At 41.6% G+C, this 72089-nt stretch overlaps 3 protein-coding genes across 7 annotated transcripts; all 3 read right to left on the reverse strand.

Annotated features, from left to right (window-relative positions):
* Positions 1–25159: 25159 nt before the first annotated feature.
* Positions 25160–46455, reverse strand: LOC147624852 (protein NRT1/ PTR FAMILY 8.2-like). Of its 3 annotated transcripts, none has more exons than XM_086818083.1 (3): positions 46330–46455; positions 31914–32349; positions 25160–26215 (listed from the first exon to the last, which is right to left on the reverse strand). In XM_086818083.1, the coding sequence occupies exons 2-3, from the start codon at positions 32345–32347 to the stop codon at positions 25255–25257; spliced, it is 1395 nt and encodes a 464-aa protein (XP_086674209.1). In that variant the 5' UTR covers positions 32348–32349; positions 46330–46455; the 3' UTR covers positions 25160–25254. The 3 variants fall into 3 exon arrangements, with proteins under 3 accessions (XP_086674209.1, XP_086674206.1, XP_086674205.1); XM_086818080.1 differs by lacking the exon at positions 46330–46455 and adding an exon at positions 32438–32454 and having other exon boundaries at positions 31914–32368; XM_086818079.1 differs by lacking the exon at positions 46330–46455 and having other exon boundaries at positions 31914–32462.
* Positions 46247–47414, reverse strand: LOC147624853 (protein NRT1/ PTR FAMILY 6.2-like). The gene is made up of 3 exons (XM_086818084.1): positions 47014–47414; positions 46673–46848; positions 46247–46547 (listed from the first exon to the last, which is right to left on the reverse strand). Exons 2-3 carry the CDS (start codon positions 46806–46808, stop codon positions 46324–46326), a joined length of 360 nt encoding a protein of 119 aa, XP_086674210.1. The 5' UTR covers positions 46809–46848; positions 47014–47414; the 3' UTR covers positions 46247–46323.
* Positions 47415–48386: 972 nt separating this feature from the next.
* Positions 48387–54840, reverse strand: LOC147624854 (protein NRT1/ PTR FAMILY 8.2-like). Of its 3 annotated transcripts, none has more exons than XM_086818078.1 (5): positions 54230–54840; positions 53884–54101; positions 51071–51100; positions 50547–51001; positions 48387–50224 (listed from the first exon to the last, which is right to left on the reverse strand). In XM_086818078.1, exons 1-5 carry the CDS (start codon positions 54363–54365, stop codon positions 49264–49266), a joined length of 1800 nt encoding a protein of 599 aa, XP_086674204.1. In that variant the 5' UTR covers positions 54366–54840; the 3' UTR covers positions 48387–49263. The 3 variants fall into 3 exon arrangements, with proteins under 3 accessions (XP_086674204.1, XP_086674203.1, XP_086674202.1); XM_086818077.1 differs by having other exon boundaries at positions 48389–50224; positions 50547–51100; positions 54230–54405; positions 54573–54840; XM_086818076.1 differs by having other exon boundaries at positions 48390–50224; positions 50547–51100.
* Between the last annotated feature and the right edge of the window lie 17249 nt (positions 54841–72089).

The raw sequence follows: 72089 nt of genomic DNA on the forward strand, positions 1-72089 counted from the left end.
GTTAAAAGAGTGTTTTTCATCATAAATGATTTTATGATGATAAAAGTGTGACTTTCATCAGAATTGGATTTTATGCATAATTAGATGCATGTAAAAATTTTTATATTTAAATAAGGGTTCTCTTAATCCTCTGTTTAATTTCCACAAAAATTAGAAAAATGAATAAGTAGATAATCTGTGAGAAGAAATGCTACCGTTTCATATTCACTAAGATGGTAATGAGAAAATTCAATTAAACTATCGAAGTCGGAGATCGAAGTAAATGATTATTTTATTTCTCATCATAAGAAATTCCTGTTTTAGAAATCTGTAAGAAAATATTCGTCGAACAAAATTTAGAAAGAGAGAAATTGAAATAGTACCTTTCGAGAAAGATAGTTTAGGAAGAACCTTTCCAAACCCAAACTCTGATTCGAACTATTGACCAAGACCTAATTCCTTCGTCAGTTTCAATCAATGACAATGTGTCGAGTTCAGGAAAAATGTATTCAAATCCCCCACCGAATCTGAAACTAAGTTAAGACTTTTGATTTTGATCTGAGGATTAAGTTAACAGAGGAATTCTGTTTAGAATTTAGACCTGGATCTAGAAGTATTGGGATACAGATCTAAGATTATTCATGGTTATAATTGGTCGATCTGCTCCTGCTTCTCACCGTCGCGCGTCCCCCTCTCCCCCCCTGCCTGTCCCCCGCCATCTCCTCCGCCTCTCTCCCCTGCCTCCTTCCTCGCTTCCCCCCCACCTTCTTCTCCCCCGCCTCCTTCCTCGCTTCCTCCCCTGCCATCTTCCCCCCCCGCCTCCTTCCTCGCTTCCTCCCCCGCCATCTCTCCCTCCCCGCCTCCTCCTCCGCTTCGCGGCTCTTCCCCCCGCCTTCTCCCTCACCTCCCCCTCCGTCTCGCCCCTCCTCCCCCTGCTAGCTCCCCCGCCTCATCTCCCCCCTTCCCCCCACCGCTTCGCCCCCCGCTATCCTCTCTCCTTCCGCCTCTCCGTTTCCTAGTAGGGCTGTGTCCCTCCCGTTGGTGACCCCGGTCTCTGGCCTTTTCCCTCTGGAGGATTCCATGGAAGCCGCTCCGACTACCCCTGCCGATTCCGGTCTCCGTCTGGAGTTCACAGATGCAGATCATCAGTTGTTTGTTTCCACAGTATCCGCTCTTTTTGAGGCCTCCTCCTTGGTCTGCAAGATAGTGGTGGGTAGCCGTCCGATGCGGAGAGAGCTTCGCGACCTTCTGCAAGGTAGCCTTATTGGCATGCCTACCAAGATCGTCAGCATCGATTTTTTGGGACGTGGCTACTATCAGGTGGATTTCGAGTCCCCCCAGGCAGCACAGACGGTGCTGGCTCGGAGCTCCATTGCCCTCCGCTCATCCCGGGCGTTCCTGGCGTGATGGACTCACGGTTTCGACCCCGCTTCTGACCCGCTAGCAGGCGCGACAGGTTTCCCCATCACTATCTGCTTTCCTGGACTCCGCACGGAGTACTTGCTCCTCTTGTCATCCATTCGCAAGACGTTCCGGCAGGTGGTGGAGACGCCTCAGACAGCGGCTTCAGTGATAGCTCGGGCAGCAGGACTCCCGGCCATTCGTGTTGTGGTTCCGTCATCGGAGTCCCTCCCGAAGACGATCCTCCTCCCTTGTCTTTCTGGAGGACATCTGATACAGCGCGTGGAGTATTCGGGCCTCCCCGGCCAGTGCTACATCTGTCGGGAGATGGGCCACCTCGCACGTGCTTGTCCCCGCAAGGGGGTTCATCCTTCACGCTCTGCCGCCTCTGGACCCCCTTCAGGAGGCCCGAGGGGTGGCCATCCACCTCAGAGACCGCACATCCCTGGCTCGTCTCAGCAGAGGCGCCATCATCTGACGAGCAAGCCCCGGCAGAGGATGCCGCGCAGACCTAGGAGGCTGGCGGATGGCAGGAGGTTCACCGGCGGAAATGCCCGGCTCGCAGGGACCGTCGCAGACGCCAGCAGGCAGCACAGGCTGGCGGACAGGCTTGCGGACAAGCGACTCCGGCTGGCGCCCAGGCACCTACCCGCACTTATGCTCCAGTCAGGGATAGGCGGCCAGCAGGTCCCACCCCGATGGACGAGGATTCAGTCTCAGTGCCCGTTTTGAGGCCGCCGGTGGAGCCCCCCACGCGGAGACCCCGCTCCCGCTTCCCCCGCCGGGGGGCCCCGCCCCCTCCATGGAGCAGATTCCTGAGGGTCCCGGGCCGCACTCTGCGACCCCCGGTCCCTCTTCCCCTCACTCGGAGAGCACTCCTTCCACCCCCCCTCTCCCCCCCCACCCACCAGCCCCCCCCTCTCGCCTCCCGCGACGGCCCCCCTGACACCTCTCCTCTGGCAGATGCCTCTCCATCCTCTCCTCGCTCTCCCCCCTCCTCTCCGCGAGCCACCATCCCTCCCTCGGCCTCTCCAGGATACTCCTCCAGACCACCCATTGCCCCGGGGCAGCGCAGCTGGGTAGGCTAGAGTTCAGTTCAGCGGCTGTTCCACCGCCACTTCGGGCCGGTGGAGATGGCGATCCTAGCTTCGCCCGCCCCACAGAGTTCTCGCGGGGGCCTCCCCTGGGGGGCCCCCGCGAGTGATGGGGCTCCCAGTGGATTACGGTTTTTTCAGGTGTCTCCAGCTGGATGCTGGCCCGTTCGAGACACTGGTCGCGCCCTTGCGAGTTTGCATGGTGTGCCATCCCTATCGTTCTCCTTCGGTGGTGAGCAGCATGGTGGCCTTCTCCTTTCCTCTCAGTGTTGCCCCAGACACAGCATGGGATTGCAACTCTGTAGAGGAAGTTTTGCGTGATCAGATACTGGAGTTTTCTTACCACTTCAGTGACTTGGGGCTCACGGACCTATTGCAGACCCGATTACTCAGCCCGCATGAGCTTGTTTGGTATAGGAGATTGGCGGGCGAATCCGGTCCACACCTCAGTTGAGGCGGTGCTACTGATTCTCCTCCACGCCGCCCCGAGGATGCAGCCTACCTTTAGATACATATATGCAGAGGATTGGTCTCACGCCTATGCCCTGGACGACAGGGCGAAGGTGGAGTGGGCTGGACACAGAGACAGGTCACCCTCTTTTTGGAGAGACTCCGCACCCGGATAGACAGTGACTATTCTCCCTCCAAGCTGGTGCCCACCAAGACACAGAGTGGAGGGCAGCTCATCCGGGCCGGCTGAGAGGGGTGAGCCAGTGGGTGGCGGCTGCTTCACTTGCCATAGCTCATCCATGAGGATCCTCTCATGGAACATCCAGGGTCTTGGTGGACCTCGGTGCTACATTGGTCGAGGCAGACTTCGCCACCAGGAGATCCAGAGGGCTCTCGTTGGAGGACCCATAGATATCCTTTTCATCCAGGAGCACCACCTTTCTGTCGGGCGTACCCGTACCTGCAGGAAGATTTTGCCAGGCAGGAGTCACACTTTTTGGTCACCGGCATATGGCTCCCAGGGGAACCAGGGTGGAGTATGCATCTCAGTCAGCGAGTAGCTTCTATCTGAGGTTGTGGATTCTGGTCCAGGGTCGAGCGCAGTGGATCATCCTTCGGGTTGGGGAAGACCGCATTGGCTTCCTCAACTTCTACGCCCCTAATGGGGCGACCGGCGGGAGAGCTGAGTTCTGGAGCACCATTAGGCAGTCCCTCCCCATGGCAGACCACTGGTGCCTAGGGGGGGATTGCAACATGCTGGAGGATGCAGAGGACAGGATGGGGGGCAGCCAGGAGACCATTCATGGGCTGGAGCTCGCTGCTTGGGAGGAACTAGTGCTGCAAGTGAGAGGCCAGGATCCGTGGACTCTCTCAAAGTTTGGCAAGTTGCAGGGGAGTTTATCTTTCTCGCGCTCGGATAGACGGGCCACAGGAGTTAACCTTTCCCGCATCATTGATGAGTGGGCTTGCGATAGAGGTGGCACTGTGGGTAGGTATACTTGCAGGCTCCTCGTTTTCAGACCACTTTCTAGTGCTTCTCCAGATCGAGGACCCTACGAGAGGAGAGAGAGGCCAGAGCGTCCGGATTCCAGATTGTCTCATAGAGGAACCCAAGAGTGCGACCAAAGTTGAGCAGGTCTGGCAGGAGCTTCAGTTCAGGAGAGGATCGGCAGCTAGCGATCTTGACAGGGGTTTGCAGGAGATCAGTAGGATGCTCAGACAGGCTGCCCTGGACCGTCTGGAGGCTTTCAGAGAGCAGGAGACGAGCCTACGGAGGAGTCTAGCTTCCCTTCAGAGACTTCAGGAGAGGGATCCTACGAGCCCTTAGATTTCAGAGCAGATGGAGTCAGCTTGCACAGAGATCAGATCCATCGAGGAGAGGAGGGTGGAGTTCCGATTCCATGCTCGGGCTTCTTTTTGGACACAAGCTGGAGACAGAGTGACTCGAGATTTCTTTGAGGCGACAGGGCCTCGCTTCAGACGAGAGGGTCTCAGGCGTCTTCGGCAGACTGATGGCCAGGTAGTGGTGGATCCCCCTAGGGTTCGGGCGATTGCCATAGATTTTTACAGGGATCTGCTCTCTGCTACGCCAGCAGCAGCAGATGACAGGGTGAGAGAGGCTCGGGAGGCAGTCTGGAGCTTCACGAGACCGGTTGTGCCGGCCCATTTGCAGCACTCCCTCCTCTCCCCCTTCTCGGATACGGAACTGGAGGAGGCTCTTCAGGCACTTCCTCGGGGCAAATGCCCAGGAGAGGACGGTCTCTCAGTGGCTTTCTTCCAGAGGTACTGGGGTCTCTTGCATAGGGGTTTCAGATTGGCATTCCAGGAGATCATGGAGACGGGAGACATGTCGGACAGCATGGCAGAGGGGTTGATTCACTTGATCCCCAAAGAGGGAGGAGACAGACTGGAGATTAGACAGTGGAGACCGATCACCTTGCTAGGCACGGCCTACAAGGTCCTAGCTAAGGCGATCAGCAAAGCGGCTTTAGCCTCACCTTCCGGACATCATCCACTCCACACAGATAGGCTTCATCCAGGATAGGAGCATCTTGGATAACATCTTCTCTTTCTAGGAGGCTACGGCTTTGCCTAGATTTCGGCAGGAGGATCTGACAGTGCTCCTTCTCGACTTCGAGAAGGCATATGATCGGGTGGACTAGGCCTTCTTGGAAGGCACTATGGAGAGGATGGGCTTCCCCCTCAGTGGATCCGTGGGGTCTCTGCACTTTACACATCGGCTCATAGCCAGGTGCTGATACAGGGCGTGTGCGGAGAGAGGTTCCAGCTCTCACGCTCGGTGCGGCAGGGGTGCCCCTTGGCGCCCTTTCTTTTTCTTTTTGTGGCAGAGGCCATGAGCACTTTCTTGACGGCACAGGATACAGGTCTGCGCCGCTTCGCCTCAGCCCATGGACAGGTTTTGCAGAGCTTCGGGTGCTTTGATCAACTGGCACAAGTCGTATGGGTTGTGGGTCAGTTCTATGCCCCCCCGACTTGGAGGCCAGTTGATGGGTTTCAGTTGGCTGCCCCCCGGCACTATAGTGCGCTATTTGGGATGCTATGTGGGCATTGACATATCTCCAGAGCAGCAGATAGCCCCCCTTCTTCTGAGCATTCGGAAGAAGCTTCTGTATTGGAGTACCACTCGTTTATCTCTGGCTGGCCGAGTGGTTGTGGCCAACCAGGTTCTGCTTGCTACCATGTGGTACATCACTTCTTGCTGGGCCTTCTCTCGGGCATGCATTGGCCAGGTGCAGAGGCTCATCAGGAACTTTCTTTGGTCCGGTGGCGACGGGCGGCCCGCCAAGGCCAAGGTGGCATGGGCTGTGATCACTCAGCTGAGGGAGAGAGGCGGCCTGGGCATAGTTGATCCTATTTATCAGAGCCGAGCTTTGCTTGGCAAGTTGGTGGTTCGTGGCCTCCTACCAGGCGCTGAGCCGTGGAAGGCGTTTCTTGTTTCCAGGATTCTCAGCCGCACTCCTTCTCTTAGCAGCCCCTGGACCCCCAGCATCAGGTGGATCTTTATAGAGCAGCGATCCAGAGGAGTGGGCCTTGGCTTCGAGGAGCATTTTGTAGCTAGCCTTCTGAGGGCTTGGGAGCATTTGAGGCCGTCACTCTTCCAGACTCCCCAACCGATGAGGAGCGCCTGAGGCAGCCTTTGATCTGGAACCCCTTGATCCGACTTCCTAGTGGTCATATGGTTGGATTGCGATCTCACGTGTCGTGGGGCCTGTTGAGCTACGGCCCAGCCCAGTCCCTAGACGACTGGATATGTTTTCAGCAGCTGCCTCTAGAGGCTCAGGAGAGGAGACTCAGCGGGATGAGGGGCAGAGAGTTGATGAGGCAGGACATTGAGGCGGCCATCCCTTGGGAGTGGCGGACTCCAGTACACGACCCTCCACCTCCACAGTGGATGGGCATCTTTACTCGGCATGAGATCCTTCTAGCGGTCTGCGGCTCAGCAGAGAGAGTTGCCCCACTCACCTTCGAGGTGGGAGAGGGAGGCCAGCTTCAGAGGACCCGACTAGATTTGGATGAGTTCCAGGGTTGTATCTTTCAGAGGGTGCGGGTGGTCGGCTTTCATCAGAGACAGTGGCATGTAGACCCCTCCACCCCACCGGCCTCGATAGGGGAGGACTATTCTTGGAGATTATGGGCTTGGGACAGCAGGCCTCTTATTCGCCTTCAGTAATCCCCAATCGTTAGAGTATTCTAAAAGTGTCATTTTCATTCATGCATAGAAAGATGCATATTGATTAATTTTTATAAAAGAATGATTTTCAATAGAATTAAATCCTATGTATAGAAAGATACATATTGATAATTTTTTTATTATGAAAGTGTTACTTTCTTCATTATAGATTTTTAGGCATAAAATAATGCATAAAAGTCTATTTTTTATTATAAAAGAGTTACTTTCATCATATTGATTTTTATGCATAAAAGTATGCATAAAAGAATATTTTTTATTATAAAACTGTTACTTTTATCATTATTGAATTCTATGCATAAAAGTATGCATAAAAGAATATTTTTTTTATATAAGTGTTACTTTTATCATTATTGATTTTTATGCATAAGAGTATGCATAAAATAATATTTTTTATTATAAAAGTGTTACTTTAATCATTATTGAATTCTATGCATAAAAGAATTTTTTAATATAAGTGTTACTTTTATCATTATTGAATTCTATGCATAAAAGTATACATAAAAGAATATTTTCTAATTATAAAAGTGTTACTTTTATCATTATTGATTTTTATGCATAAACATGTGCATAAAGGATATTTTTTTAATATTAAAAGTGTTATTTTCATCATAATTTTTTTAATGCATAAACATATGCATAAAAGATATTTTTTTATATTAAAAATGTGATTTTTATCATAAATGTTTTTTATGCATAAACATATGCATAAAAAATATTTTTTTATATTAAAAGTGTGATTTTCATCATAAATGATTTTTATGCATAAACATATGCATAAAAGATATTTTTTATATTAAAAGTGTGATTTTTATGCATAAACATATGCATGAAAGATATATTTTTTATATTAAAAGTGTGATTTTCATCATAAATGATTTTTATGCATAAACATATGCATGAAACATATTTTTTTAATATTAAAAGTGTGATTTTTATCATAAATGATTTTTATGCATAAACATATGCATGAAAGATATTTTTTTATATTAAAAGTGTGATTTTCATCATAAATGATTTTTATGCATAAACATATGCATAAAAGAAATTCTTTTATATTAAAGGAGTGATTTCCATCATAAATGATTTGTATACATAAAAGAAATTCTTTTATATTAAAAGAGTGATTTTCATCATAAATGATTTTTATGCATGAAAGATATTTTTTTATATTAAAAGTGTGATTTTCATCATAAATGATTTTTTTATGCATAAACATATGTATAAAAGAAATTCTTTTATATTAAAAGAGTGATTTCCATCATAAATGATTTGTATGCATAAAAGAAATTCTTTTATATTAAAAGAGTGATTTTCATCATAAATGATTTGTATACATAAACATATGCATAAAAGAAATTCTTTCATGTTAAAAGAGTGTTTTTCATCATAAATGATTTTATGATGATAAAAGTGTGACTTTCATCAGAATTGGATTTTATGCATAATTAGATGCATGTAAAAAATTTTATATTTAAATAAGGGTTCTCTTAATCCTCTGTTTAATTTCCACAAAAATTAGAAAAATGAATAAGTAGATAATCTGTGAGAAGAAATGCTACCGTTTCATATTCACTAAGATGGTAATGAGAAAATTCAATTAAACTATCGAAGTCGAAGATCGAGATAAATGATTATTTTATCCCTCATAAGAAATTCCTGTTTTAGAAATCTGTAAGGAAATATTCGTCGAACAAAATTTAGAAAAAGAGAAATTGAAATAGTACCTTTCGAGAAAGATAGTTTAGGAAGAACCTTTCCAAACCCAAACTCTGATTCAAACTATTGACCAAGACCTAATTCCTTCGTCAGTTTCAATCAATGACGATGTGTCGAGTTCAAGAAAAATGTATTCAAATCCCCCACCGAATCTAAAACTAAGTTAAGACTTTTGATTTTGATCTGAGGATTAAGTTAATAGAGGAATTCTGTTTGGAATTTAGACCTGGATCTAGAAGTATTGGGATACGGATTTAAGATTATTTATGGTTTTCAAACAAAATCAAAACTGAAAACTTACGTAGAAACCCTGTTTTCTTAAAGGACTGTCTTATGCCAGAATGCTGGAGGGAGCATTTGACATATATGTTTATCTAAGGGAAGTTCGATTGCAACAGCTGCGGGGAGTGTTCGAGGGACAGCTCCCGCGGCAAAAACCTACCCAAGTCTTGACCAGCCTGGGTATGGTGAAAAATGGTGTGCTTTTGGTACGATGGGCGAGGGCCGACGAAGCGGTCCCTGAGTGAAGTACCAGGACACCTAAGGAGGATCCTGGAGGGTTCTGACCAGGCGATGCACGGGCTCGCAGTGCTTAGGACACCCATACGTATGTCGAGGAAGATTTACATATATGTATGTTGACGAAATGGTTATTATAATGTGTTACTGGATCTCGTTGGTGACCAGCTGGTCCTAACGAAGAATCTAGAGTGGTACTGTTTTTGTGAAACAAGGGATTGAATGGAAATTTTGAGTTATGAAATCTGTGATCATATCTGTTTTGTCAATGGATTATTTTTTTTATTAAAGTTTTAAAGAGGAGTGTGTTTCTGTTTTCTAAAGCTAAAGTTAAGAAAGGCATTTCAATTATGGGTGGGTGAGTACTTGTTTGGATCTACTAATTCTAGTGGCAGGGTTGTGGCTGGAATCAGTGGAGTTTTAATAATCAAACTGAAAAATCTTAGGATTACGCTAGGATTCGAGTAGCTAGTTAATTCCTTGATAAATTTCTCAATTGAGTGGATCAACGGTTGTGCCTGATCTTGATTAGGAAAAAAGCGTTGAAATTACTCAAATGATCAAATTATATCAGTGATAGTTTCCTTCTATCTGGTGAAGGATAGTTTAGAATTAATCTCGTAAGAAAAAAAAATTCGTTAAGAAAATTCAAAAAGGTGGAATCCTCCCCGCTTTCCGGGCATGGGAAATTTTCCCGGTTTCGGTTTTCGGAGTGACCACTAGCCTAGTCTCATGCCCGGACATTCGTGGGGTGAGGCCCCGAGTGAGAAACCCTGCCCCGCGCATGAGGGGGCTGCTTTCGCTGTTAGCTACCACACGAAGGGGGCAGAGGGATCTCACAAAAGCGACACACATCTATGAGGAGAAATACAACCAAGCTCTCGGTCTCTCCTGCTCTCGTTTACTTATTCAAAGTAGTGTATGTTCAAAGCTATATACAACCCCTAACATCCAAAGCTTCTCTATGACATGTGGGATTTATCAAAACAGTGTGGCAATTTGTGAGAAGACCAAAAAAAGAAAACATATCCACATACTCTCACATGATAATATACACACACAAGCCTTAATAAAAATTATGTAATTACATTGATTTTGTATCTTGAGCATTGAGAGGATTTATACATACCCAAGAACGTTAACAACAACAAAATGAAAACACATACGAATTCAACAAAACTCAGTGAAAGGAGGTAAGCTCTTTTTCTTTTCCCTCCTCATTTATGATAACATTGATAAACAATGATATTAAAAATACCATTACCACACATACTAAATATTTTATTGAACTCTTGTGATACATACCTTTACACATCATCATTGTGAATTTACTGCCAATATTTATACTTAAACTTGATTTGTTTTCATTGCATGTTAAAGTATAATCACTGCAAGAATATTTATCACATAGCATTTGTTGAAGGGTTTAGGGGGGTCGAGTTTGACTACATTCAATATTCATGGGAGAAAGATTAGTCGCACAATCTAGCCTTTGGTTCCTTATTGTAGCTCTGGTGGTATAGTGTTATGTGTGTATCTGTCCTTTGATTTAAAGCCCTATGATGGGGTTGGGAGTGAGGAAGGAGACATTCATGTTAGAGATTGCATTATTCAATGTATGGTAGCTGTGTACATGCACCCCAATGAGTGGAAAGTATGGCTCCCAGTAACTTTAAGAAAAACAAAATCTAAGAATTTATTCTAAGACATGGATAAGCATGAAGCCAATAGGATCACTACCTAGGAGGAGCTAATAGGGGTCTTTCTTAAACATTTTTCACAGGGAAAAATGAGCTAGTAAAGAGTTATGTGGCAAGGTTTGCCAAGTTTAGAACTAAACATTGTGATCCCCATAATTTTGACAAGAGGATGATAGAAAATCTCTTGATTCAAGGCTTACAACTAGCATTGCCAATTCGTGTGAGGTTAGCTAAGCCGCTTGCACTTAAGATGCATTTGCTAAAGCTTATAAGTAGAAAAATCCATTTTGAGTATAAATTTTGCACTCCAACTTAGGGCTATGCAAGATCCAAAGAAAATTGAAATTTCACATGACCTAGCAATTCCTAGAAACATGCCAAATTTCAGCCTTGGGGAAAAAAACCAAAGGGGCCATGCAAACACATAGAGTGTACCATTTCAAGGTGATGTAGGGAGTCACAAGAGGGACGATGGGATATCACAAAAGACTAGAGGGCCAAAGAAGAAGATGTTTTGAGTTTGGAGAAGAAAAGAAAATGGGGTAGTCAAAATAGTTGATAGAAACCCAATAGATAAGGCACCAGTCTAACCGGAAATCTGGGTTCACACTAGTAGGCTAGTTTTTTCACAGGATGTCACTGTTGGAGTTTTTTTTTTACCCCCATGAATTTTTTTAAGTGCATTGCACATGCATGTTTTATGTGTATCATTATTTATCCACCTTACATGCATACCATTTTAAATATTAGCTCACACGCTCATGTTATGGCAATTACAATGATGCTCTCACTTGGTCTCGGCCAAGGTTCACATTCTTATAAGAAATTTTGAAGTAAAGACATATTCACATGAAGATCTCAGCACACTTGTCTATCTTAAATGCTCAAAGAAAAGAAAATCGTCCTTTTTCGTAGGCAAACCATGTGAGAAGGGGCCTGTTAGATTTGATAACTAAGCTATGAAGATTGATTAAAACATCCTCAAGGTGGATCAAAGATTGTACAAGACATCATGAATATGAGGGACAAAAATTGGTATATGCAGAAAATTGATATCAGATTAACACAAGAAGACACTAATTGTGATTAGACATGAACCAAACTTACATAATCACTTGATCACGACTTGTACCTTATTTAGAGACTCCTCTACCCTATTTTTAGTTGCATGAGTTGCATGAACAACATGCACCAACCATTTGTAGGCTTTACACACCAACCACTGACCACTAGTCTATCAACCACATTTTAATTGGACTAAGGAGTTGGGATTACATTTATCCAACAATCCCCCCTTAAGTCCAACTTCTTACAAAACATGAATCAAGTCTAAGAAACCTCCTTGACACAATGAGTAAGAGTCCCCCCTGAACAACAACATAGGGTAGTGTACTCTCCTCTACAACTCGTCAAGTTGGAACAACATAAGTCTTGACTCAACCACATACATGACATAATCTAAGAAACCTCCTTGACACAATGAGTAAGAGTCCCCCCTGAACAACAACATAGGGTAGTGTACTCTCCTTCTACAACTCATCAAGTTGGAACAACATAAGTCTTGACTCAACCACATACATGACATAATCTAAAAAGCATATTCCTCATCTACATCTTTTATACTGAGACTAGAACAAAGATTTGTTTCTTCTTGTTGGTTGACTTCTTCAACCACATGTGCCTTTGCTTGCTTTTGATCTTTTTCGTAGCACTTTGAGGATGGATGATTCGTCTTTCCACAATACTCACAAGGATGTTTGGAGAAACAATCCTTAGTAAGATGATTTGTACGACCACAAATAGTACACTTCTTCTTTGCCGATGTCGTAGTAACAGTATATGCATAAGGATCTATCACATCCTTTGTAATCTTCTTGTCTTCTTCTTGCAAAGAATTTATGATACTTTCCAAAGAAGGGACTGGCTCCTTCTCTTTAAGTACCGTTACAATTTGTCTAAAGCTTGAAGGTAAACTTTTGAGCAGGATAGCAATAGCATCTTCTTCAGGAACAAGATATTTAACATAAACCAACTGTGTCATTAAGCTCTTCAACTTGTTAATCAAAGCTGCTAAATTTTCATTACTCTCCATGGTTAGATCAAAGAGTTGCATCTTCAAACTGATCTTGGAATGCTTTGCCTTTGCACCAAAAGTACGTTCTAATAATTCCCAAGCTTCCATAGCTGACTCAACATCATCAATATAATGAATAAAATCATCTTCTAAAGCAGTAATGATAATACCAAGTGCTTGCTCATCTTTTGCTTGAAGTGCAGCCGTTGTAGCTCTTGTAACTGCAGCAGAAATACAAGCTTCATCTTCAGTAAGTGGCTTGACCATACTCCATAGATTTTTCTTCATGAGGTAGCCCTTCACCTTGATTTGCCAGGTATGGAACCCGGTTCCATTGAATTTGTTGGGGAACTTTGAACCCATGATGAAGAAATATGATCCTTGATGTTGAAAAATTGCTCACATAGATGATTCAAACCCAAATAATAAGAATATCATCAATAAAGATCAAAATAATCATCACCATGTTGAGGGAGCAGAAACTGCAGAAAAAGGGGCGTCTGCAAAAACAATTTGTGCAGCTGCTACAGTGGATCATATTGCATAAGATTTGAGATGCACAATCTTTACTTAATGGTCTTGCATCACCTCAAAGCAATTGACTCAATTCGAAGCGATGAGGGAGAATTGCTGCGCTGAACTAAAAACGGGCTGCGCTGATAGCGTTGATAAATTCGCACAGCTGCGCCAAAATTGGGTGATGAGCTTGGATTTGTAGCATGTGTGGGAGCTAAGCTAAGAGCCTATATCAAAATCTTGGGGTATGATCCACTCAGGTGCACACACGGAATCAATCTACAGCAAGGGGTGCAAACAGGAAAAACTGGCTATGGTGATTAAGAATTTGATTAGGGTTTTTGGCTAATAATCTAATCCTAAATTGATCATGCTCTGATACCAAATGTTAGATTTGATAACTAAGCTATGAAGATTGATTAAAACATCCTCAAGGTGGATCAAAGATTGTACAAGACATCATGAATATGAGGGACAAAAATTGGTATATGCAGAAAATTGATATGAGATTAACACAAGAAGACACTAATTGTGATTAGACATGAGCCAAACTTACATAATCACTTGATCACGACTTGTACCTTATTTAGAGACTCCTCTACCCTATTTTTAGTTGCATGAGTTGCATGAACAACATGCACCAACCATTTGTAGGCTTTACACACCAACCACTGACCACTAGTCTATCAACCACATTTTAATTGGACTAAGGAGTTGGGATTACATTTATCCAACAGGGCCAAGGCTCGTCATCCTTGAAAACTAAAAAAACCACAGAGACTAAAGTGAAGGTAACCCTTGGATCAGAAGAGCATATTGAGAGCCTTGGTCCTTCAATTTTTAAAACAAACTTGTAAAGAACCTTAGTCAAAGTAGAAGGAAGTGTGTGTTGCCCAAGGTTTGAAGGGGCAGACCCATGATATGAAGGGGACGCAAGCACAAAAGGGTGTGGCCGGTGGGGGAATATTCCTTTTTGGGGGTTGCCCAAGATTTGAAGGGGCACGCCTGCAAATATGAAGGGGAATCAAGCACAAAAGGGTGTGGTGGATGGGGGAATATATCTTTTTGGGGGGAGAAGTTGTGGTGTACAATAGAAGGGGGTGGACAACAAAAGAACATGGGCACAAGCGCCACAACAAAACCACAATCGATGTGGGGTTTAACTAGAAACCAAGCAAGCAGGACCAAGTAAGGATCAAAACCAAGAGACACTAATATGAGAAAGTCAGTAAAAATAAATGGCCAAAAGTGCTTGTTGTCTACAAGAAAACTGAGAGAGAATGAGAAAGAGAGACTATTGCTTGTTGTCTACAAGAAAACTGAGAGAGAATGAGAAAGAGAGGCTATTTCTTCTTATTGGTAGAGATATATGAGAAAGAGAGACTATTTCTTCTTATTTCTTCTTATTGGTAGAGATATACGAAACAAAAATTCTAGACTCTTTTTTGAAACCTAAAACATCACCATAGAGACAACCAACATCCAAATTTATAACATGGTCAAACAACATATTTGAGTTTGCAAAATCGACACACCTCACTACATGCTAAACAAAATATTTATTTTAGCAAGTTCCAAAACCTAGCCTTGAATGACTCTTCCTTGATTTTTTGGGCACTTAATCACAATGCTTGTCTTCACACATTTGCTTTGCAATCTTTTTTGCATAACAAGGTAGCGCAATACAAAAAATCAAGTGAGAATATATGAGTCACGACTCATTCAAACTCATAATAACATAAGATGTTCTATTTTAGCAAGTCCCGAAACCTAGCCTTGAATGACTCTTCCTTGATTTTTTGGGCACTTAATCACAATGCTTGTCTTCACACATTTGCTTTGCAATCTTTTTTGCATAACAAGGTAGCGCAATACAAAAAATCAAGTGAGAAATATGAGTCACGACTCATTCAAACTCATAATAACATAAGATTTTCTCACAATGCTCATGGATTTGATAAGAGATATGTAAACAAACCTAGGGTAGATCCTTAAAGAATGATGTACATAGAAACACTTCACAGCCATCGCATGTCATAGAATGTAAGCAAGAATGTCCCAAGTACAACCATCATGCATAGAAAGGAAGCATAGCCATATCATGTGATCCTAAGTGTCACTTGCAATGTCACATGATCCTAAATATCACAAAGCAAGCAACAAAATGTGGCCATAGACCGTGAACATAATTGCAGCACACCAAAGGAAGGACCTAACTAGACAAAATGTCTCACATTATAATCCATGTATCAAAGCCAAAAAAGAATCCAACATATATCCAATGCTTGAGAGTAGAGTGCATAGTAATCACAAGGGTAGAAATAGGCCTAATCATCGGCCTCACTGCCTATCCTCTCCTTGTCCAAGGGGAAACTCTTATCAATGATGCTCGAAAAACTTGCCACCAATGTCTCCAAAATGTGCTGCACTATCCCTAGATCACTATCAAAGGAATAACAAGGTTGACTTAAAGCCATGCACAAGGACATCAAGGGGGCTGTTGCACAACCAATCTCCATAACTAACCTTCGTGGGGTGGAGGGCACATCAGCTCTAAAAATCCGCGTATGAATCTGACACTACGTTGTATGCTTGGTCAAGACAAGGCATAGTTCTCAGCCCCCAAAAGCTTTTCCTCCTCAGGTAAATAATGGCATAGGATGTCCCATCAAATGTCAATCCCCACCTCTTGTAAGTATCTTGCATGCTCAACTCTCCGTAGCCTTTATGATGCAAGAGGAGAAGGTAGAATGCATCCATCTTGAAACAAAAAAAACACTTTTGTTTGTCAGCACAAAAAAACAATCCACAATGTAAATTGTGCTAAATGACAACTGTTAAAGCTCCTTATAGTAGCAAATTTCACACTCGGATTACCTTAACAATGAATCCCTCAACCATGGACACCCCCTTGGTGGACTCCTCCATAGTGAAATGACGAAATAGCTCCAAATCATGTCGTGGGCACATTTCTATCCACCCACAATGGAGATCCTTCCTTATTCCCCAATGTAGCAAAAATGAATATTTTCTACTTTCAAGAAAATGCACCATTTAAAAGTGAAAAATAAGCATATAATTTCTCACTCTCAATGGGAGAAATAACAACAATCCATCCACAATCTCCCAAGGAAGCTCTGGTGCCACTCCAAGCCCATGAAAAACATGATCCTCTATCACCTTGTTCCACACAGGAACACCATCATGGCCAAGTAAAGAGTCTAGAGGCAAGTCTAGAAGCATGAAGTCTACCGCCCAAGAAACTTGCTTTTTTGTTTTCTTGTACTTGACATCCTGTTTCTCCAAAGCTGTGAAGAAGTCATGGCTCTTTGCACACTCCTCATTTCTAATGGACAATCCAAATTCTTTGCCCATTGAAATGTAATCCCCAATGCTGTAATAGATGCATCCAAAACTGTGACTTCAATGGTGGCAATGGTGGCAATAGATGCATCCAAGACTGTGACTTCAATGGTGGCAATGGACAATCCAAATTCTTTGCCCATTGAAATGTAATCCCCAATGCTGTAATAGATGCATCCAAGACTGTGACTTCAATGGTGGCAATGGTGGAACATACACAACCAAGACAAAAGTTTTTGGAGGAACCTTGGACCCTTTGCAAGCAACAAATCCAAACACGTTTCACAATCAAGAACCTTAGATTATCCATAAATAACTTGTTAGAGATTTCATGGTATTGTATTTCCTTAGACTCACCCTTTGAGAGAGCTCCCCAAACACATCCTCCTCATCATGTGTCATGATGTCGAGATCATCATCTCCTATGTGCACTTTCACATAGCCAACAAAGTCTTATTGAAATTCACAAATTAGCAAAAGAGCATGATGTTTTAAACAATGCAACCAATTAGCTTTATTTCTCCCCTTTCCCGAACCACCTTATATTTACATTTTATAGCAGCATAAGAAAATCACTCCAACATAGAGCAATAAGTATTAAAAACTACATGCTTTAATCGAGTCCCCTTGCATGACTTAATTACTCTTCCCCCTCCCATTTTCCCATTCTTGATACTTATACCTCTCTCACAAAAAAGAGCATTTGGAGGAGTCATATCAATCCACCAAGGACATGTTGCAATCTCGTAGGGTGAAAGGCCCTTTATATCATCCCCTTACATAGTGGACTCTCTATTATTGATATCAAGCCATGCATTACAAGCCTTAGGCGATTCCATAATCAATTTAAGTTCTTTCAAGTGAAGCAAGTACCTAATCCATCCAATAAAAACATGCAATTATATATAGGTTCAAAAAATGAGACAATACCTTTGGTGGCTTACAAGAAAGAACCTTTTCTTCAAAGGATACCTAAAGATCAAGAGACACAAGGCATCATCGAGTTGTGATTGATCTGGGCCATCTTATTTCTTTCTACTCTTATCCTTTGACCTTGTCTTCTTTATGTTTCCATAAATAAACCTTTTTCCCTCATACTTGATAGTTGCAAAATACCTTTGGTGGCTTAAGAAAGCATCGTTTCTTAAAAGGATACCTAAAGATCAAGTGACACAAGGTAGCATCAAGTTGTGATTGATCTAGGCCATTGTCTTTCTTCCTACTCTTATCCTTTGGCCTTCTCTTCTTTATGTTTCCATAAATAAACCTTATGCCTACATACCTGAGAGCTACAAAATATCTATGAAGAGTAGGCTCTACATGAACAACAAACGATCACTTCTCCATTGGTTGCATCTATCTTCATCACACTCTCCAACATTCTTGTAGCATTCTTCTCAATCATATCTAGCAAGACCTCTCTAGATAACCATCTGAAAGTAAACTTATCCCAACTCACACTCTATCTCAAAATTAGCTTGAAACAAAAAATTTAAACCATTTGGAGTAAAGAACATCAAATAAATACTTTAATATGCACGATCTTAATTTGGTGTTCTCGTCCCATGAGTTTGTCTAATGGCTTTTGAACTTTCCAAGAGAGTCAGCCATGTGATCTTCTTCTCCATGGATAGTGAAGATATTGCTATCAAATTTAGTTTTTCAATCCCTACAATAGTGTCACTCCCATCATAATCAAGTGAAAACAATGCATCTCTCCTTCCCTTTCGAAGTGGACTTATGATGTTCAAAATCTACCTTAGAGGAATTGGCCAAAGTACTTTACACAACCAAAATATGCTAACTAGCTTCAAAAAGATTAATATTAACCCTAAAGGTCTTAAACATTAAAACTTAAATCACAAATCCTAAACCCTAACTTCAAGCCCTAAATCCCAAATCCTAAATCCTAAATGCTCAAGGGGAGCATCACAGTGCAATAATAAATGCTCTATATTTTTGAGTTTCTTGGTGAATAGGATTAAAAAATGCAACTCCTCCTTTGGCACAATAAGGATGCTAACAGGTTCATTAGTTATGTGTCTTAAGAAAAATGCAACTACTTTGGCACAATAAGGTTGTTGATATGTTCGTTAGTGATGTGGACTCAAGGGAAAGGGATCATTTCCAAGATGTATGAAGCTTTAGGACAAACGGTAAACGAGTTTTGTATATATATATATTTTTGGGACCAACATGTATATGTATTAATAGAGTTCAAGCTAAGGAGAAGACCAATCAAGGACTAAAATATGGTACAAGAAAGTAAAGCATGTGGACCATACATTTGTGGCCTTTATTGAGAACCCAATTGTTAAAGAAGGGAGGGATCTTGGAGCAGCAATCACCCAAAGGATGTATTACTAATAGAAGCTTGTATCCAACTTGGATACCAAAATTTCATGGAAAAACAAGTTTTGTATTTTTAACGCTAAAAAATTCCATAAGTGGATTGATAGTAGGTACCATCAAACACACACGAAGAGAGTAAATGGACAAATAGATTTTGGGGGGAGATAGATAAATTTACCATACCCACCCAATCTTGCTCTACTTTCTAAGGAAATATTACTTACGTGGCTACAAGATGCTCTTATGGAAGCTAAAGCAAGTGGTAAAATAGTAAGTGAGCAAGAGGGGGAGTTTGTAAGAAGATGTGACTTTCATGTAAGCACAAGCCCCCCTATCTTATGTGATTACATTTTTTAAATATAATTTATTTCTTTTATTTCATCTTCTAGTATCACAAAGTTAGTGCATTATGGTCTCATGGACGACAGTTCTGTGTGGAGAACATTGATAGGATGAGGATCACATTTGATTATGAGGCAATGGCTCCCTTCCTTCAAGAGAGTCAAGCAAGGACCATCGACATTAATCTTCTCTTCATCTAATCAAGATTAACTAGAAATAAGGAATTAAAAAGAGAAGGTAAAATACCCCGCTTACCTTACAAAGCAAGCTTAAAGATAAGTTACGAGACGAAGAAGAAAAGAGAAAAGTCAATATTAGGTAATTTGGGAAAAATCTCACATTTTGGGAATCAATTACTCCATATAGTTTTGGACATATCTTAAACATACTAACTCCAAATTTGTCGGAGATCATAGACTTAGATTCTACTCTTCAAGATCTTTCCGATGATATGTCACATGAGGGGGTTTTGACAAACTTTTGGATAAGTTCACCATGCTCCCATTTTTCAAATGGGAATGGGATTTTTTCCAAATTATCTAATATGGTGTTAGAAGCACTTTCATAGAGAGGAGCATGACATGAGAGAGGTAAAGTTGCATGAAAAGGTGAGAGTCCCACTCAAAATGATTAAAGGGTAATTTTTGAAAAAGCTATGGTTTAGCTACATAGACACGAGTGTCACACAGAGTGGAAAAATGGGTTTTTCCTTAATTTAATACTTCTTTTGATGTAGAGCAACAATGAAATAGCAATAAAAACATCAGTGCCAATTATATTATTTGAGAAAAAATTCCAGAGAGTTGCAAATTGGAATACTTCAATAAAAATGTTATTTTTGGGTTTAGATTTTACCTTCTCAGCTACATATATGGGTTATTTCACATGTCATCGTGGTCTAGCTCAGACGATGAGCCGACAATTGGAATTGATGCTTGGTTGAGGACAAGGATACCTTGGCCATGTTGGAGATGCAAGAAAAGTTATACAAATATCTCCATGGTAGAGGAGATCAAAATTAAGGCGGCATGATGATTAAAGATAGCTTTCCAAGAACTATAATCATAACTTAATTATACCTTGTAAATGAGGTGGTACTACCCAATGTTTCGAGAAACTCATGAAAATATAGAAGAGTTTTTTTTGGGATCAATAGTAAATATTTATATATATGTGCTGAAAAAGATCAAGTACACTTTAAGGAGACTTCTCTATATTATCTTAAGGAAGAGTTTCACAAAGTTGCCATGTGGAAAGAATTTGGAGGTTCGGGAAGAGGAGGAGAAGGTTTGGGTAGAATTTGATTTTGGAGTCTCAAAAAACGTGTAAAGCACAGGTTGCCCCCACCACTAGTTAAGTCATAAAGATATGAACTTTCCCTATAGTCCACTACTTCTCACACTTGACTTCATTTAAGATAAGAGAAAAGCTAAAGGGAAGCATGATATGTTAACAATCCTAAAATGGGATTGATCATGGTGATAGATATAAATTAAGCAACATAATTAAGGTGGGTTATACCACACTAAAAACTCCATGAGAGAGAGAGAGAGAGAGAGAGAGAGAGAGAGAGAGAGAGAGAGAGAGAGATTGCACACTCAACACTTGATCTCTATTGCATATCTCAAAATGAACCATACAATGATATAGGCTTTCTAGCCTTATCCCACTTTACACATCATCATCCATGTGGCACTCCCTTTTCCACTCTTTGGGTCAACACTCACACACTATACAATATTACATGTGGCATTCTTATCTTGCCACAATATCTTGCACCTCTAGGGTGCTTTCCTACATACACACAACACCACGATTACATCTCTCAACACCCCCTGTTAATCACGGTGTTCCATAACTCACCCATCATCCATCACCCATATCAATGTAGCATTGCACAAACGCAATCGCTACCTCTCAACACTCCTCGTCAATGATACATTGGAGTGTCCATCAACCAATCATGTGTGCGCATGTCTACCATCTTAGACACCAAGTCCATTTTGAGCCAACTCGCTCACAGCGGAACCACTTTTGAACGTAGAAGTTCGGGTGGGAACCAACCCATGCGCATGCACCTCACACGTGCATCGCTCATGCACACATCATGACAACCATTTCGAGCTTCTCGGTGAGCTGGGGCAGGGCAACCCTCATACCAATGGGTGATTACAAAATTTTTTGTTTTGAGCACGCAGGCTCGGGGACGATTTCCCCATCATCAATTATGGGTGAAAAATAAAAATTATACAATCCATTTTGGTCGCAACCGGGTAGGGGACCCTCGATGTGTGTGTGAACATCTTCTAAAAACTTTGAAGATTGGTTGTGTGTGAATGCACCCTTATAATGGCTAAGGGTTGAAATGAACGTTTTAAAAGAAAAGAGAAAAAAAAGTGAATATCCTCATCTTTTGTTTTTGAATCTCTGCACTGGCATCTATACTGCTGAACGTTGAATCCTTCGCTCTACGCCAAATGACAAGAAGCCATGCATTGAATGTGTTGATGTGCATGCCAAGCTATTTCTGCAACTCATCCAAAACTCTAACTACACGCTACTGCCCTGCACCTGCAATTCGCACCTACCCCATAGCTGGCTTCTTCTCTTATTGCTGAAGCTTATCCTTATCCTCTTATGCTTCTCTCTGATGACTGCTTCATGCTGCTTCTCTTTGAAGCTCTTTTGTGCTGCTTCCATCTGAACCAATGTACCTGTGGCTCTTTCTCTCTTTGAGTGCACTCTGTAGTAGTAGTGCTGCTTCACTTCTCCACAGTAGCTTCGCTCCTCTTTGCCTTGTGCTGCAACAAGCGTCTGCTTACCCAACTGCGCCTCTAGTGTTCTCAGTCTGTGCAGCTATGCCATGCTGGAAAAAAAACCAGGTCTTCCCATCAAGTCTGCGGAGTGGCTTCCAGCACCGCTTCTAGGACATCATCGAGTACACACGACGATTGGTCCGGACGTGTCTAGCGGCACCTTCTCCCCTCACGGGACGAGTATGTCTCTGCCTCCATCCATCCTCTCTAGGGCTGAGCCCAGGCGGCCCTGTTGCTTGCACTTTCTTTGCTTTCACGAGCTCCCACTTGAGCTCCAAGTTCTCTGCGTATGCAGCTCCACTTAGCTGCAATGCTTTGCCTCCTTGACCTCTTGCATAAGGTCTTGGCCATCTACATGAGGTGCAAATGTGAGAGACTCCAACGGCCTTCACCAATGATTCTCATCATCCTTGAGCAACATTCACGAGTGCATCCTCTACTTGATGCTGCATACATGGACTTTCAAATGAGCCGAAGCTTGCTTGCCCATAGCAATGCAACCATGCACCTTCTTGTTCTCATTGCCATATGCAAGAGACATGGGATTCCCAAATCCCATCACCATAGCAGCCCTTAATACATTGAGCATACTCTATGCCCAAAACACCAAACAATTTGAGGCAAAATCACAAAATACCTTCTTGAGACACCTTTGTCTCCTTAGCAGCATCCTTGTTGACACCGAAGACTCCATGGCCTTCATACTTGCTAAAATCTCCATTTTCAACTTCCATGATGATGAACATGCTTTCCATGTTGCAAAACTCCCATTTACAACTCTCTTGGGAAGCTTCTATGATGCAACCTCCAAATCTTCTCTCAAACTTGAGAATGGCATCTCCAAATCTCTCTCAAATCCTCACAAATGCAAATCCAAATGATAATATGAGTGTGCATAATTTTTTTTCATAATAACTGAAAATAATGCTTAATCAAAGAACTCATAACCAAGAAAAACTATATATAAATATTCACCATGACCAAGAGCCCACCCAAGCTCTGATACCATGTTAACAATCCTAAAATGGGATTGATCATGGTGATAGATATAAATTAAGCAACATAATTAAGGTGGGTTATACCACACTAAAAACTCCATGTGTGTGTGTGTGAGAGAGAGAAAGAGAGAGAGAGAGAGAGATTGCACACTCAACACTTGATCTCTATTGCATATCTCAAAATGAACCATACAATGATATAGGCTTTCTAGCCTTATCCCACTTTACACATCATCATCCATGTGGCACTCCCTTTTCCACTCTTTTGGTCAACACTCACACACCATACAATATTACATGTGGCATTCTTATCTTGCCACAATATCTTGCACCTCTAGGGTGCTTTCCCACATACACACAACACCATGATTACATCTCTCAACATGATAGAGGGTTAGTTGAAATAAGAATATCTCGTATACAAGTCCAAATATCTACCTCAAATAGATCCTACCATGCCTCACCCATGGATAATGAGAAGAATAAATGAATGGTATCACAAGTACCACAAAGGAGGATAAAAGTTGGGAAGATGAATGAAGCCCTACAAATAAAGGAAAACACATTTTTCTTCTCAAATATTAGTAACGGGAAAGTGGATTATGAAGTATGACACATGGAAGAGAAGGAATATAGGGAGAATATATTTTAAGAGAGCACATAACTGCTTTCCCGACCCACCTAATCTAGAGTGGCTCTAAAAGATAGAAATACAAATTGTATGTTGGAAGAAATGCACTTTTGCACTATGGGTTGTAAGAGAAACTCAAATAATTGTGGTGGAGAAGCAAGTTATCAAACAAGAGAGTTGGGCTAACTATAGGGGAAGGATATTAACATTGTAAATCTATCCATGTGAAACTATTCAAGATATCTTCGAGGTTTAATTTAGGGTGTATTTATCTTTGATACCAAATAGCTCAAGGTGATATGTAGAGGTGCTCGATCAATAGTCGAGATGCATTTCAGTGGGGGTTTTTTGCAATCCACTCCATTAAATAATGGCGAGATGAAAGAGAGTTGGGCTAACTATAGGGGAAGGATATTAACATTGTAAACCTATCCATGTGAAACTATTCAAGATATCTTCAAGGTTTAATTTAGGGTGTATTTATCTTTGATACCAAATAGCTCAAGGTGATATGTAGAGGTGCTCGATCAATAGTCGAGATGCATTTCAGTGGGGGTTTTTTGCAATCCACTCCATTAAATAATGGCGAGATGAAAGAGACATGTTAGTTTTACCTCAATATTGTGAAAAGTTTCATAATTAATCTATGCATATATAAAGGTAAAAAACGTAGTAAAGATCATAATTCATTTCCTTATGTACAATTTACATGATTGCTTTTCTATGTTATGTTTCATCCCAACCAACATGATGCCAAATGGTGGTATGTTATAGAAGTTACTCCCCTATTAAATTGTATTCCAAGGTCTAGCTGCATATTGAGGAGGTGCGAGGAATAAACTAGAAGTTACTCCCCTTTTAAATTGTATATTCCAAGGTCTAGCTAGATATTGGGGAGGCATGATGGATAAACTAGAAGTGGATCATTCCATGCCAATAATAATCAATCAAAATGAGAATGACTATATTATTCAAGAGATAAAGGCACCAATGAAGATCTTGCTTTGATTTTGTCTAAGGAAATTAAGAAGCCATCCGGTGGTGACAGTGAAAATAATTCATCCACCTCATCATCAAGTATTTATCTATTGATATAGGTGGCATTGATATGCTCTACTATGTATGGATTTGTTGCAAGATAGAGCCTTAGAATGTTTTGAAATTACAAATGTTTGACAATAGTATTACTTAATTTTGGTATATAATTAACTTAAATTGCATACACTGAAGAGTTCTTGCACAACATGTATTTTTTCACATTCTACAACGTTGAAGTGCCACAATGCTACCATCAAAAAATTATACTAGGATCTTTAACTAGTCTCAATGATCATTGACTTTTAACTAGTCTCAATGATCATTGACTTTTAACTAATCTCAATGATTATTAACTCTAATGTTGGCGTAATGCTTTAAGGTGCATGTGATGTCGTGCATGTCATGTGCAAACACGGCTACGTTTATGTTGTCATCCTAAGCAGACCCAGAATCCTTGTAGAATGTCACATTTATCCTCATTCACAAGCTCTTGCATTTAGACCAACAACGGATATTTTACGTCTTCTTGGACAAGCAAAGAGAAGAAAGATAACTAGCTGCTGTGCAAGGGGGACGGGGTCGGAGGCGTGGCAAAGGTAAGGAGGACCTCGCCAGATTGGTCGGTGGTGCTGCGCGCGACGTTGGGAGCAGTGGAGGCGGCGGTGGCGGTGGCGGAGCGCTGGCTGCGTGGACGGTACTGGTAGTAGTGGGCGCACACTTGAAACAAGCCAAAGTTGAGGAGGTTAATAACAGCCAGCATCCAGTAGAAGTAGTCGAGGCGGCTGCGGTTAAGATTGTCGGGGAGCCACCCGCCGCTACCATTGCCGTGCTGCGTGGCGCGTTTCACAAGATCCACAATAGAGCTGCTCAGAAAATACCCTAACGCCAGAGTGCTTTGAGAAATGCCGGTGCCCAAACTCCTCATGCCGTCTGGTGCCTCGTGGTAGAAAAACTCCAGCACTCCCACGTAGGTGAACATGTCAGCAATGCCGAATGCTAAATATTGTGGTACCAGCCAGAACACGCTCATGGGAATGGCCGCCTGTCCTTGCAGGACTGCCAGGCTGTCCAGCAGTCCGTGCTCCTCCGCCACCCTACGCCGCCTCCTCTCTACCGCCCCCGCTATCGTCATAGAAACCGCCGCCATTAAGAGCCCCACACCTATTCGCTGCAAGTACGTTATGCCGGTGGGCTTCCCGGTTACCTTCCGCATCACCGGCACAAACACCATCTCGTAAAGCGGGGACGTTATCAGGAGCATGATCACTGGGAAGGTCACCAGGGATGCTGCCGGTATCTGAAACCCATTCGTGCCCAGGTGCCGGTCTGTGGTCACTCCTTGTTCTATGGAGAAGGTCTGTAGCTGCGCTAGGCATACGTTGAGCATGATGGTGGTTGCCCATATGGGCATCATGCGAACCAACGCTTTCACCTCTTCCACTTGAGTCACCGTACACAGCTTCCACGGGCTGCTCTCTTTCATGGACTCCACCACTGCCGCCTTGTCCAAACACCTGCATTGGTTTTAGTTCTGTTAAAAGCTTACCTAAATAGCTTCAAATCGATAATCACGGCTTAACACAAGACGTTTATTTTTCTCTATTTTCTGCTCTTTAGGCGAAGAATGCAGTTTTGTGAGAAGATATATTTATTGTGTTTAATGCAGACACATTTCAACCTTAGAAATGATCGAGAGAATAAAAAAGTAGATAGTGAAAATAGAAAATAATAGTAATAGACAGTCCCCCTGAAGAGAAAGAAACTCATAAGCCATCTGTCAGGCGTTTTTCTGAGAGGTGTTTTGGGCTTGTGTACATATGGATGCATGGCATGTGTGAAGACTTGGCTTTGGAATGCGTTGGCAGATGTACAGGGTGGATGGTTTGGTCTTGGGCTTGTGCAGGTTTGTTCGGAGCGTGGTCTACTGGAGGTCTACTGGAGATGATATTAGCTGCTCGGTTGCTCTGAATGTGTACGTGACCAAGAAAATGGGCAATTAAAGATTGCATTTGAAAGAGTGTGTGGAAGCATGGGAGCAATTAAAGATGGAGGGGCCAATGTTGCATTGAATTTGGTGTGAAATGGAAGGCTCTAAAGCATAGTGGCCATTTTCTAAGCTCTAATAAATAAAGAATAAATGACCATCCACGTGGCCAATAAAGCAATGACCACATGGAGGTTTGGTTAGCTGCCAGCATAGCAAAGGATCATCTGGAAGGTTGGCGAAGACGAGGTAAAAGGTTGCCGCCTTAGTGAAGAGAACGGGCTGGAGAGTTGAGCCGGCAGGGAGTCGTCGCCCTGGGGTTAGCTGCAGCAGCTGTTGGCGGTGGTTGGAGCCGCCTGTGGCAACTGTGTGAGGCTCTCGGGTTGGTGCAGCCGCTGCGGAGAGAGAAATGTCGATGGCTGGTGAGACTCTACGCAATTGGATACCTTTGAAGTGGGTAGCGCAGCTGACTGGCGCGCAAGGTGAGGCAAAGGTGGTGTTGCAGGTTGCTTTTTGCTGCCAGAGTAGTGGTCGTGGTGCTGATTGGCGCAAGCGAAGGCAAAGGAGGTGTTCCAAGGGGCCGCCGGTGGTCAGCGATCAGACAAGTGGAGGCTGCCTTTGGTGGGTGAAGAAGAAGGTGCTGTGAAGTTGTGGCTGCGGGCTGACGGTGACCAACGTGTGAGAGGGGGCCGCCTGGAAGAGAAGGACAGAGGTGTTGTTCTTGGCTGGTGGGGCCGGTAGCACTACAGAGGAGCTGCCTGTGGCAGAGGAAGTGAGGTTGTGAGGCTGGCAGAGGATCAACAGAGTGAGAAGAGAGAGAGGTGTTGGTGTAGCTGCTCTGCTGGCGACACACACAGAAGTGATGGGCTGCAGAGAGAGTTGAGGGTTGCTGGTGGGGCGCCCTCTGAAGAGAGAGAGTGGCCGGGTTCTTTCTGGCGTGGTTGGCACAGTACACAGGCGAGAGGTTCGCGGTGATTGAAAAAGCGGATTGTGGGCAAAGGCAGTGGATCATGCGCCGATTGCGGATGTGGTGTATCCTTAGCAGTGTGACAGGTAAAAGTGTTGATGTGTTCGTGGCTGGAAGGCTTGGTCGTCAGATGCAAGGTTGTAATTCCTGAGGTTGTGAGGCCGTGGTGGAATTCCCTTGGCAGTAAATCCAAGCCTGAGTGTTTGTAAGATTGTGTGAGTAAGGCTTTTGTGTCGGGAGAAGCTTGTATGAAGTGTTGATTTGGAATTTAGTTGCTGGGTGTTTGCCTTGTCTATGGTGCCCCTGTTTTGTGCTGTCTTTATGGTGTGGGTGGTGTGGTGAACAATGAGAAGTGTTCCAGGCTGTGGCTGGTGGTGCCCCCGTTGGTGTTAGTGTTTCCAAAGTTGGGAGGTGAAGGGCTATAGAGGCATGGTCTTTTTTTCTTGTTTTCACCTCACATCTTTCTGGTGCCCCCACTGAGGAGAGCTCTGGTGTTGTTCTTTGCCTAGAAGGGTGTATTTCCACAGAGGAGAGCTCAGGGATTGTCGCAGGTTTTGATGATGTGGTCTTATCCAGAATTTCATGGCAGGAAGGGTGAAGATGTGTGTGACTTTTTGGAGCAAATGGAGTTGGCATGCATTAGCAATCATGTTACAGATGAAGAGCAGGTTCTGAGGTTAGTAAAGATTTTTTTGAAGGGAGATGCCTGAAGCTGGCTTAAAGATTTTGAAGCACAGGATGCGGCATGTGAGCTACATGGTGTTTTGACCTTAGATAGGTTGAAAGAAGGGCTTTTGGAGCATTTTCAGCAGCAAGCGGAGGATTCTAGTATGCTTTGGCAGGAGTTGAGCATCTTGAAGTAAGTCCATGGTGGGCAATCACTGGATGATGGTAAGTGGTGTATGACATTGAAGCAGGAAGTTCCTCCAATGTTTCTGAAGAAGAGCTTGTTTATTGATGGTTTGCTACCCCATTTGAAGGTCAAGGTTGAGTTGAAGAATCCCAAGTCATTTGATGATGCAGTTAGGGTTGCCAGGGAAAAGGAAGGCAAGATTTTGAAGCAGATGGAGATGGGTATTTATCCGTATGAAGGTGTTATGTCTGCAAGGGATATGCATGTAAATTTGGTTGAGGTGGATGAGTCCTATATAAAGTTTGATTAGACACGAGCCTCAAAGGCCTGTACAGGTGCAAAGGGGGATGTTCTACATTGTGCCTTCTGATTTTTTTCCAAAGTCTTTAAAGCAGGTGAAGGTGGATGAAAAGCAGGATGAGGAATCTGGGTCAAGGTTTGAGACTTTTGTAGATGAGGAGTTGCCAGTGGATTCTTCTTTGGATTTGGACAATATGGCTGTTCATGACAGTGATTTGGAAGGCTCTATTGGAGATCATTTGCATTCGGATCTGGATGACATGCATGCACATGGAAGTAAAGAGGATGATGCCTTGGGATTGGCTGATGATAAGAAGGAAGTTGAATATAGAATGCTTTGAGGAAGATTCTTTGCCAGATTCTACAAGGGAGGAGGATGGGGTAGAGACTTGTGATGAAGTGAAGATGGTTTGCAATGTAGATGTGGAGAGTATGGAGGAAGATCCCTTACCCCGATGTTAACGAGTGTGGTAAACACTTTTGCATAAGCTCGGATGAGTGAACCTTTCTCCCTCTAACTCTTCATTTGATGCATTATGTGCTAGGGAGTCTTTGGACGATGATACTAGGGGGGTTGGCAACACTCAAGAAGGTATGCATGTAGATTTGGCTGATGAAGAGCGTTGTGATGTGAGTAGTGTGCTTGAGGATGATATATGGGAAGTTGCTAGCCTTGATGAACAGGAGCCAGAGATGGACATGGATGCAGATATGGTTGAGAGTGTAACTAAGGCTTCTTTGCGTGTTGCTGAAATGCTAAAGGCAAAGTGCATGGATGATAAAGATTCTGAACCAGTTGAGCTGTATGGTTGTGAAGAGATGCCTGAATTATTACAAGAGCTGGAAGTATTTGTGGACACTGCTGTTGGAAAGGATCTGGATTTTTGTGTGCATAAAGGTCGGAATGTTGGAACCTGGCCTTCACTGGTGTTGATGAATTGGATGCTAAATGTTGCAATGCCACAGGTTTTGAAGACAAGGAGGTTTGTTGTGGGTGAAGTGGAGGTAAATGATTTTGTGGCACATATGGTTGATATTTGGTATGTAGTGATGCAGCCATGGTGTTTTACAGATATTGGGAAATGGGATGGTGACTTACAGCTATTTCCTTTTGATCCTGGTGGATAGCTATTGGACTTATACTTTTGCTGCTGAGCATGAATGCTCTAGCAGATGGGGGGGTTGGCAAAGTATGTCAGGCGTTTTTCTGAGAGGTGTTTTGGGCTTGTGTACATATGGATGCATGGCATGTGTGAAGACTTGGCTTTGGAATGCGTTGGCAGATGTACAGGGTGGATGGTTTTGTCTTGGGCTTGTACAGGTTTGTTCGGAGCGTGGTCTACTGGAGGTCTGCTGGAGATGATATTGGCTGCTCGGTTGCTCTGAATGTGTGCGGGACCAAGAAAATGGGCAATTAAACATTGCATTTGAAAGTGTGTGTGGAAGCATGGGAGCAATTAAAGATGAAGGGGCCAATGTTGCATTGAATTTGGTGTGAAATGGAAGGCTGTAAAGCATAGTGGCCATTTTCTAAGCTCTAATAAATAAAGAATAAATGACCACCCACGTGGCCAATAAAGCAATGACCACATGGAGGTTTGGTTAGCTGCCAGCACAGCGAAGGATCATCTGGAAGGTTGGCAAAGATGAGGTAAAAGGTTGCCGCCTTAGTGAAGAATGGGCTGGAGAGTTGAGCCAGCAGGGAGTCGTCGCCCTGGGGGTTAGCTACAGCAACTGTTGGTGGTGGTTGGAGCCGCCTATGGCAACTGTGTGAGGCTCTCAGGTTGGTGCAGCCGCTGCGGAGAGAGAAGCTATCGACGGCTGGTGAGACTCTATGCAGTTGGATACCTTTGAAGTGGGTAGCGCAGCTGACTGGCACAAGGTGAGGCAAAGGTGGTGTTGCAGGTTGCTTTTTGCTGCCAGAGTAGTGGTAGTGGTGCTGATTGGCGCAAGCGAAGGCAAAGGAGGTGTTCCAAGGAGTCGCCGCCGGTGGTCAGCGATCAGACAAGTGGAGGCCGCCTTTGGTGGGTGAAGAAGAAGGTGCTGTGAAGTTGTGGCTATGGGCTGGCGGTGACCAACGTGTGAGAGGGGGCTGCCTGGAAGAGAAGGACAGAGGTGTTGTTCTTGGCTGGTGGGGCCGGTAGCACTACAAAGCTGCCTGTGTGGCAGAGGAAGTGAGGTTGTGAGGCTGGCAGAGGATCAACAGAGTGAGAAGAGAGAGAGGTGTTGGTGTAGCTGCTGCTGGCGACACACACAGAAGTGATGGGCTGCAGAGAGAGTTGAGGGTTGCTGGTGGGGCGCCCTCTGAAGAGAGAGAGTGGCCGGGTTCTTTCTGGTGTGGTTGGCACAGTACGCAGGCGAGAGGTTCACGGCGATTGAAAAAGCCGACTGTGGGCAGAGGCAGTGGATCATGTGTCGATTGAGGATGTGGTGTATCCTTGGCAGTGATGACAGGTGAAAGTGTTAATGTGTTCGTGGCTGGAAGGCTTGGTCGTCAGACACAAGGTTCTAATTCCTGAGGTTGTGAGACCGTGGTGGAATTCCCTTGGCAGTAAATCCAGGCCTGAGTGTTTGTAAGATTGTGTGAGTAAGGCTTCTGTGTCGGGAGAAGCTTGTATGAAGTGTTGATTTGGAATTTAGTTATTGGGTGTTTACCTTGTCTATGGTGCCCCTGTTTTGTGCTGTCTTTATGGTGTGGGTGGTGTGGTGAACAGTGAGAAGTGTTCCAGCAGCCTGTGGCTGGTGGTGCCCCCGTTGGTGTTAGTGTCTCCAAAGTTGGGAGGTGAAGGAGGCATGGTCTTTTTTTCTTGTTTTCACCTCACACTATCGTAACAGAAAATTAACGGAAATGAAATAGACGTTTATTTTTCTCTATTTTCTGCTCTTTAGGCGAAGAATGCAGTTTTGTGCGATGGAATAGAAGATATATTTATTGTGTTTAATGCAGACACATTTCAACCTGAAAAATGATCGAGAGAAAGAAAAAAAGTAGATAGTGAAAATAGAAAATAATAGTAATAGACAGTCCCCCTGAAGAGAAAGAAACTCATGAACCATCGTAACAGAAAATTAACGGAAATGAAACCAACGTCAGGATAGGACCCTTACTGGAACTGTTTGGTGTGCGGGATGCGAGGTAAGCGAGCCTCTTTGTCGTAGACCTCGTGGAGTTCCATGGGAGAGACAGGCAGCCCCTGATTACGCTTGTGGAAGGCCGCAACAAGGACCTGGGCGACGCGTGTGAGAGGGCTACCCGCGGGTACCTCAAATCGGTAGAACGGGACGCCGGCCAGGGCGAAGGAGAGCCCAAAGAAGACGAAGGCGATTCCGAGACCAAATCCCAGGCCATAGCTCACGAACTCTTGAATGTAGACCAAGAATGTGCTGGCTATGCCGAAGCCCGCGGCCAGGCAGAAAAAGAACCAGTTGAAGAAGCTGGACATGCCTAGCCTCTCCTTGGGGTCGCTCTCGTCGAATTGGTCCGCCCCGTGAGAAGACAAGTTCACCCTCACTCCGCCCGACCCTATCGCCGCCAGATACATCCCTGCCATTAGCATGGAGTACTGTTGTCCTTGCATGTGCGGACAGTCCGTCTCAGACAGGCATTCAGGTGTTTTTTTATAAAAAGGCACTGTTGATGAAAGAGTCAGCAATACAAAGCCCCGCAAGCACGATTAGCTAGTAGTGAATCAAGACGGAATGTTCAGGTTTCCATGTTTATATGGGCATTACAAGTGATTACTTATAACATGACAGCAGTCGAGTTGGTTAAACAATAGGGTCTCATGATGGGGCGTGTTTTCATGCATGTAAGTTACACTGCGGGAAGCTTGTGTGAGCCAATGGATTATTTTACTTTCCCAACAAAAGCACTATGTATACAGATAGCTCAAATGATGTTGCCCTTGAAATTAACCTAAATTTTTTTAACAATCTTAGTTATAAAGCTGGTTGATCATTGATGTAAGGATTTTGAAAGGAAAATCGACCAAGGTAAAAACCTCTCTTTGTTTTGATTGGTTAAGAAAAATGTTTTTATTTTCTTATAGCAACGAGGGGTTAGGAAATACTGCGAGGAAAAAGTAATGCCACAAGAAAATTTAATAATAAAAAATAGAATCACATCATTGCATTTTTTTCAATGGGCTCAGCTCTTTTTCAAGAAGCTCTCAATCCACCATTTTAGATTTATTTATTTTGAATTAGTTAGAAATTTGAAAGAACAACATCAACACCCATATATACCTGGATGGCACCGCTTGTGTAACGAGGAATTGAACCCTTAACCTGGGTGGCACCGCTTGTGTAGCGAGGAATTGAACCCTTAACTTGGGAACTCTCCACTTCTAACTTTTTCATGGCACTAGCTCGCACTTTTATACAGTTATTTTAGATTTTCACTAAGAAGGCTAACCTTTCTAGAACACTAATGAAAAGGTATTTGAATCCTACGTCCAAATACACTAGTGATTGTATCCCAATATCCATACTAACCTACGTACTATATACAATGGATGAGTAACATTTTCATTTTAACTTAGAAAATTTCAATTTCTCAATTCTACAAAATGTGACATTTTCGAATAAGTGTAGTTATTTAGCTTAAAATATCTACAAATTGTTTAAAAGACCTATTGTAAAAATTGCAATCTCCTAGTTAGTATGGATTGTTAAGAGAGTTGTTTCTTGTGAACATTGAATTATATGTGTTTCTTCTATGTGGATTTAGCCATTTTTCGTAGGAAGTAAGCAATTTGGGAGGGTGATGGATAACTGGTGGCTCTTGTGAGTGCTTTCATTAGGGAAAATTTGGACTCAAAAAGGGGCCTTGTAAGAGATCCCTTGGGATGGTGATGTGGACAAAGCAAGCCAATAAATCCACATATAATATTGGAGGGTACGTGCGTCATTTTTGAGTTCTTTATTCCATTAACTGACATGTAGGGTGTTTTTTAATTCAAAACAATGCATCTTAAATATAGTTTTTTATTCCCACTATGGTGCCTTATTTTATTGAAAAAAGACACCACTCTCTTTCTTCATTACACTTTTGAATGTAACGAAGCCAACTTTGCTAACTAAACTTGAACCGAACTTCGTCCCTGCAACCCATCATCTTGCATTGTCTCCCTCATTGTCTTCCCGACTCCACAACCACAACCACTCCAAATCCGAATTGTTTTGAGCGGGAGGTTTTTGATTTTCTCTTCTTCTCAAGGCGGCAAGTTTTGAAAAAGGATGGAAAAGTATTTGTTCTTCATGCGCCATACCTGCTTGTGCATGAATAACAATCCCATTTCTTACCTTTTTCAAGTGAGGGTTGTGCTTACAAGTACTCTGTACATTTTGGTTCATCCAGGATACCAACAAGTTTGTTTGATGGACAAGGAGGTATTATTTAGTGATGTTGTCTTTTGGTTTTAATGAAGCAATCTTCTTCACGGGAGATAAGTGTAATATCTTTGGTTTTTTTTAGTTAAAGTGTGAGTTCATGATGGTTTTTGGTGTTGTTAAAGCACAGAACAATGCAATGGAACCTGTGAAGCAAAAGAAGAAAAAGGTGGACATCCACTTCCAAGTAGAACCCGATTATGCTCCCTGCTGTAAGAGAAATTGGTCTAGGCCAGCATGCGAAGCCCGCATTACTGAGCTTCGAAATGAAGGAAAGAAAAATATGGACTTATGGTTGGATGGTAGTATTTACCCACCGGATCCAACCTCCTCTCAATCTCCATCATTCTTTGGGTTGACAAGTTTCTTCAAGTTTGTGTGTGAGGGTGAAAATGGATTGCTTGGATATTGCAAAAGACTGTTTGGCCAATGTCAAAGTATCTTTGAAAGACATTTGAGTGATAGAGATGCCAGACTCATAAAAATGCTTGAAGGTGCGAATTTTTACTCGGCATCGATCACAACAGCTTTACAAGCTTCAAACGAGGACAAAGCAAAAGTTTGTGCTGGATTACAAAAAGAGTTTGATCATTTGCAGCAGACTATTTGTAAGATGCAGGACACTATTAAGGAGAAGAATGAAATTTTGGCAGTTCGAGAAATCAACAATTTCACATTGGAGAGTGAGAATGCACACCTTCGAAAACAACTTGAAAAGTTTAACAGAAAATTACAATATTTGAAAGACACGCCATTGGGTGCTCGATTATGCAAGAGACAGATCAAATGGCATTGGAAGAACTCAATGTTGGAGGTGGCCAATGGAAGCATCGTGTAAAAGCTTGCAGGTATTGGGATCTATAATTTCTTTGAGTTTAAATTTCTTTGAGCACTCACTTTTCATTTTCATCTTTAGTTCCTTTTTTGGAGATGGGGGATTGGGTGTGGGGGTGGTATAGTTAGATGAATGGTGGACTGAAATAGCTATCGTTGTTGCTTCAGGATGGTCACAGATGTTGTGGGTCCAAAAGAGCAAGGTTCTGATATATTTGGCAAAGTTCTGACAAAAGACATCGTGGAGTCAGCAATACAGCATCCTAAGTTTGTAAGACTTCGATCAGACATAGCAAAGCAATCCTTGCAGGAGGTGAGTGAAGCATTCACGCCTGCAGATGCACAAGGTATATGTGACATGGCTGGTATAAGCACAAAGTCTTACAGGATGTTGTTTAATAAAGTTAAAGAGGGTTTCAATTGTAAGCTTGGAAAAAAAACAGTAATTCCCATTCCAAAACCATTTCACATGAACAAAGCTCGAAATATTCTCAACTTGGGAATGGTCGAACTTGTTGGAGAGCCTTGTCACGTGTCTAGTACATTGACAGTGACTAAAAAGAGCGGGGAACAGAAAATCATAGAGCTTACAGAGTTTAACAATTTCATCATGGATGTTCGAAAATTACAAATGGCTATGGTGAAATTTTATGACATCAGTGTACATGAGTGCAATGGAAGGCTGAAATTTGTTTTAAAACTTGATGAGAGTGAGGTGATCAAAGGACAGAAGCTAGAAAGGGTTAGCATTACTTTAATGAATAGAGCTTTGGATGCAAGTATCAGTAATGCTGATGAGAAGCACTTTAGTGTACAATCCGAAAATGAGATTTGGTGGCTGGCTGCATTTGAGGTGACGTGCTATCCATTTTTAAAAAAAGAATATTATGTTGCTATCCTCTTGTTATGATGTTGTAGACAATCTAACTGTTGTTGTTAACAGGTTCCAACAGAGACCCATGAAATTCTAAAGTGGTACTTCAACCAGACTGAGCTTCCTTCCACTATCTAGTAGTAGTCGAATGGCGAAAAGCTTTATGTAGAAGGATATGGTGAATATGAGGTTGAATGGCACCTGGCTGCAGATCTTAAAACCTTGAAATGCATGTTTGGTATTTCCCAAGGAGCAATGGCCAAGTATCCTTGCCTGTATTGCATGACCGAACGAGGTGTCTCCAAAGGAGGAAAAGAGAGAGAATGGAAATGCCTAAATACCAGTAATAGGCGTGAAGCCCCAAATCGTGATGCTCCAGGAGTGGATCCTAATTGGGATCCAATTCTTCCTATCCCTTTGATCAGAGTTCATATTTGTGTTTTGCATGCGCTGGTTAGAATAATTGAGAAACTAGTCTACATGTACATAGAATTTTCATGGAATATGAAACCAGCAGTAGAGAGCGAAAGAACTATAAAAAAAATAGAGCAAGTGCTTTCAGATGCAGGTTTACATTGTGGTCAAGTGAAGATTGAAAAGGACTTGAGAAGATCAGGGAAGACCGAAAATGTTCCTAGCAAACCATGTTTTGGAGGTGCAAAAGCCAGAAAGTTCTTATCTAATCATACCCAGAGAGGTCATTTGGGTACAGATTTTGAGGTGTGGAGGAAGCTTCATGCAGCTGTACCTGATCGAGGCTCTTCAGGATAAGCAAGGGTGGCAAAGGCCAAAGCGTGGTTGGCACTTGATCGCCTTGCACCTTTGTTGCAAAAAGCAAGGTTTGAAGATGGGGATGTTGAGAAATTTGAGGCAGTTGTGACAGAGTTCTACACTAGCTATGAAAAGGCATGGGGTGCGACAAACTTGACACAATACATGGTTATTACTTGAAAACCTACAGCTTTGAGTTTTTTTTGTTGTTCAAAAAATATTGTACGATACTAAATGTCTTGTTGTTGTTGAGCATTTGTAAACTTTGTAGCACATTTTGCATGCACATGGAACCTTTTTTGCGGAAGAGTTTGGAAGCCTTGGGATTTGGTCTACCCAAGGCATGGAAAGATCTCATTGGCAAGCACGTTGTGCCTATCAAAGTTCATGTTCATGTGCATGAAGCATAAGAAGGCATAAGAGTATTCCATCAAGCGGCATTTTCTTTTGTGAAAAGGGCATAGCAAAGCTCTCTTCTTATCAGATGGTACCTTGTGCCAATCCCTGTTTAACCTCTGCTTCTTCTCCGGCGACACCTTGAGATTAAAATTAATGTGATTTGTCCCATCAATCACCATTGGTTCTTCATTTGTGAGCTCGTCAAACTCTTGCTTTGCCTCTTCAAAGTATCCATGATGGCTAGAAAATGTATCCTCCAGAGAAAAATCGCAATTGAACATCAACGAAATTGCAGGGTGCAAATCATGATGTCGACATTTGTAGAGGAAGTCATACAACAGAGTTGCAGGTGTTTCCTTAATCTCTTCGTCCACATCAAACTCGACTTGAACTTGCGTCATGGCTGAATTCAAGGGTGTAGATAAGACATGGAAAATATTAGTTCAAGCAATGAATAAAGAGACAGTCGATCTTAAACAACAAATCTCTGTGTGGTGTGAATGGATTCAACATAACGCGAGAGGAGATGCCAGAGGAATCCAGGTATTCCTCCTCGCGTTGTAGTGAATCTATTTTTCCTAACGCAAATAAAATTGCAGCTTAGTCAAGGACCTCTTCTCGCGTTATGGTGAATCGATTCACCATAATGCGAGGAGGAATATTGTGCTTCCTATGGGACCTTCGCTCGCGTTATGGTGAATTGATTCACCGCAACATGATGACTTTATCATCCTTTAACAACGCCTCTTACGTTATGGTGAACTACAAATAAAGATAGTTCTCAAGTACCCATACTGAGAGAGGAGGTGTCAAATGAATTAAAATACTCTTCTTCGCAGTCAATTCACCATAAGGCGAGGAGTCATAGGTTTTCAATTCACCTTAACGCGATGAAAAGACAAAGCAAGGAGTTCTCCACGAATGAAACCAAAAGAACGAAATAACAAAAGAAGAAGGAAGCATAAAAGAGATAAAAATACCAGGAAAACGAATTGTATACAAACGTCGCAGGAGATGGAGATGAAGGAGGTTGGAGGTTTGTCTTTGACGTTGGATACAGGAGGATGATTGATGAAGGAGGGTTGGAGGAGATAGTCAGTCGTTGATGGAGATTAAGGCCGTTGGTGGGGAGATAAATGAGAATACAAACTCCAAGAGAGGCAATAAATGAGATGAGTATCCTAGAAAATCCGTTTTTAATGCTATGCGACACGTCAGCATCGCATTTTCACCCGCCATTCCATGAATGCCACGTGGCAGCCCGTCGTGTACCTAGCACGTGTACAAGCTATAAAGTTTAATCAAAGTCCTTTTTAATGCTATGCGACACGTCAGCGCCGCATAGTCGCCCTGGCAGCTCGCGAGCACGTGTGTTCGCTCTAAAGACTAATCAAAGCCGTTAATCACGCCACCTTTTCGTCCTCTTATCGATTTTGCCTTGTCCGTCCTCCTGCTTGCCTCCAGGTGACTTTCGACTACCGCCACAGTACTGAACCGATATTCCACCTCCTGCACGACAGTCTCCATCCATTCTCACGCAAGAAATGTAAGTTTTTGTATATTACTTAATTGTTTTGTAAGTTTCTTGTATATTGCTTGTTTGTTTTGTTTTTTCTTCGACTGTTTGCCCTATGTAATTGTTTTTTCTTCAACTGTTTGCCTTCTGCCATGGTGATTCGATTCACCTTAAAGCACACGACGGGCCATTAGAATCTCAATACGCTCCATGTCTTATGGTGAATCGAATCACCATGGCAGAAGGCAAACGTAAGAGATTCGCGATAATCCTCCTCCCGTTGTAGTAAATCGATTCACTATAACGCGAGGAGGATTGTTTTGCTTTGATTGGCCCTTTGTCTCGCATTATGGTGAATCGATTCACCATAACACAAGACCAAAGGGCAAAGGATTCACGATAATCCACCTCTTATTGGTGTCAATTAATTCATCTCCTACACGACAGTCTCCATCCATTCCCACTCTTTGAATGTGATGGAAGTGTATTACTTGATTGTTTTGTGAGTTTCTTGTATAATCCTTGATTGTTTTGTTTTTCCTTCGACTATTTGCCCTCTGCCATTGTTTTCTCTTCGATTGTTTGCCCTCTCTCATGGTGATTCGATTCACCATAAAGCAGACGACGAGTCATTAGAATCTCAATACTGCTCTATGTGTTATGGTGAATCGAATCACCAAAATGCAAGACGGAATGGTAAGAGATTCGGGAGAATCCTCCTCCTGTTGTAGTGAACCGATTCACTATAACGCGAGGAGGATTGTTTGGCTTTGAGTGGCTCTTAGTCTTGCGTTATGGTGAATCAAATCACTATAACGCAAGATCAAAGCTCAAAGGATGCACGATAATCCCTCTCTTATTGGTGTCAATGAATTCACCATAATGTGAGGAGGATTATTGTGTTTCTGTGGGCCTTCATCTCGCGTTATGGTGAATGGATTCACCATAATGCGAGGAAGTGCATATTGCTTTCTTGGCCACCCTCTCTCGCTTTATGGTGAATTGTTAACTGTGTACTACTGAATAGCTAAGTTTTCTGCTTTTTCTTGCATTTTCAGATGGCTCGTGTAAGGCATACAGCTAGACCCATTGACAATGCAGCTCCCTCATCTACTGGGAAGAAGATGGGCGTTCTAAAAGCCACAAGATCCAGGAAATCAGTCCTTCCTGATTGTCCAAAACGCAGCCTAGACTAAGGCGTTTCGTAGAGCATTCGTCAGCTCTGCGAGAAATCACAAAGTTTATGAAGCACCCGACAGCTGCTATTCCCAGATTACCTTTCCAGAGGCTTGCCAGGAGAATTTGTGAGCAGAATGGAATTTCGTTTAGGTGGAAGGCATCGGCCCTGTTTTGCTTGCAGGAGGCCACAGAAGATTGGATGATCGAATTCTTTTTGGATAGTTACGTTCTTGCTGCCCATGCACACAGGGTGACAGTAATGAACAAAGATTTTTTCAGCCTAGTAGCCCTTCGTTTCAGATACGATAAGTTACTTAGACCAGTTACGTTTACTGATGAACGAATGTTACAAATTTTGGATGTCCGTCCTGTACAAAAAGTGAGAATTGAAGAGGTGACCGAGGGAGGTCCATATCATGAACATCAGACTCGGGCAAATTTAATGACAAGCGCTCAAAGGGAACACCAAGCTGTAATGCTTGCATTGCAAACAAAAAGGAAAAATGTTTGCGCACTCCATGCCATGAATCGGGAGGCGCTGCAATTTTTGTTGCTGGAGTTCTATGTACCCTTTAATATTAGAGGGCATTGATGTTATTTCCCGATTCATGCTGAAGAAATCAACATTTTGTTTGATCCTAAAATGGAAGTCAACGACAAAGTGCTCAGATGTGTTTTAAGGTATACTCTTTTCTCTGTCCTCCCACAATTTTTCATTCTTGGCTCTTAAAGTTTATGCCTCACTCTTGATATGTTTCCTTGTGAAGTTTTGTTATTTCGCAATTGCCCGAGGATGTACAACAACGAGTGTTCCAGATTGATTCACTGGTCTCAACATTGTTGCTAGTAGAGTCAGTTCTGTACCTCGATGTGCTGAACTGGTTTCGGGAGGTCCAACTGGACGATGCTCGAGTATTTTTTTTAGCATATCATGAAAAGTGAGTTTGTCTCTCTATCTCTCTTGCATGATGTTTATAGGAATCACCGTACACGAGTTATATAGTGCTTCCTTTGGATTGAAACTAATAGAAATCTATTTGGATGTGATGCAGTTCCCATTGGAGTCTTCTACTAGTCGATGTGCAAGAAAATGTCATTTACCTTGCAAATTCGACATCTGGTGTCCATGGAAATGTTTTGCTGTAAGTAAAAATCATTAAGATACATATTATTGTTTGAGTTAGAAGTCCGGATTGATCAGGATAATGATTGGTCTTTGTTTACAGTGGTGTCAGGAAACTAATGGCAGCTTACGAGAGCCTCAGCATGGACATCGACACCCTGGATCAATCGACCATCCGAAGGGTTAGTGTCCCCAAACAAGAAGATGGCTACAGCTGTGGGTGGAGGGTTGCACTTAATGCAATGTTACTGCTACGAAGCATTTTTCAGCTCCCTTCAGAGGATGTAAGCATTTTTTAGCTCCCATACGCATGCGTACTCTTGTTTATCTTCTTGTATATTGTCATGTTGATCTTATTTATGCCTTGATGAATTGTGATGGCAGTTTTCATCAATGTCTCGCTACGTGGACCTAGACGTCCAAACGTTTAGGGAGGAAACGATTGCGAAATTGATCGAGGTCGCTGAAGTTATGCCTCCAGACGGGCCAGTGGACTTCATCCCGCCCAATCCACGAGGGGGGATAGGCCCCCCTGAGCCTCTTACATGGGCTCCATACCTGGGAGAAGAGCCATGGCTCCATCCTGAAGCCGATACCTATGGGTTCCAGTAATAAATAGTTTTTTCCTTCTTCCAACAAATGTACGTTTGTAAATATGCAGCTATACATGTACATTTATATTTTTTTGCACATATCTAGTGTTATTGGAGAGAGAACATCAATTGTAAATGCACTTTTAATTTAAAAATCAGAGGATCAAATTTGCTACTGTGTTCCTTCACTGCTTGTTTTCTTACTTTAAGCCTTTTTTGTGTACATAAAAATTCCATTGGGGAATTTTTGCCTTCATTACATTGTTTTAAACAATAAAGCATTACAAAAGCAATGTTCTGAATAGATAAGTTTGGGTGGTTGCAAGATCAGGGTGCCTAGTTTTGTCCACTCAAGCACCCTGTAAACAGTAAAAAAACAGGCATTTGTTTACCTTTAGTGGCTAATCTCTCCTAGTAAATGAAGGAATTTCGTATCAAGTTCTTTTGTTGGAACATCATATTCAAAGTTGGAAATATAGTTGCATAATTTGATTAAGCATTAGATAGTCAAAAGTCCTCATTTTCTTAGGTACAAAGTCAATGTATACACCCTGTCCCAAATTTGAACTGATTCCATAAAATGCTAATATCTTTTACATATAAACTCATATGAAATTCCCACTTTGTATCTTAGATCTTCACATAATATGGAGCTTAACTTGATTTTTTGAGAAAATTTTAAGATATTTGTCTATTTTCTTTAAATATTTCAAAGTCTTTAAAGTATTATAATATACGCCACTTTTTGTACCCACAATAGCTACCACTTAAAATCCTCAATCTTGTAGATCAAAAGAGTGGGTAGATACTGAGACATTAGTAGAATGTGGTGGTTAGTAAAAATTACAAATCCAATGGTTGGATTTTTAATGATCTCTTTTTCAAAATTCTTCCAGACTATCAGAAGGCCTGCAAATATTAATAATCTAATTAGTAAAATTACATTTTTGATGTGAATTATATAAAACCTATACGGACTAGTGTGCTTGCAATGGTGCATCTATGGAAAAATAAATTGGATCACTCTAAGTATGAAAAGATCATTTTTTTATCATTTCATCATATTTTTGATTAATTTTGATTAATTAGAATAATTTATATTAATTTAAGTTATATTGGGTTAATTTAAGGACGCGTATTTTCTATTATTTGCTCGATCTCGTTTTAAGTACCTTGCCCCCCAAAACTTGCTCTCCAAGCATTGTCCCAGTCCAGCATAAATTGGATAAAACTGGACACCCTGATCTTGCAACAACCCGTAACTTATTGCATATGAAAAATACATTGTCACCGTATACATGGTCACATCATATATCTTCTAGTGCCTCCAATTCATGTGGGGCTGCAACATCTTTACAAATGATCTGATGCTCTCTTCTTTTACTTAGCTTCCGACCATCGAGCTTGAAGCAAAATTGATCTGGAGGATTCTGAATAGCTACTTCTAATTCCTTCCTAACATATTCGAGAGTCCAATTCTCTTCCACTTCCAATGTCAAAGATGGGTGACCCTGTCGAATCATAACTATATCTATCAAGCAAGAGTGGCTGCCATCTCTTGTATCTTGATCCATGCTTTCCCAGTTGTTGTTAATCCATCGCCACCTTCTATAAGTAAATGACATGCATAGATGTTGCCTGGCAATATAGTATCTGATTCTAAAATATTGATCATTAGGATAATTTTTCGAGTATAATCAAATAAGCGTTGTAACTGTTTCACAAAAATACATTATAACGTCATAACACTCACCGAAATGCAATGTCGGAGGTGTTCAATCGACATTCGATCAAATCATCTCCCTTTGATGATTTCACTCTCCAACCTTTGTCAAACAAATGATCAAGCCAGGCTTCATCTATATCTTTTCACACAAAAGTTGTTCTAGTTTTTCTCAATTGTTTACAATCAGAAAATAAATGAACAAAGCATGCAATTGGAACAAACAAACTTAAGTGGATATTTCTTGCACCAATGCTAGGCTTCATAGCACATTTAATATCATTAAACATTTTGGTCCTGTATGACTCTATCACTTCTGTGTCAAGCAATGGCCACTCAGGACTATCAAGTGCGGGCAACGGAATACGTTCCAACTTTCCATGTCGACTCGATTAAGTGGGCAAGGTATAAAATGAGTCATAGAAATATGTTCTACTTCTTGCGAGATCACTTGGTGTACGACCTTCATATTGAAGTTCCCCCAGCTCACCATGTACGACATTCAAGAATCCCGTCAAGAATTGTGCAGGCTCCCACTCCTGAAGATTGGATGGGTACAAATCTGTGCAAGGCAGAAAAATGTATATCAATCACCTTATTTGCAACATTGAAATACAAAACACAAGCACTTACAATGTGGTCTGTGTCTTGGAAGTCCTTCCAATGGTCCCACGACGTTGATCTCTTTTTGCATGAATACATGCTGGATCAACACTTCTTTGACAGTTTTTCCTCCTGGTGCCATCTTAAAGTTAAGGATCCTTCCTTTCCAATGTTTGGCCAAGTCTTCAGATGCCTTTCCCTTCACTCGGTAGTGGCCTTGTTTTCCTGGCTGCATAGTGACCCAAGAGTACTTCCTGTATACTTAGGGAATCCATTCTTTGTTCTCGTCTTTTATGTTATACAACACAACAGATGAGATACTGCTCCTTGCTCGTTTCAGTCCACTTTCGGGTGCCATGATAGATTAACAGACGTATGAGAAAGAAGAAGTAGCAGAAAGTGGATGACTGAGCTAACCGCTTTTGTGGATCAAGGAGGGAAGAAGAAATGAGGGACGGTGTGTTCTTTTGGACGCCAAAGATGTTTCGAGATTCAAAAGTGGAACCAAGTTGAGGGAATAACCAGGAGAATGTGTATCTATCTATTCCAAGCATTCAAGCTTCATTAGTTCTAGGGGTGGTGGAAAGAATTTTTTAGTGCTCCACGTCTAACACAGGAATGTGGAAAACATTCTTTTATTGTGTTAGGTTCTAACAAAAAAACGGTTTTAAATATTTTAAGACAAGGTGATGGTTTTTTTTAATATTTCATGAAGATGAGAGTTTCTCCACGTTTTGGGTGGGTTTGTACAGAGGTCCCACCACCGGTGAATCTCGTTCGTAGATTACATGTCACTCAATCTATGTGTCTATTATTATATTATTGTTGAAAAAGCCCTCTTTTGAGTCTAGAATTTTCCTAATGACAATGAGACAAAAGAACCTAGCATAGAGCTATCTTCTAACTTAGCCATTACTCAATACGATACAATGATTACCTCTAGGGGTTGATTATTATTAATTTCTTAAACAAAATCTTGACCAACACTCTTACAAAAATAAACTCATTAAAATAATAATACAAATTCATATTTGTGCAAGACACTAATTTTGATCACTAGTATTTAAAGAGTTTGATTAATAATCATGTTTTATCACGTCATTAAGGCATTACTCTAGTGGTTACAATGAAGGAAACCTTTAAAGCATGTTGTGGGTTCATAACCTCTTGAAACCAACCTACATATAAATGGGCATGATGGTGGTTGTTATACTCACATATTGGGCTTCATGGGCATCATCCCTATGGATGGACTTTAGTCAATATATATGAAAATAAGAGCATGCAATCAAGTTTTTTCAAAACTATCATGGGACATTGGTTGCCATGGACATCCAAAAATTGCACCCCTTCGGACTTCAAAATATGGTACATAACGGGTTGTTTGCACTCAAGCCAGAAAGCCCAAATTTGGGCCTCTAGGTGGCCCATGTGCCACTTGATGTAGTCTGCATGCTGATGTTTGTAGTGGCCACTAGGTCACCCTTTTATACCCACCATTCATCAAAAGACATATTGATTTGGGATGTCAACGAGTGTACGACTCAAAAGTGGGCTAGGTGTAGATATTTTAAAAGGGGCGCACGAACTCAAAGTGGGCTAGGTGTAGATATTTTGAAAGGGGTGTGCAAACTCAAATGGGAAGTCCCATAAGCAACCCCAAGTGCTTCCTAGGCCATACCCATTACAGATTGGGTTTATGGGTATCGTACCTCTAAAGATGGACTTTAATGAGTATGTGAAAACAAGAGCTTTTCAAAGTATTATCGAAAGTATCATGGGACATTGGTTGCAATGGACATAAAAGATTATATCACTTTGGACTTTGAAGTATGGTGTAACAAGTTGTTTCACACGTAGGCTAGAAAGTGCACATCTACGCCTCCTAGTGACCCGTGTACAACTTGGTGTGGTCTGCGTGCAGATGTGTAGTGGCCACTATGAATGCCCCTTTGTGCCCACCATGTATCGACATAGGTATGGATAGCCACGAGTGCGCTAGGTGTATAGATTTAAATGGGTGCACGAACTCTTATGGAAAATGCCATCGGCAACCTAGAGCTCATTCGATCACATTCAGGTAGCATGAGTGCATGAAATCTTGCCGTTGGCTTGTGGAGCTCTCCTAGTTTTAGAAGACTAGCAAATATGTGCAAGCACATTTCTTTTTTGGGGGGTAGGGGTTGGGTGGTACCCTTGTTCGTCAAATTTGACAGGCAAGAAGGGAAGAGGCTTGCAAGTCTTTCATCGTTTACATGTAATTTTTGATGGCTTCAGAATTATTTTTGCACATTTGGGCATCCAAAGCACCCAGCCACGTGTGAATGTATGAGGGCGGTCAAAAATCAAGCTCGTGTGGGGAGGATTTTTTCTTCTATGTTTGAATGGTTTCTTTGATAATCAAAATGTCGTCACATATTTATGATACGGGGAGAAAACAACAAAAGGAGATATAGAAGGCTGATTAAAACAAAGATATATAAGTTTGATTACCCATGTTGCGATTAGTTAATCATACCAGGATTTCCACTGTTGCAAAGAGCACTATTGCGGGGAAGCGTCCCAAGTAGGCATCTGCGATGAACCCAGCTACAATAGGCGTGAAGTAGGACGTGCCCAAAACATTAGTGGTAATGATGGCTGCGTCAGAGTATGTGAAGTGTGCTTTCAGCATTAAAAAGGTCACTATGTTGACGGCCAGTTCGGCAAAGCCTGCCACCTCACAAATCTCCAAAGCTGCGTTAACACAAACAAAAGAAGAAGTTAGTAGTAGTAGCAAAGCTAACACTGGACTCTGGAGTATAGCGCTGCCTCCAAACCTGATGCTTGGGAGTGATATTTCATTACACATTTGTACTCACCGAGAAGAAATGGGACTGATTTCCATCCGCCTGTCATGTTTTTGATCGCCGGGCGCCCTTTGTAGTCAACAGCACCTTCTTTTACATCCATATTAGACTCCTTAAGGCTGCCAAATCTTCCGAGCCCCTCCTCCATGCTGCAGGCTGGGCTGTTTACTTAATTAGCTCCTAATCAGCTGCACCAAGGGATCACTATTTAGGCAGCGCGGTTGAGAGCACACCACAACCACCACTTAGAGAGGGAGGGCAAGGGTTAGGCTTTTATAATACTATTAACACATGATATGTGTTGGCATAAAGCATTGGAGACAAAGCGATCATGCAGAGCAGTACGATGATACCGTTATTCCATGGACGGCCGTTTCTGGTTTTTGGGAGCTCATAGACTTCGTTAATTCAGGATTTAACCTTAATGCAGCCCCATAAACAAATGATTTGTTGTTTGGGTATTTCTCTGTCGCTAAATATCAAAGAAGGGCGACGTGCCAAGGACCCTTGTCAACTCCGCCCTCGCATCCTGCCCAAGCTCCTCCCAAAATTATTATTATTCTTCTTCTTTTCGAGAACCATGCTACCAAAAATTATTATTATTATTTTTCTTTTCGAGAACCATATTTTTCTTGGATTTTACTTAGCACAAGTCTTACGCTTGGAAAGATGCAAACCCAAGCTCATTTTCCTATAGGCTTTTTTCACCGTCAATCATTATTCATCCTCTACTATCACTTTCCTTACATTTAAAAAAAAACTCTATCTCTATTGCATATCTCAAAATGAACCATACAATGATATAGGTTTTCTAGCCTTATCCCACTTTACACACATCATCGTCTATGTGGCACTCTCTTTTCCACTCTTTTGGTCAACACTCACACACCATACAATATTACATGTGGCATTCTTATCTTGCCACAATATCTTGCACCTCTAGGGTGCTTTCCCACATACACACAACACCACGATTACATCTCTCAACATGATAGAGGGTTATAAGAATATCGCGTATACAAGTCCAAATATCTACCTCAAATAGATCCTACCATGCCTCACCCATGGATAATGAGAAGAATGAATGAATGGTATCACAAGTACCACAAAGGAGGATAAAAGTTGGGAAGATGAATGAAGCCCTACAAATAAAGGAAAACACATTTCTCCTTCTCAAATATTAGTAATGGGAAAGTGGATTATGCAGTATGACACATGGAAGAGAAGGAATATAGGAAGAATATATTTAAGAGAGCACATAACTGCTTTCCCGACCCACCTAATCTAGAGTGGCTCTAAAAGGAAGAAATACAAATTGTATGTTGGAAGAAATGCACTTTTGCACTATGGGTTGTAAGAGAAACTCAAATACTTGTGGATTAGAAGCAGGTTATCAACAAGAGAGTTGGGCGAACTGCAAGAAGGATATTAACACTGTAAACCTATCCATGTGAAACTATCCAAGATATCTTTGAGGTTTAATTTAGGGTGTATTTATCTTTGATACCAAATAGCTCAAGGTGATATGTAGAGGTGCTCGATCAATAGTCGAGATGCATTTCAGTGGGGGTTTTTTGCAATCCACTCCATTAAATAATGGCAAGATGAAAGAGACATGTTAGTTTTACCTCAATATTGTGAAAAGTTTCATAATTAATCTATGCATATATAAAGGTAAAAAGCGTAGTAAACATCATAATTCATTTCCTTATGTACAATTTACATGATTGCTTTTCTATGTTATGTTTCATCCCAACCAACATGATGCCAAATGGTGGTATGTTATAGAAGTTACTCCCCTATTAAATTGTATTCCAAGGTCTAGCTGCATATTGAGGAGGTGCGAGGAATAAACTAGAAGTTACTCCCCTTTTAAATTGTATATTCCAAGGTCTCCTTAGATATTGGGGAGGCATGATGGATAAACTAGAAGTGGATCATTCCATGCCAATAATAATCAATCAAAATGAGAATGACTATATTATTCAAGAGATAAAGGCACCAATGAAGATCTTGCTTTGATTTTGTCTAAGGAAATTAAGAAGCCATCCGGTGGTGACCGTGAAAATAATTCATCCACCTCATCATCAAGTATTTATCTATTGATATAGGTGGCATTGATATGCTCTACTATGTATGGATTTGTTGCAAGATAGAGCCTTAGAATGTTTTGAAATTACAAATGTTTGACAATAGTATTACTTAATTTTGGTATATAATTAACTTAAATTGCATACACTGAAGAGTTCTTGCACAACACGTATTTTTTCACATTCTACAACGTTGAAGTGCCACAATGCTACCATCAAAAAATTATACTAGGATCTTTAACTAGTCTCAATGATCATTGACTTTTAACTAGTCTCAATGATCATTGACTTTTAACTAATCTCAATGATTATTAACTAATGTTGGCGTAATGCTTTAAGGTGCATGTGATGTCGTGCATGTCATGTGCAAACACGGCTACGTTTATGTTGTCATCCTAAGCAGACCCAGAATCCTTGTAGAATGTCACATTTATCCTCATTCACAAGCTCTTGCATTTAGACCAACAACAGATATTTTACGTCTTCTTGGACAAGCAAAGAGAAGAAAGATAACTAGCTGCTGTGCAAGGGGGACGGGGTCGGAGGCGTGGCCAAGGTAAGGAGGACCTCGCCAGATTGGTCGGTGATGCTGCGCGCGACGTTGGGAGCAGTGGAGGCGGCTGTGGCGGTGGCGGAGCGCTGGCTGCGTGGACGGTACTGGTAGTAGTGGGCGCACACTTGAAACAAGGCGAAGTTGAGGAGGTTAATAACAGCCAGCATCCAGTAGAAGTAGTCGAGGCGGCTGCGGTTAAGATTGTCGGGGAGCCACCCGCCGCTACCATTGCCGTGCTGCGTGGCGCGTTTCACAAGATCCACAATAGAGCTGCTCAGAAAATACCCTAACGCCAGAGTGCTTTGAGAAATGCCGGTGCCCAAACTCCTCATGCCGTCTGGTGCCTCGTGGTAGAAAAACTCCAGCACTCCCACGTAGGTGAACATGTCAGCAATGCCGAATGCTAAATATTGTGGTACCAGCCAGAACACGCTCATGGGAATGGCCGCCTGTCCTTGCAGGACTGCCAGGCTGTCCAGCAGTCCGTGCTCCTCCGCCACCCTACGCCGCCTCCTCTCTACCGCCCCCGCTATCGTCATAGAAACCGCCGCCATTAAGAGCCCCACCCCTATTCGCTGCAAGTACGTTATGCCGGTGGGCTTCCCGGTTACCTTCCGCATCACCGGCACAAACACCACCTCGTAAAGCGGGGACGTTATCAGGAGCATGATCACTGGGAAGGTCACCAAGGATGCTGCCGGTATCTGAAACCCATTCGTGCCCAGGTGCCGGTCTGTGGTCACTCCTTGTTCTATGGAGAAGGTCTGTAGCTGCGCTAGGCATACGTTGAGCATGATGGTGGTTGCCCATATGGGCATCATGCGAACCAACGCTTTCACCTCTTCCACTTGAGTCACCGTACACAGCTTCCACGGGCTGCTCTCTTTCATGGACTCCACGACTGCCGCCTTGTCCAAACACCTGCATTGGTTTTAGTTCTGTTAAAAGCTTACCTAAATAGCTTCAAATCGATAATCACGGTTTAACACAAGACGTTTATTTTTCTCTATTTTCTGCTCTTTAGGCGAAGAATGCAGTTTTGTGCGATGGAATAGAAGATATATTTATTGTGTTTAATGCAGACACATTTCAACCTCCTTAAAAATGATCGAGAAAAAAAAAAGTAGATAGTGAAAATAGAAAATAATAGTAATAGACAGTCCCCCTGAAGAGAAAGAAACTCATGAACCATCGTAACAGAAAATTAACGGAAATGAAACCAACGTCAGGATAGGACCCTTACTGGAACTGTTTGGTGTGCGGGATGCGAGGTAAGCGAGCCTCTTTGTCGTAGACCTCGTGGAGTTCCATGGGAGAGACAGGCAGCCCCTGATTACGCTTGTGGAAGGCCGCAACAAGGACCTGGGCGACGCGTGTGAGAGGGCTACCCGCGGGTACCTCAAATCGGTAGAACGGGACGCCGGCCAGGGCGAAGGAGAGCCCAAAGAAGACGAAGGCGATTCCGAGACCAAATCCCAGGCCATAGCTCACGAACTCTTGAATGTAGACCAAGAATGTGCTGGCTATGCCGAAGCCCGCGGCCAGGCAGAAAAAGAACCAGTTGAAGAAGCTGGACATGCCTAGCCTCTCCTTGGGGTCGCTCTCGTCGAATTGGTCCGCCCCGTGAGAAGACAAGTTCACCCTCACTCCGCCCGACCCTATCGCCGCCAGATACATCCCTGCCATTAGCATGGAGTACTGTTGTCCTTGCATGTGCGGACAGTCCGTCTCAGACAGGCATTCAGGTGTTTTTTTATAAAAAGGCACTGTTGATGAAAGAGTCAGCAATACAAAGCCCTGCAAGCACGATTAGCTAGTAGTGAATCAAGACGGAATGTTCAGGTTTCCATGTTTATATGGGCATTACAAGTGATTACTTATAACATGACAGCAGTCGAGTTGGTAAAACAATAGGGTCTCATGATGGGGCGTGTTTTCATGCATGTAAGTTACACTGCGGGAAGCTTGTGTGAGCCAATGGATTATTTTACTTTCCCAACAAAAGCACTATGTATACAGATAGCTCAAATGATGTTGCCCTTGAAATTAACCTAAATTTTTTTAACAATCTTAGTTATAAAGCTGGTTGATCACTGATGTAAGGATTTTTGAAAGGAAAATCGACAAAGGTAAAAACCTCTCTTTGTTTTGATTGGTTAAGAAAAATGTTTTTATTTTCTTATAGCAATGAGGGGTTAGGCAATACTACGAGGACAAAGTAATGTCGCAAGAAAATTTGATAATAAAAAATAGAATCATAAATTTGCATTATCATTGCATTTTTGTCAATGGGCTCACCTCTTTTTCAAGAAGCTCTCAATCCACCATTTTAGATTTATTTATTTTGAATTAGTTAAAAATTTGAAAGAACAACATCAACACCCATATATACCTAGGTGGCACCGCTTGTGTAGCGACGAGGAATCGAACCCTTGACCTGGGAACTCTCCACTTCTAACTTTTTCATGGCACTAGCTCGCACTTTTATACAGTTATTTGAGATTTTCACTAGCCAATTGAAGAATATTAAGTTGAGGCTAACCTTTCTAGAACACTGATGAAAAGGTATTTGAATCCTACTTTCAAATACACTAGTGATTGTATCCCAATATCCATACTAACCTGCGTACTATATACAATGGATGAGGAACATTTTCATTTTAACTTTGAAAATTTCAATTTCTCAATTCTACAAAATGTGAAATTTTCGAACAAGTGTAGTTATTTAGCTTAAAATATCTACAAATTGTTTACAAGACCTATTGTAAAAATTGGAATCTCCTAGTTAGTATCGCTTGTTAAGAGAGTTGTTTCTTGTGAACATTGAATTATATGTGTTTCTTCTATGTGGATTTAGCCATTTTTCGGTAGGAAGTAAGCAATTTGGGAGGGTGATGGATAACTGGTGGCTCTCGTGAGTGCTTTACAATGAGACAGAAGAACCTAGCATAGAGCTATCTTCTAACTTAGCCATTACTCAATACGATACAATGATTACCTCTAGGGGTTGATCATTATTAATTTCTTAAACAAAATCTTGACCAACACTCTTACAAAAATAAACTCAAAAATTGATATCTGTGCAGGACACTGAGTTTGATTAATAATCATGTTTTATCAAGTCATTAAGGCATTACTCTAGTGGTTACAATGAAGGAATCCTTTAAAGCATGTTGTGGGTTCATAACCTCTTGAAACCACCCTACATATAAATGGGCTTGATGGTGGTTGTTATACTCACATATTGGGCTTCATGGGCATCATCCCTATGGATGGACTTTAGTCAATATATATGAAAACAAGAGCATGCAATCAAGTTTTTTCAAAACTATCATGGGACATTGGTTGCCATGGACATCCAAAAATTGCACCCCTTCGGACTTCAAAATATGGTACATAACGGGTTGTTTGCACTCAAGCCAGAAAGCCCAAATTTGGGCCTCCAGGTGGCCCATGTGCCACTTGATGTAGTCTGCATGTTGATGTTTGTAGTGGCCACTAGGTTCCCCTTTTATACCCACCATTCATCAAAAGACATATTGATTTGGGATGTTAACGAGTGTACGACTCAAAATTGGGCTAGGTGTAGATATTTTAAAAGGGGCGCACGAACTCAAAGTGGGCTAGGTGTAGATATTTTGAAAGGGGTGTGCAAACTCAAATAGGAAGTCCCAAGTGCTTCCTAGGCCATACCCATTACAGATTGGGTTTATGGGTGGGCATCGTACCTCTAAAGATGGACTTTAATGAGTATGTGAAAACAAGAGCTTCTCAAAGTATTATCGAAAGTATCATGGGACATTGGTTGCAATGGACATAAAAGATTGTATCACTTTGGACTTTGAAGCATGGTGTAACAAGTTGTTTCACACGTAGGCTAGAAAGTGCACATCGCCTCCTAGTGACCCGTGTACAACTTGGTGTCGTCTGCGTGCAGATGTGTGTAGTGGCCACTATGAATGCCCCTTTGTGCCCACCATGTATAATAGGTAGGGATAGCCACGTGCGGTAGGTCTATAGATTGAAATGTGTGCACGAACTCTTATGGAAAATCCCATCGGCAACCTAGAGCTCATTCGACCACATTAAGGTGGCCTTTTCTGCATGAGTGCATGAATGGGCCCTTCAGTATTCAATCTTACCTCCCTAGCCGTTGGCTTGTGGAGCTCTCCTAGTTTTAGAAGACTAGCAAATATGTGCAAGCACATTTCTTTTTTGGGGGGTAGGGGTTGGGTGGTACCCTTGTTCGTCAAATTTGACAGGCAAGAAGGGAAGAGGCTTGCAAGTCTTTCATCGTTTACATGTAATTTTGGATGGCTTCAGAATTATTTTTGCAAGTTTGGGCATCCAAAGCACCCAGCCACGTGTGAATGCATGAGGGCGGTCAAAAATCAAGCTCGTGTGGGGAGGATTTTTTCTTCTATATTTGAATGGTTTCTTTGATAATCAAAATGTCGTCATGAAAGCAAAAACACGCCCCATATTTATGATACGGGGAGAAAACAAAAGGAGATATAGAAGGCTGATTAAAACAAAGATATATAAGTTTGATTACCCATGTTGCGATTAGTTAATCATACCAGGATTTCCACTGTTGCAAAGAGCACTATTGCGGGGAAGCGTCCCAAGTAGGCATCTGCGATGAACCCAGCTACAATAGGCGTGAAGTAGGACGTGCCCAAAACATTAGTGGTAATGATGGCTGCGTCAGAGTATGTGAAGTGTGCTTTCAGCATTAAAAAGGTCACTATGTTGACGGCCAGTCCGGCAAAGCCTGCCACCTCACAAATCTCCAAAGCTGCGTTAACACGAACAAAAGAAGAAGTTAGTAGTAGTAGTAGCAAGGCTAGCACTGGACTCTGGAGTATAACGCTGCCTCCAAACATGATGCTTGGGAGTGATATTTCATTACACATTTGTACTCACCGAGAAGAAATGGGACTGATTTCCATCCGCCTGTCATGTTTTTGATCGCCGGGCGCCTTCTGTAGTCAACAGCACCTTCTTTTACATCCATATTAGACTCCTTAAGGCTGCCAAATCTTCCGAGCCCCTCCTCCATGCTGCAGGCTGGGCTGTTTACTTAATTAGCTCCTAATCAGCTGCACCAAGGGATCACTATTTAGGCAGCGCGGTTGAGAGCACACCACATAACCACCTCGTAGAGAGGGAGGGCGAGGGTTAGGCTTTTATAATACTATTAACACATGATATGTGTTGGCATAAAGCATTGGAGACAAAGCGATCATGCAGAGCAGTACGATGATACCGTTATTCCATGGACGGCCGTTTTTGGTTTTTGGCAGCTCATAGACTTCGTTAATTCAGGATTTAACCTTAATACAGCCCCATAAACAAATGATTTGTTGTTTGGGTATTTCTCTGTCGCTAATATCAAAGAAGGGCGACGTGCCAAGGACCCTTGTCAACTCCGCCCTCGCATCCTGCCCAAGCTCCTCCTTCCAAAATTATTATTATTCTTCTTCTTTTCGAGAACCATGCCACCCAAAATTATTATTATTATTTTTCTTTTCGAGAACCATCAGCTAGAACCTTTATTCTTCTTGGATTTTACTCATTGTTGAAGCACAAGTCTTACGCTTGGAAAGATGCAAACCCAAGCTCATTTTCCTATAGGCTTTTTTCACCATCAATCATTATTCATCCTCTACTATCACTCTCCTTACATTTTAAAAAAAAAACTTTTTTTCCGGAACCAACAACTAGAACCTCCTTTATTCTTGTTGTTGCCTCAACCTCGTAACCACATTCCCAACACAAAGACAATACGTTAGCGGGCCAGCAGGCTTAGTGCTCCTAAGAAAAAAAAAAGGAATTTTCCTATTTTCTTTTATTATTATTATTTTTAAATTTGAGCAACTAATTCCTAGTTGATGAGAGGACTCCTCTCAAGGCCCTGGATGCCCTTTTATAAACACCACACCCTACACACACACACACACACACACACACCCGCAGGGATAACATAACAAGGTAGCATATTCGGGGTAGCCAGTAGGGTTTGAACCCATAACCTTGTGTATATCAACCAAACACTGATGATTTTCCTATTTTCTAAGAGGCCTCCTCTGTGGAAGGTTTGAAGGGCTTTGATGCCCTCTGAAGGCTTCAAATTTCATCATTGGTTGTAACCCATTTAACGTTTCGCATCCCTAGATTTTCCTTTTGACGTGAATATTTTGATACCAAAGACGTATTTTTTTTCTCAAAAACTTGGTGTTGCTAAATTTGTAAATTTTCAAAATTAGTGCAACTTTAGTAGTTTGAAAGGCAATGATGTGCCAGAAGAAGAGCAATCAAAATACACGTTTTAACTAATTAATATTTCACAACTCATCAAATTCTCCCTTTTAGTGGATCATGTACTTAAAAATGGTTCTTGACAATGCATTAAAGAGGGGTCTCCCCTAGCATTGGTTTTAGGGGCTGCCTTCTTACTAGCACGTTTACCCTACGCTAAGTTTAGAAAAAGACAGGGTTTATCTTAGCCAAAAACTTGTTCAATCTTTAAAAGAGCCTTCATAAATTGATGGGAAAAGGAAATATTCCTCTAAAAAAAAAAAGTTAAGTTGGATTTAAGAAAAATGTTTGTTCAAAATCATGATTTTGTCTTCAATCCATTATGACAAGGTTTGATGTAATGCTCCATAGAATTAATTTCCCAAACGTTTATGACCAAAGATAATCTTTACATCTCATCCACAAAACAAGTGACCTTATGAAGGCACCGTTACGGATATGATGAGCCTAACAACTTCTAATCATATATCTTCATGCCACCAACATTGGATTGGAGACCAACCCTATGTTTAGCACTTTATGTGTAAAACAGTACAACCACCTACACACATTTGCACGATTTCCACTACACCATATCTTTGCACACATACATAAGAAGTGAGTACCTTGTATGTGAGAAATTGTATTCAAAAATTTCTATTCGTTCTCATTAGTGTGCTTTAATTCTCTTATATAATCACTATGGATGTGCAAGGCATTCATATCATATGTAGTGCTTTGATAGTGTGCCTTTCCTTTGAAATACCTACTAGCCTCTAGCCAAATTTTCGTGTTTCAATGAGTATGTACACCTTATTTTCGTTTGTAATTTAGGAAAAAGATTTAAAGGGAATGGAGTATGAACATATATATTTATTGTACGTGATTAAGCACTAACATGATATAGTATGCTCTTTTAAGCCACTTGTTTTTGCACCACTTATGAAGCGAGCAATAATTAAGATTCGGTGGACCTATATATAAAGAATGTAAAAGTAATCTATGAATATTTATGTGGTGTGTATCTTGATCTTTCTTATCAACTATATACACCCTCCAGATAGTGCTAGCAAGAAAACTTTAAAGATAACACGATCATGTAGTTGAAATCACCTTCCTTTCTCTCTCAAAACTGGTACGCACTAAAACATTAGAGTCTCAAGTTTGTACATAAATATTAGAGTCTAAACTGTGGTACACATTAAAACATTAGAGTCTCAAGTTTGTACATGAACATAAAATAATTTAAAAAGGACCTATGATCAATCTCATTTTCAACCCTTTAACATTTTTAAAATAACTACTTACATCAACTACTCTCTTAAATGTGTGTGTGTGTGTGTGTGTGTGTGTGCGCACGTGTGCACACATGCATGCATATATGCTATCTACAAGCATGGGGACATGAGTGCACATGATTGATTATACGTTTGCACATGTGTGTGCACGTGTGTGTTAATACATGTATGCATGCTCGTGTGTGTGTGTGTGTGTGTGTGTGTGTGTGTGTGTGTGAGAGAGAGAGAGAGAGAGCATGCAAAGGTGCATATCCATATGCATGTACATTTGTGAATCGATCTCGTTAACATGGAACTTGCTCCAATTGATCACATCTTTAAGCCCACAGTTGCTAGTGTTAAAATTTATAATACTCGACCTAAACTCTCAAAAGGCAATTTTACTATGCCTTCATTAAAAAATCACCTTTGCTTTATTGTAAGTGTCTTTGCACTACAAGGGAAATCTGTAATAAGGTTGGCCAAAATATACCTTTTGACAGAGTTTGGTCATTGTTTTAGATGCATGGTAGAAAAAACGCAGTGTGGCCATACATTGTTTGAGAAAGATGTGTAACTACTCCAACATCTAGTATGCATGATGCCAACTAAAAGTCAACTACCCATGCATTAATTTCCCAAGTTATACATTTTTCTCTTTATCTTTTGAAGTGTTGGTCGTTTTTCCATCTTTCAGAGCCTATTTCTCCCATATGGTGTGCAACCGGTAAAATCTTCACTATATAGCTTTTGAAGATCTTGATAATACACCTATAAATTTCAAACCAAATTCCTTCATTAAAGCATCCAAAAGTAATGTGAAAATTGTGAAAAAAAAATCTCTAAAAGTATAAAAGACTCGTCAACCTACTTTTGGCTACTATAAGTGCACACATGAACTACATCCTACTATAGGCGGTAGCACTCATGGCTCCTAAAGTGAAGGTACTGGGTTCAAATCTACCCTAGTGGCAAGTAATTTGAGTACCCACTCTCCATATAAGAAAAAGAGAGAAAATGGTTGAAGTACAAGGTTTAGAAAATAAAAGTTTTATTTTCTCTTAAAGATCTACAACTTTTCAAAAAAATTGTAGCATGTTCAATATTACCTTGCAAATTGGCTCAAAATTTTTTTGAAATGTATCAAAAACATGAATTTTTAATTCTAACATAAAAAATAAGTGAGCTAAGGTATAGATCACGATATGAGGTACGATGGGTATAGCTGGTGTGGACGCATGTGATAATAATATTATAAGAAGTGAAAGACAATAGGAAATGCTTGTTGTTCCTTCGTACTCACCATCATGTTGGTTGTGTACATCATCATGACCATAAATAGTGAGAAATATTAGTGGATAATGTCCTTAGTACTCATCGTCATGTTGGTTATGGATTATCATGAACATATATAGTAAGAAACGCTAGTAGATAATGTCTTTAGTACTCACCATCATGTTAGGTTGTGTTCATCATCATGAACATAAATATTAATATTTGTGATTGAAAAAACTAATAAATGAGAGGTAAAAAATGTAACATCATAAATTAAAAAAACCAATGAGGAAATCTTGGAGGGTAACATAAATAAAACATAGATATTGTATTATATTATTATCTATAATTGATATTACGAAAATTAGCAAATCTTCACAACATACATACAAAACATATATCAATGATGTTATCTTGTTGTAGGCGCAGTGCATGTGATACCACTACAACATAACACCCCCCCTTAGCGACATGTCAGAAATGACACACTTTTAAGTTAGCATCATTTAAACGATAATGGTCATTGTGTAAGCGACAGAAGTTTTTTAAGAAAAAAAAGTCATCGTATATGCGACATACTTTGGCATCGCATAAAGACGGCTTGTTATGCGTCACTTACATGGCATCTATAATGATGCTTGCAAACTGAGTTTTTGTAGTGCTATCGCTTAGGTGACACACCCACATGTCCCAATCCCAATTTGGCCACGCCTCACCTTTCTGTGCCAGGAGAGAGAGAGAGAGAGAGAGAGAGAGAGAGAGAGAGAGGATTTCCACCACCGCGCTTCTCAATCCCAAGCCCGATGATTTAGCCATGCCTTGCCTTTTTGTGATAGGTGAGTGGGTGAGAGAGAGAGGGAGAGGGAGAGAGAGAGAGAGAGAGAGGTGGGATGTGTGTGTATGCATGAGTGAGAGAGGGATGTGTGTGTGTGTGAGTGAGAGAGGGATATAAGTCTCTGTGTGTGTGTGAGTGAGAGAGGGACAGGTGTGTGTGTGTGTGTGTGAAAGAGAGAGAGGTGTGGGATGTGTGTGTGCGTGAGTGAGAGAGGGATGTGTGTGTGTGTGTGTGTGTGTGTGAGAGAGAGAGAGAGAGAGAGAGAGAGAGAGGAGAGAGCGGTGTGTGTGTGTGTGTGTGTGTGAGAGAGAGAGAGAGAGAGAGAGAGAGAGAGAAGAGAGCGGTGTGTGTGTTTGAGAGAGAGAGAAAGAAAGAAAGCAAGTTATATTAAACGTCTTCAAAAGACCTACTGGGTATATGAGACCAAAAGGTATACAATAGTGTCCATGTAATCTCATCATGGTACATAAAGAGAAAAAAAAACTAGAGCTATGAGCTGGGAATGCCAAATCCAAGCTATATGATACAAAGTGGGAGCATCATCATCATCATACAACCAATGGAGGTAACCCCCCAGTAGGGGCAAGGAGCCATCAAGGATATCAAGCATGAGGTTAGCCTATACAAGTCCTTGCACGTCCACCGGGTGTGGGAAGGTGGCTCTGTGCCTCTCCAACATCTCCTCAAGCTAGGGCTAATGTATGTGTTGTGGCGAGCTAGAGAGTATAGGACATCGGGCTCACTATCGTGCCATGGCTTGGTCAAGATTCACACCAGAGGGGGGTCTGGCGGGTGGTTAGGCACTCAAGAATGTGTGGCTCGATGAGACTTTAGATATGTCATCCATGGCTAGTGGGGTGTCCTCTCGTTGTTCTAAGAAGAAGTGAGTGATGGGCTAGGGTGGATGTCTCCCATGGGGTCTCGATTCCCTAATCTATGAGTCTTTGTGATGATGAAGCTCTATTACAAAGAGGCCCAGACATTGTTGATTTGGGTAATCCATGATCCTAGATAAGGGTCCAAACCCTTCTTTGAAGAGATAGTGGAACCTCCCTCGAATCTAATAATATACGATGCACCTGCACATGAAGTGCTCCTTTGACTCAACCTTCTATTGGCACATAGTGCATATCCTCTCCTCATGAGGTATCTACATGGCTTCTATTTCTATCCTCAGGCAGTGTGATGACACCCACAACTAGCCCACTACAATCTACATGGCATGTGACATGTAGTGGCATATGTGTTGTGATCCAGGTATCCTGTATGTATAGTCCCAATAAATCATATATGATCACCCAGTTCCTGTCATCCTAAGAGAGCCTAATGAATGGGGAGTGTGGGTTATAGTAGAGTGAGGGGAGATGATTGATCTTGAGTCCTTGCCTGATGAACCACGTGCATACTCAGCTCTACCGTGACTCATGCCCATCTACTGCTAGCTATTGGGCTCAAGGGGGTTCACCTCTAAGAATTTTTATGTATCATGTGTGTTCAAGGGGTATTAAAAAACCCCTTACACTTACATACTTTTATGAATAAAATGAGCCCTTTTCTTCATTAACTTATGGTTTTTTAAAAATATTGGTTTTAAAAACTCCTCCTATAAATGTAATTTTGTAACTATTTGAATTACTATACCCTTCCTGATGAACTCACGTGCTACACTTACATATTTTTAGGTGAACCCCCCGAGCTCTTAGGAGGACTATAGGGCTAGCCTTGGGAGTCTCGAAGGGGCCATGGCACTGATCCTATAAATGTATGTGACTATTTGGAATAGTGCCTCTACTACCTTGTGCAGCAAACTCTGCCAGGATAATATCATGTAAGACTGATGGTTTCCTGCGTATCACATGGGAGAACATCATAACCTGAGGCCTCTCTAACTTTGGCCATTTGGCCACACTGTAAGATCAAGTGCCCAAAAGGGTGCTCCATACATCAATGCCGAAGTGACCAAGGTGTCAAATAGCCACATCTTGGTCATCTCCTGGAAATGGTCCTAAATGCATTATCTCTCCATGAGAGAATTAGTCTAGACTCTACGGCATGTCGAGAAGATCAATCCTATAAAAGTGACTCCCAGGTACACATATGAGTGTGCAATCTCCACTGGGCTGCCCATGTAGGTGACACTTAGTTAATATGTGAAAAGAGCATATGTGTTGAAGCCCATAACCTTGGTTTTCCCAACGTTTACTTTTGTGAGCACTGAGATCCCATTGTGCTACACAAAAGTCTTGTAATGTGTCAAGATGCCTTTGGAGAACCATTGGTGTCTACTACTAGTGATACACCTCCTCCCCCTCCTTTATCAACAATGAAGGCCGAAATCTTATCAATGTAGAGGCCAAAGAGAGTGGGAGATAGTGGGCATCCTTGCTTCACTCCAATGGTGCTAGAGATCTCCAATGATAATACTCATGGACATCTCACCCACCCTATGACCGAATCATATAATGCCATGATCCCCCAAAATCATGTCTAATGGTACCCCCAAGTCTTGGAGTCTCCCGTTGTGCACAAAAGTCCTATAATGTGTCAAGATGCCTCTAGAGAATCCGCAATAAGCACAATGTCATCAGCATAAAGTAGTACTATGGAAACAAGTATGTCTACTACTAGTGATACACCTCCTCCCCCTCCCCTATAAATGAAGGCCAAAATCTCATCAATGTAGAGGCCAAAGAGAGTGGCAGATAGTGGGCATCATTGCTTCACTCCAATGGTACTAGAGATCTCCTCTGATAATCCTCTTGGGCATCTCACCCACCCTATGACCGAATCATATAATGCCATGATCCCCCAAAATAATGTCCAGTGGTACCCCCAAATCTTGGAGTCTCCCGTTGTGCACAAAAGTCCTATAATGTGTCAAGATGCTTCTCGAGAACCTTTGGAGAATTTGCAAGCACAATGTCATCAACATAAAGTAGTACTATGGAAACAAGGATGTCTACTACTATTGATACACCTCCTCCCCCTCCCCTATCAATGAAGGCCAAAATCTCATCAATGTAGAGGCCAAAGAGAGTGGGAGATAGTGGGCATCCTTGCTTCACTCCAATGGTACTAGAGATCTCCTCCTGATAATCCTCTTGGGTATCTCACCCTCCCTATGACCGAATCATATAATTCCATGATCCCCCAAATCATGTCTAATGGTACCCCCAAATCTTGGAGTCTATGTAGTAGTGTGGCGAGAAGGGGTGCAAAAGCCTCCCCCACATGGGGGATGTGCTTTTCCAAGAGGCCCTCGTGGTCCTATGATCTACCATTTTTGAGTCTCTAGACAGCTCGGGCTACCATGTTGGGTGTGAAGAAGGTGGATGTGATGGGGCATGGATGTGATGGTGGTGGGATGGGGGGATGATCCGAGACTTCATACAGGGATCATGCATATGCATGCGATATGGATGGAGATGTGATGGGTGTGGGGGGGTGTTTCTTTCAGATTTTTTTTCAGCCCATAGTACAGTTCACACCTTTTAGAGATTGGTATAAGTCCTTGTATTGGCCCTTAACATGTGCTCGTTTCTTACGTCTGGTTGTATATACCTAATCCTTTGGTATAAATCTTTGTATTGGCCCTTAACATGTGCTCGTTTCTTACATTTGGTTGTATATTGGCTAATCCTTTGATAATCTTCCTCTCACATAGAGAGAGAGAGTAGTGTGCTTGTGAAAGAAAGAAAAAAAGAAAGTAATTAACTTCTACAAAAGGCCAAAATGACCTATGAGACCAGAAAAGAATACATCAACCTGATCTGAGTACATCATCTAGGATATAAACTGAAATAAAAATGAGCTGAAATGAAGGAAACTGAGCATAAACTTATAGGTTGTCAATCATGCATAGGTTATCATATCTTGTGGAATGGTTGTATAATGAAATGCTAATTACCATATCATGTGATTAAAGTAGAAGTCAAGCACTTGTTGTGCTTTTGAAAGCGTATCACATTTGGCATACATATCCACAATTGCCCAACAAACCCTATTTGTATCTTTCCCCCTTACTCCAATGTTGCCACGTGCTTTTGATATGCACATAAAGGTGACTGTGTTTGCTATGCACATAAAGGTGACAGTGTTTGAGTAGACTCCCTCGCACTACATCCATTCAAGGCAGCTCAATGCTTCCTCTCACTATGTCTGTGTTGGGCATATCCTACATTCCAAGGGACTACATTTCAGACAAAATCTCATTAAGCACTTGTTGTGCTTTGCGAGTGCGCCACATTTGGCATACATAGATCTATCAAAGCATTGCCACCCATCTAACAATGTCATTATGTATAATTGCACCGCCCTTCTACCAACTGTTCCAATGTTGAGGGAAGGAGACGACTCTGGATTGGATGATCTAATTTGAAAAAGCTATATGCACATTTTGACTTAAGGTTTTCCCTTAATTTAGACTAAGATCCGGTGGCCATGTTGCATTGCAGGTTACAAGTAAAGCTACATGATTTGGAGCTAACTAGTCTCTTTAAGGAAAGTGGTAACACATCAAACATGTTGATAAACACATGATGCTTATACACGTGATCATGTGGGGGAGGCTAGATATGTGTGGGATATGTATAGGATGCATGGAAGTTGTGTGTGTGTGTGTGTGTGTGTGTGTGTGTGAGAGAGAGAGAGAGAGAGAGAGATATGTGTGGGATATGTATAGGATGCATGGAAGTTGTGTGTGTGTGTGTGTGTGTGTGTGTGTGTGTGTGTGAGAGAGAGAGAGAGAGAGAGAGAGAGAGAGAGATCAGAGGGTGATTAGAAACATAAATAAGTTGCAAGAGTAGTGCATAGATGTTGAGTAAGCATGTACATTATCAATATGTTGAGTAAGCATGTACATTAGCAATATGTTGAATACAATTAGTGCATAGTCACTAGGTTGATTTACATAGAGTCGTAGTTTAGTATGTGGGAAAATCTATCAATGCTTAATCAAAGTAATTGTTTTTCACAAGATAATGTTCAATGGCTAGACCCAAAACATTAATAAGATAGTCAATGAAACGTTATTGTTGCTCACATAGAAAAACAATCAAGATACATACTACATTGCTCTTTATAGAAAGCAATGTGTCGTAGATCTTGTGCGTGGAATATAAGAGTGCGGCACTCAAGAATTAGACATCAACAAAGCATAAGAGAAGCTTTCCAAAGCAATCAAAGAGTGGACTGGGAGAATCGCCTTATCACTTCCACACAAGAAACAATAGCTCGTAAATGACCTTGCTGATTTAGTGCAACGAGCTCAGTAAAATGTAGTTTAGGATTTAGGCGTAATGGACTTCTCATAATGGAGTCTCATAATTATGTAGTCCTCTTTTATCATGTATGTTTTCTAAACTTTAATGGAAGTATCGACTTTATACCCCTATTGGCTTTTTCATAATGTTGTTTGTGTTGATGTTAATGGCTGGTTGGTGGCATTTAGAAATACATTATGTTGTTGTTGTTGCCATTGTTGGCAATTGGAGTCGTATTTGAATATTGTTGTTGGTGATGTCATTATTATTAGCTATGCAGGAATATGTATTTTACCCGAGAATGTGACAATGGTGATTGTGTGTATATGTTATCCTACATGTATGTACTAGTGGATTATGAGTGTACGCTTATAAATTTAGGATTGATCTCCTTCTTGCATGTCAATATACTATAGACAACATCCATGATGGACTTCAAGAAGGCAAGTCTCTTGATAGCCATCTAGAGGTTATTGCACACTCTTGGTTTGAGTAGATGGAAGATAGAGGAGGATATGGCGGAGTATCTTGACTTGAGTGTTGATGAGTTAGCGACTATCGTCACTTGGTTAGCCTACTTATTCTGGCCCATAGCCCCTGGTGAGGGCACTTTTATATCCATATAGGAGGAGGAGGAGGATATAGAGCAAGAGGGTTAGGATAGGGGCCACTGTTGAAATTTGAGCATAATGATGAGCTATGGTGGATCATGCACTAGAATCAACATAATTAACAAAGTGATTAAGAAATGATTAAGACGTAATTAGTGAATAATTAGCAAATAGATTAATGTAGGCATGGATACTCAAAAACCAGCAAATTCTCATTAGGGCTATGCCTCAATTTATAGAGTTTACATCAAGCATCAAATCCCATTGATTTCTCCATGATTCACTCCCAGAATATCTCCACCTTTTGCCTGATTCTCTCCACCTCTTCTCTTTTCCCTGAATATCTCCCAGAATATCTCCACACTCCTAAATTCCCTCATGCTACCCATTATTCTCTCCCAGTAGATTCTTCTCACCTTTTCACAGGTTCTTTCACAATTACATCTCCTCTTTTACAGCCTCTATCCAAGAGCTTGTTCCCACACACACCCTATTCACTTGTATATTTCAACACCTCCCCTCAAGTGAATAATCCTAGCACACCTGGACCCTGTATCAAAGTTTCCCTCTTACTTGATAGCCCGCGACCAGTGCCTCAAGTCCCTAAACTCCATAGTCCTTGACACACTCTCTCTCTATGTGTCCAAGGCTACTATAAGTGCCCGCGACCTTGACTAAAGTGCTCACACATACATCTACCACGTGGCCTACATCATCGGTGGCTCAGAGGTGGTTTTACTTCATTGGGGCAGGTTACATTGGGTTGGGGGGTCTCTCTCTCTCTCTCTCTCTCTCTCTCTCTCTCAGAAAAGATGATCTGACTCCACTTCCCTTGGAGCCTCCATGAAGTTTGCCGATGTCGTTCCTTCTTCACTGGGTTTGCTGTAGCAGTCTCTCGCCATGTGTCTTGGCTTTCCACATTTGTGGCAAGTGAAGGTCCTCCCTCCTACTCTGCCTCTTCCTCGTCCTCGTCCTCGAGAGAATCTTCCTCGGGTGAAGAATGCTTTTTCCTCTCCTGCTGTTGAGTCGAGCCCTTTCTTCTCTTTGCCTCTGCTCTCTTGCTCCAGTAGAGCTGCTTCTATCTCATGTATCTTCAATTCAGGTACATTCTTTAGTGTTGCTACAATGTTTTCATAATCTCCTTTGTCCACACTCTTCAAAAGTACAGCTAATGCTTCATCATCTTCTACCTTTTTGCCAATAGCTGCCAGCTGTTGCTTAATGCTTTTATATTTGTTCAAGTGTGTGATTAAAGGTTCACTTTCCTTCATGTCCAATTTGTAGAATTGCATTAATAGATTTATCTTGGAATTTTTTGCTTGTGTACCAAATAATTTATTGAGTTCATCACATGCATCTTTTGCCCACTGTATCCCTGTGATATGATGAATGATTTCATCATTTAAACTGAGTGCAATAAGTCCCAATGCTTTTTCATTCCTACTCTTCCACTCATTTTCTCCTCTCTCTGGGCATTCATCTCTCCCTTCAACTAATCCCCACAGATTTTTCCTCATCAGCAAATACATGGTTTTTGTCTGCCATGTATAAAACTGTTCCCCATTAAATTTGGCTATTTCCTGTGCTGAATTCATGGTGATGTGAAGGGGGTCTTACCTCTTGATCCAAATTCAAGATTCAAGGGCAGTGTCTACCCTTTTACAACTCAATCTGGTGTTTAATAGATGATTACAATAATTTTATCAGCATAAAATCACCAGAAATTACATTAAATTGAGGGTAACCAATTTGTACGGGATGGTTGGAGTATCAAACCAACTCCGATTTGAAATCTGAAGTTATAGGGATCTGTATCAGATACCTAATGGTTAATTTGAACCCTCAATTGCACCAAAGTACAGTGATTAGCACTGATTAGCAAATTAATGCTCTGGTTTGTGTGCAGAAAACAGAGTATGCGGGGAGTCCAGATCTGGTGCCTTCCACTTCAATTGGGCTCAAATGCTTTCAAAGGCATCAATAGCAATGAGTCTAGTAGAGGGTTAAGTCAAGAAACACAAGATTTGACTAAATAATGAAAGCTTAATCTCTGTTTTACCAAAGTCACCTGCAGATTTGATGAAGAGCTTTGATCTCAAAGTAGACTTGATGAAATTGAATTCTGTCTTCACCAGCTTGTAGAGCATGCTTGAAAACCCCCGGGGCTAAGAGGAATTAGCTCAATTTGATTTGATGAGCTCAAGATCTGCAGATTACTCCCAGAAACAGGCACCTACGAAAATGACGATTTCTCCCTCGTTTCTACGCGGTTTGATGCGCCGTCTTGCTAAGCATGAAGCTAAGAGTGTTAGCTAGCTTGTGTTAAAAGCTCAAGACATAATGTTGACTGTGCAAGAAGAATGGAGTCCTCCACTAGCTGGGGGTGAAGGGGAGAAGTGAAAACTCACTAAAAAACTTGATTTTTTGCTAATTACCTACTAATCCTGATTAATCAACTAATGGGGTCATAAACCTGGTTGATTCTAGGCATGGCTCTAATACCATGTTGAAATTTGAGCATAATGATGAGCTATGGTGGATCATGCACTAGAATCAACATAATTAACAAAGTGATTAAGAAATGATTAAGATATAATTAGTGAATAATTAGCAAATAGATTAATGTAGGCATGGATACTCAAAAACCAGCAAATTCTCATTAGGGCTATGTCTCAATTTATAGAGTTTACATCAAGCATCAAATCCCATTGATTTCTCCATGATTCACTCCCAGAATATCTCCACCTTTTGCCTGATTCTCTCCACCTCTTCTCTTTTCCCTGAATATCTCCCAGAATATCTCCACACTCCTAAATTCCCTCATGCTACCCATTATTCTCTCCCAGTAGATTCTTCTCACCTTTTCACAGGTTCTTTCACAATTACATCTCCTCTTTTACAGCCTCTATCCAAGAGCTTGTTCCCACACACACCCTATTCACTTGTATATTTCAACAGCCACGAGGAGGAGGGTCAAGGTCAAGGCTAGGAGAAGGACATGGTAGTAGAGGATTAGAATCCACATCAGGACATGGCACCACGTAGAATTAGTATAAATAATTTATATAATTTCTCTTTTGAGCTATAACTTGTTTGACAATTGCTATAATAATTATATTTGCTCAATTGTATAGTACATAAAGGAGAGGTATACAGGGGCCTGATACCATTACCCACGACACTCAGCATAGGTGTCGACACAGGTATGAAGCATGCTTTGCATATTATACTAGTTATTTGAAAGTCGAATAACTATTTGTTTTAATTACCTTATAGAAGTGATGAGGGGAGTATCATAGATCCGTCCAAGTAGCAAGTCCCACGACTTGTAGTGCCACAATCTTTTATAGGAGATGTGGGCATAGAGTGCTTCATCGATGAGTAGGGGCACATTGTGGATCAAGACGGAGGCAAGTTTTACATCGTTGGCTCTCCGAGACCTTGTGGACCTCTACATGATCGAGGTCCACAAGCTATGGGGGTAAGAGATCTTTGATTGTAATATGACATGGTTTTAAATTGTAATTAAAATAATTAATAAAGAAATAAAATTTTCATTTAAATGGAGGAACTAGGATGAGGTCAGTAAGAAATATGTCATCACACAACTAAATAAGCAAGAGTTCGGGGTAGGGTGGAGGCACAAGGGTGTTCTATAGAAGTGCGCGGTCTTAAGCATTAGAGAGATAACGCATGGTAATAATGCGCAACCTTGTTTTTTTGCACTAATTTGTCTCTATGGCTACCCAATAGTAGTATTTGTATAGGTTATCCATAGATCTATACAAACTATCCATTACCTTAATTTGTCTCTATGGATGAACCATTGAAACTAGGATATGAACGTATGTGTGATGTTAGAAAGCTCTGAAAGCATGTGAGAAATCTTGAAAAACCATGTTTAAATATCTAACCATGAATAAGGTATCCTGAAAGGATAATTATTGGAGAAGTAGGATTATACCTGAGTTTCAAGAACTAGTCTCAACAAAAATGTCAATGTAAAAGAGAGGATCATCATTGTCCTTGCTAGATTCTTGAAGTTCCTCTTCTGCTAGGTCCATCCCCCCAGTGGTATAGATAAAGTTATTGATGTTATAGTCTCATTGCCTACTCAATGCCAAACTCAGTGAGGTCTTTATCCCCCACATCCTTATCTTCCTTCTCTCGTTCCTCATTCACATTAGACGGTGTTGCTCTACCTCCTATCACCATCACTGACTTTGGGATATGTACACTCATCCTCGACCACTGCCATGTATCTTCTTGGATATCAATATGGTTGCTATCCCTCGTGCAAGGAGGAAAGTGTGTTATTAAAAATTTAGCAACCTCAAGGATTGACATGTACAATTTGCAACCATGGACTACCATTTGGGTTCTTGTAAAAGAATTTTTGTTCACATTGCATTGGAAGAAGGTAAGATTCTTTGCTTGCTCATAGAAACTTGGAGGAGTCAATAGACCACAAACCTATGGGATCTGTTTACATGGTAGCATCTCTACCTTTGTATCGTGCATGGAACCAATGAACCTTCAAGAAAACCTAGAATAAGCACCAACATGTGAGAGATTGATTCAATTTCTAGTAGCCCTAATTTGGGGCGACAGCCTCGATTTGCATGCCGGAGCGCCTGACGGTACGAAAAAGAATTTTCAGCGAAAATGTCCAGGGTGTCTCCCTGGTTGTACGGGTGTTGATTGTTTATCAATCGGACGGCCGGTCGTGCATTTATTAAGGTTTAAGTTTACCATATTTTAACTAAAAATAACTAAAAATTTATATATAGGCTCGATCCAATGTCCATTTTGGATGCTATGAAATCCTATATTAGGGTAAAATCACATGCATATTCCAAATTTGGACTCATAATTCTAAGATTCTAAGTGGAAATAGCTAGTTTTTTAAAATTGTTGATTTTTACACCTCAAAAAGACCATAAATTCCTGAGCATATATTATTATTGAAGATGGGCATGTTACATCCTTCCCCCTTTAAAGAAATCGAGATGTCCTCATCTCGTCTCATGAATTCGGGGTAATCCTTTAAGAGTGTTGCTTCATCTTCCCAAGTCGAATCTTCTTCAGGGTAATCTTTCCACTATACTATTCACGGAGTTGCCTTTCTCTGGAATCGATGATCCTACTAGGCTGCAACTCAAGGACTGCCTGAGTTAGGATTACAACTTATTCATCATCAAGAATATGATCGAGACTAGGTACATAAGGCTTTAACAAACTTACATGAAATACATTGTGGACCTTCATATAGGCTCGGAGCTGGAGCTTATAGGCACTTTTACCCAAACACTTGATAACTGTATAGGGCCCACAATATGAGTTTATTATATTTCCCAAGTGACATAGAACTACGCTTGGGTTGCACTCAAAGAACTTTGTCTCCTTCCTTGAAGACCCTTTCAGACCTCTTGGTGTCAGCATAATGCTTTTGCTGATCTTGAGAAGCTTTAATATCTTTTTGGATTGCCTTGGTCTGTTCCTCCATCTCTTCGAGCATTTTTCTGGATTGCCTTGGTCTGTTCCTCCATCTCTTTGAGCATTTTTTTGGATGCCTCAACTCTAATGGTTGGATCAGAGAAATTTAGAGGAGATAAACATTCTTGCCCATAGAGTGCTTTGAATGGTGACATTCCTATGCTGTGATGACAATATGTATTATAAGCAAATTCTATTAGAGGAAGGTATTGAATTCATCTTCTTGGTTCCCGTCCACAATATGCCCTGAGAATGTCTTGAATTACTTTGTTGACTCTCTCAATCTAGCCATCATTCTCTCGATGATCAGCTGTACGAAAGCAAAGTTGAGTTCCCAAGGCCTAAAATAAGGATTGTGAAAACTTTGAAGTGAAATCAGAATCCCAATCACTGACTATCCTCTTTGAAAGACCATGAAGCCTTGAAGACCTCCTTGATGAATAACCGGGCAACCTCAGAATCTTTGAAGTTTTTTTTGCTGGTATAAGATGAGCTACTAAGCAAGTCCACCACCACTAAAATGGAATCATATCCTCCTTGTATGTAGTGGGGAGACTTGTGATGCTAATGTATTCCCACTTCATCTGGGGGATATCCAAGGGTTGAAACTTCCCACCAGGCATCTTGACTCTTTTAGCTTTGATCCTTTGATTGAGAGACATTGCTCCAAGTACCAAAGGACATCATTTTTCAAGCCTGCCGTCCAATGATAGTTTCTCCTTATAGCATTCAATGCTTTTGCATAGCCTAGATGCCCTGCAATGGGGCTATCATGAGATTCATGGAGGATTAGCTTTTTTAGAGTTAGATCCTTAGGAATGCATAGCTTGTGATTGAAGTAAAGACTCCCATCATGGATGAAGTGCCCCTTGATTAAAAATTTCTCTTTCTCTAAAGTTCCTCCTTCTTCTACTAACTTCACCATCCTCTAGTAATCAGGATCATGAGATGAGACTTCCTTGACCCTATCAAGTATGGGATCATTTGGCATCGAAATAGTACTCAAGAAAGATTTGCGGCAGCTGAGTGCATCCGTTACCACATTATCTTTCCTAGGGTGTAATTTGATGTCCAAGTCATATTCTTGTAGGATTTCAATCCATATTCTCTGTCTCATGTTGAGGTTAGGCTGGGTGAAGATGTGTTAACACTTCACGAACTAACCTTTCACATGCTAACCCTTCACGAGCTAACACCTCAAGGATTAACCAAGAGATAATGTCTCCATAATTTGAGGCAATGAATAACTCCTAAGAGCTCTAAATCATGGGTGGCATAATTTACTTCATATTGCTTTAGTTTGCAAGAAGTATAAGCCACTGGTCTCCCTTCTTGTCCTAAGACACCACCAAGTGCTAGACTACTGGCATTAGTAACCACCTCAAATTACCTAGTGAAATCAGGAAGTTTTAGGACTAGCGTTGAGGTAATGATGGCTTTGAGCTGATCCTCGGGGGAGTCACTATATGTAAAATATCCCTATCGCGTGCGTTCAAGGCCTATATTTTAAATCCCTTATTTGTGAATTTTTTAATCTATATAATATCCCCTTTTCTTTATGAATCTGTAAATTTTTTTGAAAAAAATTAAATCATACTCTTATGTAAATATATTTCTGTAAGTTTTATAAATTAAAATTATGCTTCTGTGTTGAATGCATGTGATCTTCACATTTTTTTGTGAGTGACCCCCCCCGAGAGCTGATCAAAGATGACTTGATGGATTGGCAAC

This window comes from Cibotium barometz, chromosome 24 (assembly GCF_041138505.1).
Source record: "Cibotium barometz isolate CiBa-2024 chromosome 24, ASM4113850v1, whole genome shotgun sequence".
In the NCBI taxonomy this organism is placed as follows: domain Eukaryota; kingdom Viridiplantae; phylum Streptophyta; class Polypodiopsida; order Cyatheales; family Cibotiaceae; genus Cibotium; species Cibotium barometz.

Coding starts and splice junctions, on each gene's coding strand:
- LOC147624852 (XM_086818079.1), bottom strand. CDS start 32,383: ATGCAAGGACAACAGTACTCCATGCTAATGGCAGGGATGTATCTGGCG. Junction 26,216..31,913: donor CCGCACACCAAACAGTTCCA/GTAAGGGTCCTA, acceptor AAACCAATGCAG/GTGTTTGGACAAGGCGGCAG.
- LOC147624853 (XM_086818084.1), bottom strand. CDS start 46,808: ATGGAGGAGGGGCTCGGAAGATTTGGCAGCCTTAAGGAGTCTAATATG. Junction 46,548..46,672: donor ATCAGTCCCATTTCTTCTCG/GTGAGTACAAAT, acceptor GTGTTAACGCAG/CTTTGGAGATTTGTGAGGTG.
- LOC147624854 (XM_086818077.1), bottom strand. CDS start 54,365: ATGGAGGAGGGGCTCGGAAGATTTGGCAGCCTTAAGGAGTCTAATATG. Junction 54,102..54,229: donor ATCAGTCCCATTTCTTCTCG/GTGAGTACAAAT, acceptor GTGTTAACGCAG/CTTTGGAGATTTGTGAGGTG. Junction 50,225..50,546: donor CCGCACACCAAACAGTTCCA/GTAAGGGTCCTA, acceptor AAACCAATGCAG/GTGTTTGGACAAGGCGGCAG.